This window comes from Populus alba, chromosome 2 (assembly GCF_005239225.2).
Source record: "Populus alba chromosome 2, ASM523922v2, whole genome shotgun sequence".
NCBI classification, from domain to species: domain Eukaryota; kingdom Viridiplantae; phylum Streptophyta; class Magnoliopsida; order Malpighiales; family Salicaceae; genus Populus; species Populus alba.
The window spans coordinates 7725573-7795722 of NC_133285.1; the positions used below are offsets into that span (position 1 = coordinate 7725573).

At 32.5% G+C, this 70150-nt stretch overlaps 10 protein-coding genes across 15 annotated transcripts; 8 read left to right on the forward strand and 2 right to left on the reverse strand.

Annotated features, from left to right (window-relative positions):
- The first annotated feature begins 4875 nt into the window (after positions 1-4875).
- On the forward strand, positions 4876-11209 carry LOC118042285 (calcium-dependent lipid-binding protein). Of its 2 annotated transcripts, XM_035049914.2 has the most exons (12): positions 4876-5102; positions 5253-5385; positions 5482-5583; positions 5842-5892; positions 6242-6362; positions 6675-6796; positions 6914-7012; positions 7782-7862; positions 7961-8046; positions 9383-9608; positions 10216-10380; positions 10651-11209. In XM_035049914.2, exons 2-12 carry the CDS (start codon positions 5281-5283, stop codon positions 10993-10995), a joined length of 1503 nt encoding a protein of 500 aa, XP_034905805.1. In that variant the 5' UTR covers positions 4876-5102; positions 5253-5280; the 3' UTR covers positions 10996-11209. The 2 variants fall into 2 exon arrangements, with proteins under 2 accessions (XP_034905805.1, XP_034905806.1); XM_035049915.2 differs by lacking the exon at positions 4876-5102 and having other exon boundaries at positions 5112-5385.
- Positions 11210-18035: 6826 nt separating this feature from the next.
- Positions 18036-21633, forward strand: LOC118042286 (receptor-like serine/threonine-protein kinase At2g45590). 4 transcript variants are annotated; one of them, XM_073407744.1, is made up of 2 exons: positions 18036-20164; positions 20956-21249. In XM_073407744.1, the coding sequence occupies exons 1-2, from the start codon at positions 18177-18179 to the stop codon at positions 21002-21004; spliced, it is 2037 nt and encodes a 678-aa protein (XP_073263845.1). In that variant the 5' UTR covers positions 18036-18176; the 3' UTR covers positions 21005-21249. The 4 variants fall into 4 exon arrangements, with proteins under 4 accessions (XP_073263845.1, XP_073263847.1, XP_073263846.1 ...); XM_073407746.1 differs by lacking the exon at positions 20956-21249 and adding an exon at positions 21316-21633 and having other exon boundaries at positions 18037-20164; XM_073407745.1 differs by lacking the exon at positions 20956-21249 and adding an exon at positions 21281-21320 and having other exon boundaries at positions 18037-20164.
- Positions 21634-24296: 2663 nt separating this feature from the next.
- LOC118042257 (probable carboxylesterase 9) lies at positions 24297-25340 on the forward strand. Its single transcript, XM_035049871.1, is given in 1 exon segment — positions 24297-25340. A coding segment is annotated over 1 exon segment (1044 nt).
- A 4106-nt stretch (positions 25341-29446) lies between these two features.
- On the forward strand, positions 29447-35928 carry LOC118042288 (UTP:RNA uridylyltransferase 1). The gene is made up of 6 exons (XM_035049917.2): positions 29447-30932; positions 31252-31620; positions 34028-34251; positions 34368-34431; positions 35095-35291; positions 35523-35928. The coding sequence occupies exons 1-6, from the start codon at positions 29772-29774 to the stop codon at positions 35731-35733; spliced, it is 2226 nt and encodes a 741-aa protein (XP_034905808.1). The 5' UTR covers positions 29447-29771; the 3' UTR covers positions 35734-35928.
- Positions 35929-37109: 1181 nt separating this feature from the next.
- LOC118042289 (glyoxylate/hydroxypyruvate reductase HPR3) lies at positions 37110-38923 on the forward strand. Its single transcript, XM_035049918.2, has 2 exons — positions 37110-37764; positions 38196-38923. The coding sequence occupies exons 1-2, from the start codon at positions 37276-37278 to the stop codon at positions 38721-38723; spliced, it is 1017 nt and encodes a 338-aa protein (XP_034905809.1). The 5' UTR covers positions 37110-37275; the 3' UTR covers positions 38724-38923.
- Positions 38924-40601: 1678 nt separating this feature from the next.
- Positions 40602-42468, forward strand: LOC118042290 (glyoxylate/hydroxypyruvate reductase HPR3-like). Its single transcript, XM_035049919.2, has 2 exons — positions 40602-41143; positions 41809-42468. The coding sequence occupies exons 1-2, from the start codon at positions 40664-40666 to the stop codon at positions 42334-42336; spliced, it is 1008 nt and encodes a 335-aa protein (XP_034905810.1). The 5' UTR covers positions 40602-40663; the 3' UTR covers positions 42337-42468.
- Positions 42469-48663: 6195 nt separating this feature from the next.
- On the reverse strand, positions 48664-51450 carry LOC140955245 (uncharacterized). The gene is made up of 4 exons (XM_073407326.1): positions 51345-51450; positions 49575-50236; positions 49230-49461; positions 48664-49126 (listed from the first exon to the last, which is right to left on the reverse strand). Exons 2-4 carry the CDS (start codon positions 50232-50234, stop codon positions 48672-48674), a joined length of 1347 nt encoding a protein of 448 aa, XP_073263427.1. The 5' UTR covers positions 50235-50236; positions 51345-51450; the 3' UTR covers positions 48664-48671.
- A 286-nt stretch (positions 51451-51736) lies between these two features.
- Positions 51737-55654, reverse strand: LOC118042291 (L10-interacting MYB domain-containing protein-like). Its single transcript, XM_035049921.2, has 5 exons — positions 55343-55654; positions 55107-55200; positions 52833-53155; positions 52077-52730; positions 51737-51969 (listed from the first exon to the last, which is right to left on the reverse strand). The coding sequence occupies exons 3-4, from the start codon at positions 53151-53153 to the stop codon at positions 52086-52088; spliced, it is 966 nt and encodes a 321-aa protein (XP_034905812.1). The 5' UTR covers positions 53154-53155; positions 55107-55200; positions 55343-55654; the 3' UTR covers positions 51737-51969; positions 52077-52085.
- An 811-nt stretch (positions 55655-56465) lies between these two features.
- On the forward strand, positions 56466-58337 carry LOC118042292 (glyoxylate/hydroxypyruvate reductase HPR3-like). 2 transcript variants are annotated; one of them, XM_035049923.2, is made up of 3 exons: positions 56466-56972; positions 57404-57951; positions 58195-58337. In XM_035049923.2, exons 1-2 carry the CDS (start codon positions 56481-56483, stop codon positions 57929-57931), a joined length of 1020 nt encoding a protein of 339 aa, XP_034905814.1. In that variant the 5' UTR covers positions 56466-56480; the 3' UTR covers positions 57932-57951; positions 58195-58337. The 2 variants fall into 2 exon arrangements, with proteins under 2 accessions (XP_034905814.1, XP_034905813.1); XM_035049922.2 differs by lacking the exon at positions 58195-58337 and having other exon boundaries at positions 57404-58112.
- A 4313-nt stretch (positions 58338-62650) lies between these two features.
- Positions 62651-64061, forward strand: LOC118042293 (gibberellin 20 oxidase 1). The gene is made up of 3 exons (XM_035049924.2): positions 62651-63174; positions 63290-63611; positions 63787-64061. The coding sequence occupies exons 1-3, from the start codon at positions 62660-62662 to the stop codon at positions 64048-64050; spliced, it is 1101 nt and encodes a 366-aa protein (XP_034905815.1). The 5' UTR covers positions 62651-62659; the 3' UTR covers positions 64051-64061.
- The last annotated feature ends 6089 nt before the right edge of the window (positions 64062-70150 follow it).

The window sequence follows — 70150 nt, forward strand, 5'->3', positions numbered from 1 at the left end:
TTTATTTATTTATTTGTGTCTGTCTTTCTATAGAGTATTCATGATCTCATAACTAGAATTTGATTTGAGTTTATTTTTTATCCATTTATTATAAATTGATTTTTTTTTCTTTTGTCAAATTCATCATTTGATATTTTGGTTATCGGGTCCTGAATTTTGTTATTTGCTCCATTTTTATTTTTGTTAGGTTATCCTAATCGCATATTCCAAGTAATAGATTAGTCAAATTAACTTGAATTGACCTAAGTTTTTTTCCTTGAATTTTTTTCTTATAATTAATTTTTTTGGCAATTTCATCATTTGACATTACATTATTGGTTCTTGTGCTTTGTGATTTTTTTTTATTTTCTTCTCTTAAGGGTTATTCCGAGTATAGATTAGTCAAGTTAACCCTAATTATCTTGGTCTTTTTTCAGCATTTTTTTTTACGTAGCTTCGGTATTTTTTGGTAGGTTCTTCTTTTTAAATTCTAATTATTTTTATCTTAATTTCATATCATGGGTGATTTTTTTTTGTTTTTTTTTTATGAGGTTATCTCGAGTGCGAGGTTTGTCACGTTAACCAAAGTTAGCTCAAGGTTTTTTTCAACGTTCTTTTATGGAACTTCGGTCTTTTTTTGCTAGGTACTTCTTTTGAGAGTTTTTTTTTTTTTTATTCCGATCTCATATTGCATGTGGTTGGTTGGTCAAATTAAACCATATTGGCTCAAGTTTTTTTTATTAACACTATTTTTTAGAAAATTAATTTTTTTTCATTATTTAACATTAAGCTATTGGACCTTGAACTTTATGATTTTTTTTTATGCGGATTTATCTCAATCTCATATCTCATATCTCATGTCAGGTGTTAATTAAGTTAACTCAAATTGGCTCAAGTTATCATCACCTTGATATTTTTTATGTTAGAAAAATTTTGACCCGACTTATCTAGTTTTTATATACACTATTGTAGGGTTTTTCATTTAAAGAAACCAAAATTAAGTAAAACTTTAAAAGATGCAGAGGATTCACGATGAATGGTTGCATTGTTATGCATTCATGTTCATTATTTTTTTTTATTTTTTTTTTAGCGCTTATAGATCAATTTATGCTAATTTATCATGAGAGGGTAAGATTGAAAGATAGGGACCGAAGTGGAAAATTAGAGGAAATTGGTAGTTTTTTCTTAACTATGGAGAGAAATACTTATTTTGCCATTAAAAAACAAAACCAAAAGACACGAAATTGGAGGGTAATTAGAGTATCTTCACAACCATCCATTTGTCATTGACAAATTTAAAGGAGGTAATCATGTTTTTTTTTGCTTTTATAATACACAGTAAAATAATCATTCTACACCTAGATTCAAGTTTCTTTAAAGCATACATGGACTTTTTCATCATTTTCATTTTTATATGCTACTATATTATGGATTTTATATCCAAAAACATGGTGGAAAAACATGTATATATTTTTATTTATTAAAAACATTATTTGACACATGGCGAAACGCATATCAAATAATTAGTGTGAATTTCAAACATGTGTTTCATCCTACACAATAACTTGAGTGTTGTTTTGGTGGTTCGACTTGTTTTTCAAAAACATTTGTTGTCTAAATAAATATAAAATTAATGTTTTAAAAGTATTTTTTGAAGATTTTATAAAAATAAAAAATTATGTGAAAAAAATATTATTTTAATATATTAATTAAAAAGAATTTTTTTAAAATAATGTATCATCAAAAACACACTTACTCCTTTAAAGCAATATTGCTTTATTTTTTGAACCTTTTTAAGCAATGATCAAGCTTTTGATAAGTTTTTCATATTTGTTATCACGATTAACTGAACTAAAGTTTTATTTTTTGTGTCTCAAATTATATCATGGCAGTTAGAAAAAGTTTCTATATCTTGGAAATAGTTGTATCTAACAATTATTAATTAAACTATATCACGAGCCACTCAAACATATCATATGAGATTTAAGAAAAGAGTAAAATGCAACTATATAAAGAAAAAATTATTAAATAAAATATGTCATAAGCCACTCAAGTATAATATATGAGATCCACCATAAATAGATAGTGACTAAGTTTCGGTAACCATACTACGTTGCAGATTGGAACAGCTATATTCAAGCGTAAAAAAAACAATTGTTAGCATAGTTCATTACATCTCATGCTATTTATCATCTTTATTTAATTATGTATTAAAATTTTATTTGAAAAAAGAAAAGGAAAAATTAAATCAAAACAAAATAAATTGTTAACATAGTTCATTTGGTTTTTATTTATCTAGTTTTGCTCCATGTCATGATCTATGGCTTGGGTTTCAACTACAGTCGTGTTGAAGTTGGTTCGGCATTACTTGATTGACCAAGTAAACATATATATAGCTTTGTCATTCCATTTAGAACCCAATATGGCTCTACAAAAATTTTCAATTCATTGTCGTTTTGATATTTGTCTCACCTAATTAAGCTCAAATGCAAAACAATAAACTATCAAATGATAGGAAAAATAAATTATAAATTGAAATAAAAAGACGATATCATACTAGATAAATCATGGTTCACCTAAGTTATCTGTTAAATTTGTGGTTTAGATCGTGACACAACCACTATATACTAACTTGATTTAGTCATTTATCTTTTTCATTCCCCCTTATTTATCTTCTTGATAGGGCTTAACTTGACCGGGTGGAATGAAATATAAAATTAAAAAAAAAATTAAAGAGTTCATGGTCTTTTTAATGGCAATTGAATCATCTCGGCCAATTCTCCTTCCCAGCATGGCACATGCCGACGATGAGTATACGGTGATGGCCAATTTCTCCTCTCCGTCTTGTCTTTTCTTCTCTTTCTTTCCTTAATCTTTGTGTTAAGAGGGTGTTTGAGAGTGTAGTAACTGTTGCTTTTTAAATAGCTTTTCGTGTTGAAAAGCATACCAATAATATTTTTTTATTTTTTAAAAATTATTTTTGATATCAGCACATCAAAACGATCCAAAAAGTACAAGTTGCATCACACTCAATTTTAGCAAAAAATAAATCAAAATTTATCAAAAAAACAGGTTGAAACTCAGCCCCAAACTGGCTCTAAGACTTGAAAAAGGGAAAAAAAATTGGGAAAAAGCATTGTCGCCGTCAACAGTAATTTGTTAGATAGATTACATTGTTGTAACCCTAAGTTATTAGTTTTTCTTTTTATATAATTATATCGAGGAGCACAAGTTATAATTTTTTATTTTTAAAGATTACTTGGGTGCTTTATCAATTTTGGCTAAAAAGTAATTTCTCTGTACGGAAACTTGCCTGACCGCGTAGACAGAAAGAGAAAGAAGGGCGGACAGTTTAGAGTCTCTAGACAGTTGGACAGATACAATGGCGGTAATTAATATATGGAAAGAATGAGAAATCCTTAAGTACAAGAAGAAGGGAAAGTAGCGAGACACTACTGCAGTCAGGTAGGTAGCTTTTCAGATTTATATTGTTCCCACTCCTATCAGGAGTAATTCACATAATTTTCTCTGCAGAATTGGGCTTTGGCGCCATTGATGAATTCATAACCAAGGGGCGGAACGGCTCGACTGCGAGGAAGTGGCAGTTTGATTTTGAAATTGTTTTTGTCAAAATTTAAAGTTATATATATATATATATATATATATATATATATATATATATTTTTTCAGTATTTTTTATCTTTTTTGATATTCTAATATTAAAAATAAAATTTTAAAAATAAAAATAATATTATTTTAATGAGTTTCTAAACAAAAAATACACAACTTTAACTACATTTTAAACATACTCTTTCTTTGAATTCGTTTGATATTATGGTAACGAATGATTTATTTAATTAAAAAATGTTCTTAAAACATAAAAAAGTAACTTCTTCTAAGATTTCTAAATTTTTTCATTTATGTTGCATCTAGGCTTCAACTAAACTCGAAAAGTTTGTGTGCGTTTGAAAATTATCTAATTTAAACAAGGCTTTCACTCATGTCACAAACAACCCTTAAAACACTCAAGCTCAAAAATTTATTAGTTTTAAGCTTGTTTCGTTTGGAATATTTAATGAACTTGTAAACAAGTAATCATAAATTAAACTTTAATGTACTCATGAAAGTTTCACACAACTGTAATATCATAAAAAGTCTTATAAATATAATATTTTTCATAGATTTTCAAGCAAAGTAAATTTATATTTTCTTAATTCCTTCGTATAATACACTCATATAGCTTTTCTTAATAAGTTTTTTTAATTACATATTAAATTAATTTATTTTATAAAAATCTTAGACAAGTTCTTATCTTCTCACATTTTTACAAGCTCGTAAATGAGATTATTTGTAAACTCTTAAATGAGTTTAGCTGTAAATCTAATTCACAATAATAAATGTGGTTTTTATTTTTTAAAGTATTTTTTATGTTAAAATATATCAAAATAATATAATTTTATTTTTTAAAATTATTTTTAAAATTAATATAGTAAAACGATTCAAAATATATATAAAAAATTAATTTTTTTAAAAAAAAATAATATTTTTTAGAAACATGTAAGCGTGTTTCCAAATGCTAACTAATTGAATATATTAATTAACTATATTTTTTAAAAAAAATTAAATTAAATTTTTATTTTATTTTAAATTATTTTAATATATTTATATTAAAAATAAAATAAAAAAATATTTTAAACCGGAGTGGCGAGGAATATTGCTAGCATAACAATAATCGAGTAATCGAATTAGCAGAAACAAAAACTAAATGAAAATAAAAGAACACAACGGCGTGACTACAAAAAATCCCCATCTTGAATAGATATTTCCAAAAAGTCCCAAATGAACGGACAGATGGGGGAGGGAGAACGAGTGCCAGTTCAAACAAGAAACTGAATATAGTAGTTATCAATAAAAATAATCAATGCCATTCCCTCCTCCCTCTGCCCTACCGACCCTCTCCCCTCCCTCCTTGCCGTTCCCGTTACTTTATATTATTTTTTTCATTTTTTTTCTTGTGGATTAAATGCTCACAACGCCACACGCAAAAGAGATAGAAAGGAACCGTTACTTTCAGGAGAGACAAGTTCTCGGATATCACAACGTCATTGCCATCTTAGCGTAAAGTAATGATAACTGATTCCACTTCCTTTTTCCATTGTCCCTGATCCCTAAAATCCTTACTTCAATTCCTTGACTCTCTCGATAAAATAACAATTCATGGCTGTTTGATTTGTCTTTCTGATTTTATTTTTTATTTTTTTTTCGTGGACTAGGTTTAGTCGTGTTTTGGAATCGGGGAAAATGGGGCTGATTTCAGGGTTATTTTTGGGGATCGTCTTCGGGATCGGGTTGATGGCTGGATGGAAACACATGATGCAGTACCGAAGCACCAAACGAGTTGCTAAGGTTCGTTCACTTTGATGAGTGAGATACAAGTCGTTTCCTTTTACTGTGAATTGCATTTGGAAAGTGAGATGTGCGAACTCGAATTTCTGTCTGCAGGCAGTGGATATAAAACTCCTTGGGTCACTCAATAGAGATGATTTGAAGAAAATATGTGGTGATAATTTTCCTGATTGGATTTCTTTTCCTGCTTTTGAACAGGTTGGTAATTTTCTCTAATTACCTCCTCTAGTATTCTTTTTTTTAAGAAAAACAATTGTGTTTTAAGCGAGCTCTAATTTCTTGTTGCCTTATTGTTATTATTTTGGAACTGGTAATATATTCTTGTGATGCCAGAAGACATAATATCGTGTAACGTCTCCTTGTTGTATGGTGTATTGCGACGCGGTTGCCCTATAAGTTTTCTCCGTCTTGTTTCTGATTGATTTTATAATGTTGTACTTTGGTTACATCCTGCAGGTGAAATGGCTAAATAAGCAATTGGGCAAATTATGGCCTTTTGTTGCAGAAGTAAGATTTTTTTTTCCCGTTCTATAATTAGATGTAACTGAGCAAAATCTTCGAAGTACCCTTTGGTTTCTTGCGAGTATGCTTTTATCATGTATATTGGCAAATGCTGTTCATGTTAGGCAAAAAACTGGGCTATCTTTTGATGTGTTTGTGTAGTTCTTTTTCCTCCTCCTCCTCCTCCTCCTCCTTTTTTTAAAAATGGAAAAGGATAATAATTGCAGGATGGGCTAGAATCAGTTGTAAGGGGGGTAATGCAGATCGAGGTTTTGTAAAACTTTAATGGGCCCTAAAAAACAAGCTTTTTACTTGTCATAATAAACTTGAGATTCTCAGCCGAATGTGTTTGCAGGCAGCTACAGCGGTGGTTAAAGAATCTGTTGAACCACTATTGGAAGACTACCGACCCCCAGGGATTACTTCTCTAAAGTTTAACAAATTTTCTCTTGGTACTGTGCCGCCTAAGATTGAAGGTATGAATCAATAAATGCTCATTTCTGCTATGTAGTTGTATGTGTTGCCACTACTTGTGTCTGATGCAGTATTCTTATGTCATTGAGGTTGATAGCATTCAATTATAATTTAATGCCAGGACCTGTACTTTTGAATAGGTCTTCTGAGTTCTGAAAGTCTTTCTGGCATTTTAGAAATAAACACATGGCCTGTGCACATTTACCAGGGATATTTTACTTATTAAGTACATTTATTGTCACTGTGAAATGCACTTCTTTACTCCTTTCATAAGTACATTTGCGGCTTCCTTCCTTATCACTTTACCAATGCAGGAATTCGTGTCCAGAGTCTCAAGCAAGGTCAAGTTACCATGGATATTGATTTACGGTGGTGTGGTGATCCAAGCATCATTCTAGGTGTTGAAGCTGCACTTGTTGCTTCCATACCCATTCAAGTTGGTGGATTAATGACTTTGGCTGATAACCAAATTCTTACTTTTTTTAACCCATTTGGATTTTTTTTGTGCGAGGGAGTACTTACCTTAATATTTTTGTGGTGCAAAATGTTACAGTTGAAAGATCTTGAAGTTTACACTGTTATCCGTGTTATCTTTCAACTTGCTGAAGAGATTCCATGTATTTCTGCTGTTGTGATTGCTCTACTTTCTGAGGTACGACTATAAAAGTGTTTAAAAAATCTGGTCATAATCATCATGATACCTCATTCTGTAATGATGTGTGGGTGTTAATGTCAGTACTCAAATAAGGGACTTTGATGGGTTTTTGACAATATGACTGATTTTTATGGATAGGAAATATGCTTATATAATTCAGGTTGTACTTAAGTGGTTAGGCTCTATTTAAGTTGTTTTATCATACAGCTCTTGCAAGATTTCAGAGAAACAGAAATAGAAATCATGTTGCATGGACATGCCTCTCTGTTCCTTCTGGTGATCTTGTGATTTCAACTTCTTCTTTTCGCCCCCCCCCCCCCTTAATTTCTAATGTAACTATGTAACTATGTAACTATCATTTCTAGTGGACCTTTAATATGTTCCAGCTTGAAGGCTGAACAGAACAGTACTAAGTTGTGATGAAATCCTATTTAATGAATGATTAAGCTCATCCAGATTTAAAGTTCTTTGAGTGGTTATTGTATTTAACAGTGTAATGATATGCTATTCTGATATTATTTTCAAGAATTCATTTGGCATTGCAGTTGGATGGGGGTCGTAGTTGAACTCGAGAGAAAAGGCTGTTCCATTATTTTATTTAACTTCAATAACATGCTCTATTTGGCTTTAGTGATCATCATCAGTTATTACTTTGAGTTAGGTGGAGATGGCAAATTAATTGCATGATTACATGCACTGAGTAATTGTTGATAATATTCCAGTTATAATTGTTTTGGAAATGACTAGTTCTTGTATCATCAATCAGCCAAAGCCAAAGATTGATTACATTCTCAAGGCTGTTGGTGGAAGCTTAACAGCACTTCCTGGAGTCTCAGATATGATTGATGCAAGTTCCTTTTTTCCTCTTATCAAAACTTATTTTCTTATGTTTCATTGTTGGTTTGGTATCCTTACTCACGACTCTGCTCTTATTACATTTGGTAGGATACTGTGAATTCGATTGTTACGGATATGCTTCAGTGGCCCCACAGGATTGTTGTTCCCATTGGCGGTATCCCTGTTGACATAAGGTAAATAGCAAATTATATTGCCTTTTTTTGTTTTCAGTTCCCTGAGAGCTGTTACGGTATTCTTAATGGATTTTGGCTGTTTTGAGTATTTAAAGGTATATGAAATGAATGTCTGTTTGTTGCTTAAAATTACAGTCACAGTATTCTTAATGCATTTTGGCTACTCATAATGTATTCATGTCATGAATTGCGATTGTGTTCATGATTACAACTGTGTTGATAATCAGGGAGTTTCTGGCTAGATTAACTGTAATGGTCATTGTGGTCATGAATTGCTACCAATGCTTGAAATGTTTTTTAATGAACACAGTTTTTAAGAAATTTAACAAGTTATCTTCAAGATTACATAACTCATGCATCATACAAGCATTAGTGGTAAGATGCTCTATTTAACATATTTGAAAATATAACCCCTAAAACATCACTAAGAATTAGTTCTGAATTTTTTATTTTTTAGAAAAATGACAAATCAACTTTATATGTATACTATTGAACAGTTTGATATCATAGAACTGTAATTGATGAAAGACAATTAATCTTATGATTATAATTTCCACAAACAATCTACAAAAGTAAATGTCAAAAAGTTGATATATGTGAATCCATGCCTGGTTTTTCAGGAATTTAATTATCTTCAAGATTACATAACTCGTGCATCATACAAGCATTAGTGGTAAGATGATCTGTGTAACATATTTCAAAATATCAACCCTAGAATGTCACTAGAATTATTTCTAAAGGTTTTTTGAAAAAAAATGACAAACTCAACTTTACATCTATACCTTTCAAACAGTTTGAGACCATAGGACTGTACTTTATGAAATACACAATATAATCTTGTGATTATAAGTTTCCATGAAAGCAAATTTTAAATAGTTGATATATTTGCCTTCAATCTTTATTTTAACACCTGGGTCTAAACATTAGAAGCATAATGTGGACGAATGAGACCTATCTTCCTGAATGGGATAGTGAAGAAGCAAAAGAAGTAGCTTTCAGTTTGAAGGATAAAAACAAGGCATTGCAACCTGCCTGGAGTAGCGAGTTATAAATTAATTGCCATATACCAGCCATAAAGTTCTTTATACAATGGCTGCAATCTAAATGGCCGTTTCAGCCTTATTCTTATATGATGCTGATAACAACAGGCTGTAACTGAGTTTGGAGATGTGGCTTCTTCTTGCTCTAAGGTTCCTTTTGCTTTAACATTTGGAATGTTAAATCCACTTAAAATCTAACCACCATTATTAGTTTAGATATTTCTTTTTGTACTTTAATTTCAGTTTATTGAAAAAGTTTTTTTTTTTTTTTTTTTTTTATGGTGGAACTTATGCAGTGAATTAGAGCTTAGACCTCAAGGAAAGCTTACAGTGACCGTATTGAAGGCAAATGACTTGAAGAACATGGAAATGATTGGAAAATCTGATCCTTATGCAGTTGTATATGTTCGGCCAATGTTCAAGGTTAAAACACAAGTCATTGATAATAACCTGAATCCTGTTTGGAATCAAACATTTGATTTGATTGCTGAAGACAAGGAGACGCAATCACTTATTCTTGAGGTTTAAATCTCTCATACTCCTCATCCTTTGGCTCTTATTATTCTATTTTGCCTTTTTCATAATACAACACTTGTGTAGTTTCTTATGAAGCTCCGGCTCTATATTCTGTTTTGTTGACGTAATGAGATGAATACATCCTTGTTATGCTAGAAATATGCACTGTATAAGTTTTCTAGATTTTGAAAACCTATACTGTGATGTCTGCTTTCTTTTCTGTTTAGAAGGGAGGGAGATTAAGCCACATAATTGTCTGAGGTGTGAGAACATTTACCATTGTACTGTAATTGCATGTACAAGTGACTACGTAGTTTTCTCAATTGCATTTTGTCAGATGCATGGTGTCTCCATTTTTTGTTCTCTATCAATGCAAGCTTGCATTTCTCATCTGCTGGTATTGTATGATTTCTGTGATGCTATTCCACCAAGTGCTCACCGTTATCTTTGTTCAACAAGCAGTTGAAGTTGTCAGTGCTTATAGAGATCTCCTCCCTCCCCATGTGATTCTATGAGAACTTATCCATGTGGTTTTGATGTAGTTGATCCCTTCTGATAGAATATTGTATATTATCCTTTTTGAAAATAATTTTATGAAACTCTCTTTTAACAGGTATTTGATAAGGACATTGGGCAAGACAAGAGATTAGGAAGAGCAAAATTAGCTTTAAATGAGCTGGAAGCCGAAACTTGGAAGGAGCTGGAGTTCGGACTGCTGTCATCGTTTGATACATTGAAGGTTAAGGATAAGAAGGATAGAGGAACTATTACAATTAAGGTAACAAAATGCTGCATAGTTGTTTATTTTCTCATCTTTGACTTTTGCTTCAGCTTGTATAACATTTGGTGATAATTGAATCCTATTTATATCCATTCTACTGCCGAAAACTTGGAAGGAGCTGGAGTTCAGACTGATGTTTTTTCTAGTTTTGAGGACCAGTATTTTGTCCATTGTTTCACTCTGTTTTCTTCTTTTAGGGTTTTGTACCTCATTTATTTCATGTGCTGTAGTAACTGGATATGTTAATATTTTGGGTTGGATTTGCAGGTTTTTTACCATGAATTTAACAAGGAAGAGTCGTTGGCTGCTCTAGAAGAAGAGAAGAAGATCATAGAGCAACGAAAGAAACTAAAAGAAGCTGGAGTTATTGGGAGCACAATGGATGCGCTAGATGGGGCAGCATCACTGGTGGGATCAGGAGTTGGGCTTGTGGGAGGTGGTGTTGGTGCTGGAGTTGGGCTTGTGGGAAGTGGCTTAGGAGTTGTTGGTAGTGGCCTGAGCAAAGCAGGAAGGTTCATGGGCAGGACAATCACCGGACAATCCAGCAAGAGGAATGGCAACACAACTCCGGTCAATAGCGTGCAAGAAAACGGTGGAGCAAAGCCCCTGTAGTGCCCCACTGCTGAAGCATGTGAATTTGGCCCCAAATGTACTTTATGAAATTTGTTTTGCATCGTGGTCCTTCTGCTGAAGAATGTGAATTTGGCATAGATATTTGTTATTATTAGTTCCCACTGTATCATCCTAGTTAAAAATTTATTTGACGTGAATACATAGCAGTCTTCTTTAACACCCTACAAAAATAAAGTGATTGTTCAGTCTTGAATTCGCCTTTTTCTGCTAAAGGTGACTCGTGTAATGGAGTTTTTGAGCGATTTCCAAATTATTTTGGTCATTTGGAGTTTCGGACCTTAGTTACGGGTTTATTTCAGCCAAGTCACGGAGCGAATCCTGCTGCCTTTGAAAGTCAGCTGGGGCAAATTTTTTATTTTTTTTATGTTTTTAGATTATTTTTTTTATATGTTGATGTGAAAAATAATTTTTAAAAAAATAAAATAATATTATTTTAATTTATTTTAAAATAAAAAATAATCGCTTTCAAATATTCTATAACAAAAGAATAGGATGAGAAAAACGTAGTTTATTGTTAGAGAATTCATTGTATATGAGGGAGTAATATTAGTTTTTTTATAATATCAATTAATAATTATTAGATTAATTTGAAATAATTAAATTTTGTTTATATTTTTATTTTTTTTTAGTTATTATCAAGTAAGTTGATTTAGAAACAATTTTATATTTTAATATATAAAAATTATAATTAAAAAACTAAAGTTTGCTAGCCCATGTATATATGAAAAAAGTGGGTTGCCTTTTTTAATGTCTAAACAACAACTTTCACGCATAGTTATTAAACCCGGACCGGTCTAACAGGTTGACTTGGTGGTTGGACCGATCCAGTTATGTCAAAAAACAGGCCGGTGCAATGACCCGACCAAACTCGGTCAACCTGGAGGGTCAACCCATAACCTGGGCGACTCAGGCAAACCCGTGCGAGACCCGGTGTTTTTTTTTCTTTTTAAATATGGTTTTTCTCCTATACCCCTCTTTTTTTTATATTTTTTTAGTTGGTTATTAACACTTTTTAAAGCTCAATATATAAATATTAGAAATGTGTTTTTTTTTAATGTGAGATTTGAAACCCTTTAGTATATATACTTCTATGTTTTCAAGAAAAAAAGTCATGTTTTTTTAATGTAGGATTTAAATTCTTCAGTATATATATTCTATATTTCAAAGAAAAAAATTATTTTTTTTATGTGGGATTTGAAACCCTTTCGTATATATACTTTATATTCTGAAGAAAAAAGTTATGATTTTTTAATGTGAGATAAAAAAAAAAATATTTTTGTTTTAAATACTTTAACTTAAAATAATAACATAAATACCTTAACTTAAAATAATAACATAATATTCTTTCCACATGGGGTGATAGTGTGTTGCCAATAAATTCTTTTTTTTTTTTTTTAATTTTCTCTCTCCTCCTCTCAAGATTCGCTCTAGTCATTCAAAATACTAGAGATATCCTTTTATTTATTGATATTTCAACTTTGGTCATTGCTTTTTTTTTAATTTTTTTTTTTTCTTTACTTTTTTTAATTAAATTTTGATTTATTTTTAATTGCATCATTGAATTCATAATTATGATTTGTTATTTTTTAAAATATGATTCTGATCATTTTTTTTATTTAAAATTTTTGTTTTGGATCTTTTTCCGAATTATTTTGGTATTTGGAGTCAGCTTGGCATCGCTGCTTGCATATTTTTTAGTGTCGAGTTCTTCCAAGTTTATTTAAGCCGTGGACAGGATTAGTTGTGTCAACGTTATGTATGGATAGCCTTCTTGAATAATTATGATTTTTTTTAATTGAGAGCTTCCAATATTTTTGCTTTGTTTTTGTGTTTTGAAAAAATACATTTTATATCTTATAATTTATAAGTTATACATTACTTTACTACCAAAAAAAAAATTAACATGATTTATAAAATATTTATTTTATTTTAATTAATAACTAAAAAACTCTTGCTATGTTAAAATAATAAAATTGTCACTTTCTCTTTGCTAAACATAAAATCTTAGCCACTAGCCTCCTCTATTCTTGCCGAAATCTAGTCGCCTAAACCTAACAAAAATTTGGATCATCAACATGGATTTACATAAACCAATTTACAGAAGTTCATCCAATTAATTTCTTCTGGCTCATTCTTGTCTTGAAGAGGGGTGTCGAGAGCAAATGAATTGTATAATGGGATTCGCTCCTAACAACCCATATTATTGGCCATTTACGGCATTTTAGATGCTGGACAACCAAACATGCCTCCATCCATGTCTATCTTACCATGCATAAATTATTCGATAATAAACTGTTTTTATTATCATTAATTGAATTTAAAGGATAGGCAAAAGTTGAGACATGCATCCATTTGATCGAATACTTATATATAATATTATAATATTTAAACCATTTTAAATAAAAAAAAACAATTATTATCTTAAAACTATCATTATATACAGTATTGAAACAGAATAATATTGATATTCTCAAATCAGACACATCTAAATTATTTCAATATTAATATCATTATAATTCCACATAAATCCATAACAAATAATTTCTTTTGTTTTTGCATATGACATGTTTAAATTATAATTTAACAACAAATTGATGTCATCCATTGTATGTGATACTAGTGTTCACATCATGAACAATAGTGCCACTATAATGACATAATATAAAAATGTTATAAGACATTCTGTTAAAAAAAAAAAAAAAATTGAATTCTAGTTAATTGGACATAATTATAACTAAATTGCATTATCCCAACACTAAATGAAAAAATTCATATCAAATTCTCAAAATTTAACGTTAAAACAGATTCACAAAAAATTAAACATAATTCACTATACAAAATCTAATTGATATTTTAATGTACAATTGCATTAAACCAAACCAAAATTCATAGAAAATTAATATAATTCAAAGAAAATATCAAACTCGTCAACTTATCAACAATTTAATGGAACATGCAATTCATCATAATTCTACCGTATTCATACTCTCTTACATGAACTCATCGAGCATAGTTAATTATATTATTAGTTGATTCCAAAAATATACACAAAATTCATAATTCAATAACTTAACGCCAATTAAACGCAATACATAATTAATTCATAATTAACTCAACTTATTTTCATATTCAACTATATTAAATCAACCTTAATTGAAGGTATTATTTAACTAATTTAATATTAATTTAAAAAACTCTAAATCCAACCTAAACAATAATTTCATTTCAATCAAACCAAACCCAAATTCATGTAGTATGTTTTTGCTTGTAGGACTAGAAAAGGAGTTGAAGAGGTGGCGGCAGCAAAGGAAACAATCAATTTTGAACCCAAAACATGTCCAAGGATACTTAGAGACGAGGATGGGTTTGATTTTTAATTGTTTTAAAGGCAAAATAAAAGTATTTGATGGGTTTTCTTAGAGAGATTGTGAGGGCATCATTCAGTTTTTAGAGAAATAAAGCATCTGGTCTATGTGTTCTTCAATCTAGAGAAAAATTTAAATTTTAATCGAAGTGGCGCTTCAAAAGTGCGACTTCTTAAGTGGTTGCATTTATAAAGTGTAATATTTAAGCATGCCATGCTTGTTAATAGTGGTATTTACTAAATGTCATGTTTCAGAAGGGTAATAAGATCAAACTGTTTTATTTTATTAAGTTTTTTTGAAATGGTGTTATTTTGTCAAAATTTTATGTTTAATGTACTAATTTAAATAATAAAAAAAAACAGTCAAAACAACCTAAAAATCAAGAACCCTTTTGGTGTTTTAGTCTTTGAACAACAAAAAAATAAAACCAATGAAAAGATCTTCTTTTCTAAGCTTATACCCTTAAAAGGTTAAAAAAAAAAAAAAAAAATCTTTGAAAACCGAGAGACTGCACTCTTGGTTTTGCTAGGAGAAATATATGGATAGTTAAAAAAAAAATAACCGTTAAAAATGATAAATTATTTATTAATTTTGGATCTTTAATGTGATAGTATATGAGATGCTAAATATATTTTTTTTTTAAAAAAATAAAATGTCATTCCTATAATTGTTTTTTTAAGGAAAGCTATAAATGAAGGGAAAGTTTTAAATGTTTTTTTTTTCTTTTTTTAACCTTTTCTTTTTCTTTTTCATTTTCATTCTATATAATATACAAATGGTTTCTTAAACTGTCATTAACTTATATTATTTAAAATATTATATTAACAATTTAACTCCATAAAGTAGTTTTTTATTATAGGAGATATCCTAATATATATGATCATGTCTTGTATCACACGATTTAATTTGGATTAACTTGAAAAAATTAAAAAATATATGTGAGATTTTATTATCCCACGAGGAAATATTTTAAAATAATACATGTATATATAGATTATAAAAAAAAAATATGAGACATGAAATGTATATATTTATTCTATATTAAAAACCTTAAAAAAATTCATATAAATATAAAATATATATAAAAAAAAATTGTGAAGTGAAGTGTAGTTATTATACTTCAAAAAATTTATGTATATGTAGGTTATAAAAAAAAAATATGAGAATAAATATTCATAAATTAATTTTATATTTTTTTGAGGTTATTAAAAAAATAAAAAAATAAATTAAATCTCACCAAATCACTAAGTTTTTGAAATGACCACACCCAACTTAATTACAAACCTAGCTTTTGTTTATTTGAAATCCGGTCAAAGCCTGGTCACATAGTTCTCAGTTCAACCCGTCCGGCCTGGCTGGTTTCTTATCTATGAAGCAAACAAGAAGAAGAAAAACACAAGAAAGCCTTGAGAACCTGGAAACAGACAAATAAAACTTACCGAAACTTAGGAACTGCCTCAACTCCTAAGTCCTGATCCGATTTACACTTGTGGACCCCAACAACGACCACCGTTAATTAGCTAGCCAGCCAGCTTAACTAGCTCATTCGTCCACGTGCTCTCTGATATTTCTCACGCGTATTAATTTCCGCGTGGTTCACACTCCCCCAACTTCAGATATCTTTTATTTTTCAAATTCGATTATTAAATTCTTCGAAATTTAGACAGATAGTCTATTCTCGAACCCCCTTTATATTAGATAGTATATTAGATTTCAAAAAAAAATATAATATAACATGATAAACCCACCTGGCATGCAGCGGCTTTTTAATTGCGAATAATTCTGTTTGTATTTTTTTATTATTTTAAAAGAATTTTTAAAAAAATTTAATTTTTTTTTTATTTTTTTCTTCAAATTAATGTTTTTTTTATATTTTTAGATTATTTTGATGCATTAATATTAAAAATAATATTTTTTTAAAAAAATATTATCTTAATATATTTTTGAATAAAAAAAACTTTGAAAAATAATTACAGTTATATTTTTAAACACTAATTTTAATTATAGAAAACATTAAAAAGACGTGGATTTGTTTAGTTTTGATGAATATTTTTTACACACTCACGTAACAGTGTAGACATACTTCTTAGGCAATGGTGGAAATGCATTAAAAAGGAATGAAATGAAAAAAAAGTAACAAACATGGTGGCGTGCTAGATACATTGCGTACTTTAATTTTTAAAAATAATGCAATTTATATAATTTAAATCTCTTTAAATTTTTAAAAAAATATTTTTAATATAAAAATTTATTTATATTATTTTTTATTTTTTAATTAAAAGACAAGAGAAAAGGAGCGGTTGTTGAATTCCAACAATAATAAAGTAAATCACCATTTACACAATTTCCAACCTCTTAAATAATTTTTCTAGATGCTCACGAGTTTCATGATATGAAAGGAGTTTCATGATAGCTATTTGAAATCTCAATATCATTTTAAAAAAACAGATTCAAGCTGAGAATTCATGACCTGAATAACATGTTTGACAAAATAATCTACAATATCTAAGCTTTTTTTTTCCAGTATCATTGTTTAATTGATACACACACAGATATATATATATATATATATATATATATATATTTATGTTTTAATTAATATTCATCATATGTGATTTTTTTTTTGTTTATTTAACCTTTTTTTGGATAAAGATTGTTTTTTAATGGTGTTGTGTGTATTTAATTTTTAAAAATATTATTTTGATTCATTTATATATTTTTTTTCTTTTGTATAAGTGAATTTTATTTTTGAAAATAAAAAAATATTTATTTTTAAATAATATTTCTAATATGATTAATATTACATAATATTTTTTATATTTTTATTTTATTTAATCAATGTTTATCTATTTCTATTATCGTATGATTGAATAAGAAAATTGCTTTTAATAAACAAACTCAATAAACATAACCGAATAAATATCTTGTCTTATAGAATCAAATATTTTGATCAATATATATATTTTTTCAGTTTTATTTTTAGTTATCTTTCATGATTTTTTTTTACTAACATACATGATTCTTGATCTATTTTATTACATATATGCAAGAGGTTTTTGATTTATACTTGGAATTTTTTTAATACACAAAAATTTATTAAAAAAACTTGTATGTATAATTATTTTTACAAGAAAAAAATAATTAGCTCACAGCGAAACTCGGGTCAAATAGCTAAATAGAACGATTTACTGTAACTATTATTGATACATATTATGGAAATAAATTTTTTTAATATAAAAAATCTTATAATTTTTTTTTGGAATCAAATGTATCTTTTTTATCTTTATATCTATTTTTTTTTATTATAAATACTCATTAATTACAGCTCGAATATTTTAATATGTTTTAGTGTTATAACAACTTAAGAATTTTTTTGATACGAGAGAAAAAAAAAAAAAACCCAAAAGCTCTTCTTCATCTGAGCAAGACAAGGAGTCAAGCAATATGGTATTCAGCTCCTCGCTCTCTTTTCTACTGAAGGCTCACGTCACAGTATCCGATTCACTAAATTAACTCACATGCTAGATAGATTAAACCATGACAACCCATCCATAAACGGACACGAGTACTAAAAAGTCAAACCCAGTTGGCTCTTTATCACTCCTTCATGTCACATCCCTGTCACTCTATACTTCTCCTTATCCTCCACACAAAATAGAAAACCAAACAGAACACAGCTCTTCTCTCAACGATAAAGAAGAAAGAAGGAAAGAAAATACTACACCACACTCTGTTTCTCACCTCATGAATTTCTTAACCTAAAACAACCCCTTCGTTTCCTCTCTATTTACCACTATGCCATCTCGCCACCTCCGATCTCTATCAGAACCACAACCACCACCCCACCACCACATCCGCCTCCTCCCTCCACTCCTTGCTGGAACACTAACGCTCATTCTCATTTTCCTTATTGTACTTGTAGTCTTGTTCTATCGCAAAATCACGCGCAACCGTACAGCTCCAATTACAAGATCTCCAAATCACCACCACCACCACCAATGCCGCTGCTACTCCTACTCACTCCTCCGCCGCGCAACTTCCTCATTCTCACCATCCAACCGCCTCGGACACGGCGGATTTGGATCAGTCTACAAAGCTACACTTCCTAACACTAATCAACATTTAGCTGTTAAATTGATGGACCAAAACGGTTCTCTTCAAGGCGAGAGAGAGTTCCATAACGAACTCTCAATTGCTTCTTGTTTAGATTCTCCTAACATTGTGTCCCTCCTCGGCTACTCATGTTCGCGAAAGAAGAAATTAGTTTTAGTCTACGAGTTGATGGAGAATAGAAGCTTACAAGAAGCTTTGTTTGATAGGAAATGTGAAGAGTTGATGAATTGGAAGGTTAGATTTGAGTTAGTGATTGGTGTAGCTAAAGGACTTGAGTATTTGCATCATTTTTGTAGTCCTCCGGTGATTCATGGGGATATTAAACCTGGTAATATCTTGCTTGATTCGTGTTTTAACGCGAAAATTGGAGATTTTGGTCTAGCGAGATTGAAGATTGAGGAGAGTAATGGTTTCCTGGAGAAGAAAGAGGGTTTTGGAGAGGATAATGGGTCGATTTTGGAGGAGACGGAGAGTGTGGCAAGTGGCTGCGGAGAGAGTGGGATTATAGACGTTGGTGGTGTTGTGAGATCGCCAGAGAGTTTTGGTGTTAGGGTTTTGGATTCGGATGCGTCACCGGAGATGTTTTCAGTGGTTTCGCCGGAGGTTGGGTTGGATAAGGGGAGTGTATCGGAGGCGGGTTTTGATAAGATGAGTGTTGATAGTGGAAGAGATTTGATTGGTGGAGGGAAGAAAGGCGGGTCGAGGAGGGATTGGTGGTGGAAACAGGATAACGGAGGTGGATCGGAGTCGGGGAGAGTGAAGGATTATGTGATGGAGTGGATTGGAAGTGAGATTAATAAGGAGAGACCTAAGCAAGAATGGAATGCAGCGTCTCCAGTTTCCAGTGATAATAAGTTGTTGAGCAAAAAAAGTTTGAAGAGTGAGCCAAAGAAGCATAAGAAGAAATTGGAATGGTGGGCTTCTTTAGATGAGGAAAGAATGAAGAAGAAGGAGAAGAATAGAAAGCCTAGAGAGTGGTGGAAGGAGGAGTTTTGTGAGGAGCTGACGAAGAAAAAGAAGAAGAGAGGACTTAGTTCGAGTAATAGTGGAGATTTATGGTGGCAAAAGGATGATGATGGGGTACAAGAAAGGAAGAAGAAGAGGAAGAGCAAGGGTAGTAGAGGTAGCATGGATCGGTGGGTGGATGGTTTTAGTGGTGAATTTAGAAATGGGAGAAGAAATAGCCAGGATTGGGCTAGCGGAGAGATCCCCAAGAGTGGTGGCATTAGTAGCACGCCTAGCATGAGAGGAACGGTGTGTTATATTGCTCCTGAATATGGTGGAGGTAGCCTGTTATCTGAGAAGTGTGATGTTTATAGTTTTGGTGTTCTGCTCCTTGTGGTGGTTTCTGGGAGAAGACCGCTGCAAGTAACCGCCTCGCCAATGTCAGAATTTGAGAGGGCTAATCTAATCTCTTGGGCCAGGCAACTTGCATACAATGGGAAGCTATTGGATATTGTTGATTCTTCAGTGCATTCGTTGGATAAGGATCAGGCATTGCTTTGCATTACAATTGGTCTCCTGTGTTTGCAGAAATCGCCTAGCAAACGGCCCACGATGAAAGAAATTGTGGGGATGCTTTCTGGGGAGGCAGAGCCACCCCACTTGCCATTTGAATTTTCGCCATCACCGCCGTCCAATTTTCCATTCAAATCCCGAAGAAAGGCTCGGTGAGTTTATCAGATTTATGACATCATTTTAATTAACTGTAGAGCGTGTACTGTTGTAGCTGTTGTAGGCCATTTCTAATTTATCATGTTTTGTAGAAATTGTTTGCTGAAATTGAAATGAATATACATTTTTATCATGAATTCAGGCTTGTTCACTTGTTTCAACCTTTTTACTTTCTGTAGAGATGATTCTTAGAGTGGGTTTGTTTCTTTTATTTTAAAAGCGTTTTTCAATTTTTTTTTAAATTAATTATTTTTTATTGTTTTAATAGGCTAATGAAGAATAAATTTTAAAAATAAAAAATATTATTTAATATATTTTTAAATAAAAAATATTTTTAAAAACACCAATTACTAAAATGCTAAAGACTCTAATGCAAAACTACACTGACTTTCTTGTTTCTAGTTTCTACAAGTTGTCGAGTTTTAGGCAACCCAGGGTTATCGGTACTGTTGGCGGAGACATCTTTTACTTTCCAAGTGATGATCCCACCTTAAAATTCATAATCAACATATTTGTTCGCAGTTATTTGCTTTTTTATGACCTTTGGACCTAAATGGGCCCATAAGATATATCCTTTTTTGTTGTCTGCTACCTTTCCGAAGTTTTCTCATTAGCAACATGAAATTCATTAAAGGTGGCAAATGCTGGCCCAGTCTATTTCCTTTGCAAAATGATTTTGCCGTCACCTTATAATCATCGTCGTCCTGGTGTCTGCACTGTGCATATTGAGTATTCTTTTCGCTTTGCTTGAACAATAAGCATATATGGGCAGAAAACACTCTTGCAGACTATGCAGCATGTTTTCCAAAGGCTTCATCTTCAAATACGAAGCATGATGTTATTCAGAACATTCTTGTGAGGGAACTGAAACGATTTATAGCATCTTAAAACAGTAAGTATGAACATGGAGGAGCTTGATAAGCTCTGTCGTCCCTCTTAGACCTCCCAAGGCCTTGACTTAAGAGTGTCAGTTTCCATGGTTTTCCCAGTCAATCTGCTAAATGTTTCCTTGGCTCTGTCGAAAGCCCTGTCCAAGATGACGCCGGACATTACCTTCTTTCCTCTTCGACTTATCCTTTATCATGTTGAGTACATAATCATCTAACTTGCAGTTGTGTTTCGCTTTGCATTGAATAAATTCATGGAGGGTTCTTCCCGAGAGTTGAGCAGGTTGTTAGTGGATTAGAGTCGCTAGTCCTACCAGTGAATTGTGGAGCCAGCAGTGTTAGAATCTTGACAGAATCTTCTTTCTATTGAAAGTCCGAGTGCAGCAAACATGCTGTGGAACAGTAGAAGGTGAATGCTTTCCAGGCCTTGTATTGCCTTCTGACTATTACAGCGGAGAACATTGAAATGGAAAGGGATAAAAACAAAAGCATGTATTTCACTTTCGTTGGGAATTGCAGATGTGTGATGGAAGACGAATGAGTTGTTAATTCTCAAATTATCTCAAGTATCTTGCAATTTCAACCTGTTTTTTGACAAATTTTGAATTTTTTTTTTGTTAAAATTAAGTGCGGTTTGTATTTTTTGGATCGTTTTGATGTGCTGATATTAAAAATAATTTTTTAAAAATGAAAAAACATTATTAACATGCTTTTCGACACGAAAAGTTATTTAAAAAGCAACAGCTACCACACTCCTAAACACCCTAAATTCCCAGTTCCAGTGCCTCAGGGTGTGTTTGAACACGGTGCGCGGTCCCCCAAACTTTTATTATTATATTTATATTAAAAATAATTTATTTTATTTTAATATATTTTTAAAATAAAAAAAAAAAATTATTTTAAATATTTATAATAATCAAATCGCTATTATAATCCCAAACTTTATTTAGTGTAATCTTGACGCTTCTCTTTCATTTAAATGTGATTCCACAGCCTAATTCCTTGGGATTTAATGTTGCGTCTACGGTAGCCTGCCTTTTTGAGTCGATTTCACGTTGCTATCATTCTTTTCTTCAAAATCTCTGCAGTATTAGCTAGTTGACAACAAGTATACGCTTATAATATTGAAATAAAATAAAATAAAACGTATAATGATTAATAGTTTAATTAACCATGAAAGTTTTTAGCAAATTTGTTATTGTGATAATTATTTTCAAAATATTTGTTTTATAGCGAGGTGCACGGTGGAGTACTAGTAAAATCGTGATTTTTGAACACTTGAAGTCTTGGCTCAGTGGTTGAAGGGACTTGTTTCCTTCCTTTGCATCCTGGATTCAAATCTCACCGTGCATGCCTGTTACCCCCACGTGCCTTACATGCTCACTGGGGCAGGATGTTTAGTGAACCGTGGAATTAGTTTGTGCGCGCAAACTGACCCGGACACCTACATAAATCAAAAAAAAAAAAATCATGATTTTTGAGCAATTGACTTCGTTGGCTAGTGGGGGAAGGGAATAATTCCCTTCATATGCAGCCGGGTTAGATTTTATTTTGTGCGTACATGTTATTTTTATAGTGTTTTACTTATTTATTAGGCTTGGAAGATATTTAATGAATTCAAGAATTAATTGTGTGTAAATTGATGCAAACATTCTAGATTATCAAAAACAAAAAAAAAAATCGTGCTTTATGATTCGGTGCTGTCTACTGCAGCCTCTATCTAGCTACAATCCTTTCAGACACAACCAACCAGAGTACTCCTAGTGGTATTTACTTGGCTGGAAGCTCAGAGGCTTCAGTTACATGGTCACCAATCAGATGACACAACGTGGCCCTAAATGGTTGAGACTTGAGAATCCAGCGGCAATGATGCCACCTCAACTATTGCACCGTGTCTGGGGTATTGTGATGAATTAAAACTAAAATAATTTTTATTTTTATTTTTGATATTACCTTATCAGAATTATTAAAAAATATTTTTTAAAAAAATTCAATTTAAATATATTTTAAAAATATACTCAAATAATACAAGTAAAAAAACAATGTTAAACAATCTCTAACTCTTCGGTTGGATGCCGTAAATATTTCTCAAATAAAATTCCATTTGTTTGTTTGGACAAACACGTTCTGACTATCCTTTGACATGTTAGACAACTAGACAAAGAAGCATTTTGCACGGGTTACTCCATTTTCGATGGGAGATGTTACTTGAAAGAGTTTTTAAATTGGTAATATAAATTTTTAAATACTATAATTATTTTTATTTATATGTATTTGAATGGTAAAAAATATATTTAGAAGAGCATATTATATTTTAATATATTTAATATGTAATTATTTTAATAATTTAATATGATTCGGTTGACTTAACAAATCTAAAAACAATTCGGATAATTCTTAATTAATCTAATATTAAAGAATATAATTAAAAAAAATCAATTAAAAAATAAATAAAAAAATGATTCGAGTTAATTTGAGTAAACTCGCTAAACCCATGGTACATAAAAGTTATAATATCATGTCAATCTATATTTATGGAAATCTAGTAATTTTAGTTTAATATAGAAGTTATAATATCAATATTGTAAGGATATTTTAACCATTAAATGAAATATAATAACAATTCTAAAGACAATTTAATATTTTTTGTTGATTTATTTTTCACGTATGAACTTTAAAATATAAGTTGTTATGAACTCATAAACTCTAAAATATAAAATATAAAATGTAATTTAAAAATAAATAAATAAAATGAAAAAAACGAGTGGGCTATAGAAAGTTTTGTAATTATAAAAAAAATATCATTCAATATATTACCATCTTATTATTTAAAAAGAATATAATCAAATATAGTATAAATTTTAAATTTATATTTAAATCCTTTTCTGCTATAAAATACATTAACAGTATCTTTAATTGTTTTTTATATTTAAAAAAAATAATTTGAGTGGATGCAGTGCATTTCTAAAATAGAGAAGATCACATCTACTAAAACGCTTCAATTGTTAGTGGTAACAAATATATATCAGTGGCATGCAAGGTGTTTTTTTTTTTTTTGGGTGGTGAAACATGATTTTCTCCACAGAAATTTAATCCACCTAATGATATGTTGTTTAAAATAGCAACATGATCCATGATTCATGGCAATATTAAGGGCAACAAAATTTCTCCGCAAAGGTTCAAAGTAATTGTGAACGAACTCCCTTCCTCCCTAATTCACAGTAGTTCTAGATACCATATCATGCCCGAAATCGATCCCTATGAGTACCTTAACATCAGGATCGATCCTGATGGCACTGTCACTCGCCTCCTCAATTTGCCACCTGCAAACGCAAACCCTGACCTGAACTCTGGTGAAGCCGTATTCTCTAAAGATGCCATTCTCAGCGAGGAAAAGAATACTGCAGTTCGTATTTACCTACCCTCCAATATCATCACTAAACACGCCGCCGCCGCCGCCGCCGCCGGGGTGAACGAGAAAATGCGTTTGCCTATAGTATTTCACTTCCACGGTTGTTCTTGGGTCCAATTTCGTGCTAACTGCACTATTCTACATGCAAGCCGGAGTTTGTTTGCATTCACAATACCAGCCATAGTCATCCTTGTTGACTACCGTCTCTCGCCTGAGAATCGACTGCCAGCACCATATGAAGATGCGACTGATGCACTTCTTTGGCTTCAAAAACAGGCTTTGGATCCACAAGGTGAGAAATGGCTTAAAGACTACGGAGATTTTTCCAGGTGTTACCTGCACGGGTCTGGTTGCGGAGGCAACATTGCGTTTAACGCTGCCTTGCGCTCTTTAGACATGGATTTGAGCCCTTTAAAGATCGATGGTATTATTTTGAATCAACCATTGTTCGGTGGGCGAAGAAGAACAAAATCTGAGATGAAATTTATAGCTGATCAGGTGGCATCATTACCGGCAATGGACCTCATGTGGGAGTTGGCATTGCCGGAAGGGGCGGACCGTGATCACCCATTTTGTAACCCAATGGCGGATGGACCTCATAAGAGCAAGCTTAGGTCATTACAACGATGCTTACTCTTTGGTTTTGGAAGGGACCCATTGGTAGATCGGCAACAAGAATTCGTTCAAATGCTGATACTTCATGGGGTGAAAGTTGAAGCTTGTTTTGATGATTCTGGGTTTCATAGGGTAGACATCGTGGACCCTCAACGAGCTGCCATGCTCGATGAAATTGCTAAAGGTTTTATTGATTCTTGAATTTCTTTATGCAAATACTTCCTGTATCTTGCAAATAATCGAGCGATACGAAGTTGAGTGATTAGCAAAAACATGAATGAAAAATGTTCTTTTTTTCATTATTTAATATATCAACAAACATTTTGATATTGTTTTTGAGTTTTGGATTGTAATACAGCAATTCAGACCGCTGCATAATGTGTATTAATGTTCTGTTTATGATTTTTTAAAGTTTTTTTTATTTGAAAATATATTAAAATAATATTTTTTATTTTTTAAAAAATACTTTTTATATTATTACATTAAAATGATTTGAAAATATCAAAAATATATTTTTAAATATAAAAAACTTTTAAAACATAAAAATAAATAGGATATTGTGACTTCTAATCATGCTAGCTGATGGGTAAATATATTTCGTAATGAAATTCATTTGCTTAAAAAGGTGTCCATGGATAAAAGAGCACAAAGAAAAAATGATCCATCATAAAAGGTGGAAATTATATATATTTTTTTTTTATAGAAAACAAGTATTTATTATTTTACTTTGTTTCTTATACTTGATATTTTTATCATTTTACACTTTTTTTATTTATCTCCATGTCTTTTATAATATGTTTTTAGTTTTTTCTTTTTTTTTTCTTTACACTTTGTTTTGGGAAAAAAAAATATTATTTTTTTTTACTTTAGAGTTATTGTAGCGGTAGTTATTGGTTTTTTTAGTTAACAAGTATTTTGAGTTTGTTTGACAGTATAATTGTGGTTGCATTTTAAAATAACTTTTCATGTAAAAATACATGTCAATGATATATTTTTTTTATTTTTTAAAAATTATTTTTGACATCAGCACATCAAAATGATTTGAAAATACTCAAAAACATATTAATTTGAAATTAATAAAAAATTTTAATTTTTTTCAAAAAATATTTTTAAAACACAAAAACAAACAGTCCTTAACTTATATTTTCTTTTGTTAATAGCAACCAACTTGATTCAAAAGCCTTCAGTCTTTGCAATATCTGTAGGGAATGAAAGCCTTCATATCTCTAGTAAATTCATACATTCTAATTTAAAACCTCAAAACAAAACTCACAATTATCCCTCATTTGTCTTAGATATTTTCTATTGTCAATTTTATCATACCACTACTCAAAACTACGATATATTCATATTTGAAGAATATTTAATTTTAAGGGTAGCTTAATTAGTTAGATTTTGATCTTATTTCTAATAATTACGAGTTCGAGTCCCTCATTATCACTGGAGGTTTATATAATTGTTAAATTCAAGACTCGTGAGATTAGTCGAAAGGGCACGCAAGTTGATTAGACACCTACATTAATAAAAAAAATTAAAAAATATTTTTTTGATAAATTAAAGAATAATTATAAAAATGAGAATCAGTATACAAATATTATACAACAAAAAACACTCGAGTTATGAGGCCTAAAGAAAGTAAAGGGACCTATATATGGCATAACAATAAAAGAAAATGGCATATATGATTTTTAAATGAGGCCTAAAGAAAGTAAAGGGACCTATATATGGCATAACAATAAAAGAAAATGGCATATATGATTTTTAAATCATTTCATAAGCCTCACGGAATATATGTAAATTCCATATTAAATAATGTAATTTTTAATCCGAAAAATAATGAATTAAGAGAAATGTTTTATGACTAAAAAGTAAAAATGAAAATCATCAATCAATTAGTTTAAAATCTTGGATAAAATAAAAATAAATAAAAATAAAAATACTTATTATTGGGGATTTGATGAAAATAACATGTGGGGCTTTGATGAAAGACAATGTCGTAAATTAAAGAAAAAAAATATCTTCCCTTCTCCTTAAAGTTCCAGCCGACAACAATGAAGGAAAGAAGGCCTTGGAAATTTCTCTACTTCTCCTCCACTTTCTTCATTTTCTCTCAAATTACAGAGCAAGTCAGTTTATATATATATATATATATATATATATATATAATGCCATTCCATTTTATACATATATGCATATTTCAATAATAAATAAGAAAAAGTAACAGTTAAACCATTCTTTTTTTTTTTTTTCTCTCTATTTCATTTTTTATTTTAGCTCATTAATTCACCAAATCATAAACTATATGAATTCATTTCCTTAAAATCCATAAATCAAATGTTAAATGCTCAGACTTTATTATCTTTTGTTTCTATTTCCTAGCTCACTTGCATTTTTTCGAGGCCAAGCAACGCACACATAAATTAAAACACAGAAAGTGCCATTTAAATAATTCTTGATAGCATTTAAGAGGCATCATTATTATAAGAATTTATGTAAACTACGATGGTGATAGAATTTGTATATTTCAACTTAATCATTTTTATGTATTTAAATTAAAAAAACTTATGTAATTTTTGAATTTTTTTTTTGAGAAAAAAATACAATGCAAGTTATTTTATTGTTTATACAAAGACATGTACTGGTAGAGAAAAATTATCATTCTAAGATTGAATATTTCTCGATTAATTTAAAATCAGATCCTTTTTTTTCCTATAAAATAAAGAAGAATGGATAGTTGTGCAGAATTTTTTTTTTTGTTATGCTGGTGTATATTTGGTCAAGCTGGTCTGATTTTATCGATTAAATTGGTTTTAACTTTCTAAAACCAAAACTTAAACCAAACCGAGTGAATGATATGGTTTTTAAATTGGTTTGATTGATTTTTTCTTCTTTTGTTTTAGTGTTTTTACAGTAATAGATTGATCGATTTTTTTTTTAATACTTTCAATATCATCAATTTGATTGAAGAATGAAAATAAAAACCACAAGCTTTTACAAAAGAACCAAGAAAAAATATATTAAAAATAAAAAAAAAATAAAAATTAAATTAAAAACAAATAAAACTTTTACAAAATGACCAAAAAATAAAAATTAAGAACTAATATTAAAATACTAAGAATAAAAAGGTTCAAACTATAGTTTTCAAGTGAGAATAAAGAAAAGAACATGGAAATAAGAAAGAGAGGCTCACAAGCAACAAACCATTCCATCAACATTGACATACACGCTTTTGTCTGTCTTTTTTGTTTTTTTTTTTATTTGGTTTTTATATATATATATATATATATTAAATTGTTGGTAATAATAAAAAAAATTATTATGAAAAGAAAAAAAATCCCTTGAAACGAATTTAAAGTTTTTTTTTTAATAATATTTTAGTCATTTCATTATACTTTTTAATTATTTATTAATTTTATATTTAATTAAATATCAAATTATCTCTAGCTCTATATTATAATAACAAGTAAGCTACTACTATGCAAATATAAAATAGCCTTTCAAGTTCATTTTATTTTTTTCTTTTAATGATATTCTCTCTATTATTTTATTGTATAATTTTAAAGTAGAAAAGGATTTATTTATTTTTTTAATTAAATAAATAATAATAATTAATAAGCCCCGTAAAGAGGCTACCATGCTCTTAAGAACTAGTATTAAATTTAGGTAGCGTTTGAAAACACGGTTTCTTAAAAAATTTAAAAGTTTTTTATTTTGCTAAATTTAATGAGGTTTGTATCTTTTAAATCGTTTTGATATGCTGATGTCAAAAATAATTTTTAAAAAATAAAAAAAAATCATTGGCATGCATTTTGGCACGAAAAATTATTTAAAAAACAACCGCTATCACACTACCAAACACACTTTTACTGGACAGAGAAATAACGGTGAATAATATTAGATTTATTATTCATCAAAGTGTATTTTTAAAAGTATAGGTGTAGTTCTTTTTTATAGTACTTTTTATTTAAAAATTTATTAAAATAATATTTTTATAATTTTTAAAAATTATTTTTGTTATTAACATATCTAAATGGTATGAAAACATAAAAAAATATTAATTTAAAATAATAAAAATAAAAAATTTTTATTTTTATAAAAATATTTTTAAAATGTAAAAATAAAATATAATTCTTGTGTTTGAGAGTGTGGTTGATATTTTTTTTCAAAATGTTTTTTACTTAGAAAAATATAATAATATTTTTTTTATTTTTAAAAATTATTTTTAAGATTAATATATTAAAATAATTTGAAAGGATTAATAACATATTAATTTAAAATAATTGTTTTTTTAAAATAGTTTTTAAAATACAATGCCGCTTTGATGTTTTTACGTTGAAACACCTTTTCGTTTTTCCAACAACTTCCCTAATAAGCTAGATCCACGTCAGACTAGATGATGCTCAGTCACCCTCCCCTCACTCTCCTTCCTCGCAATCACCAAACTACTACACAACTCCAATCAACGCCGTTCAATTAACACCAGTAAATCGTGATCCCATCAAATCAATCCGATTCAATAGATTTGCTTTTATACATACAAGCATATAAACCCAATCCTCACCAACCATCACAACACAACTCAATCGATTCTAGCGAGGGAGGAAAAAAATAAAAAATAAAAAATAAAAATCACTTTCTGTCTTCCACTGTTTTCAGTGTAGAAACCTTCTAGTCTACGTCTACAATACAATGTCCGGTGGCGGCGGCGATGCTCCACCTATCCCGCCCGCGAATAATGGCGGCGAATTTCTACTCTCCTTACTCCGAAGACCTAACCACCACCCAACACCATCGCAGCAACAGCAGCAGCAATCTCAGTCTCCTTCTTTGACCCCGCAATTGCAAAATCACAATCAAAATCAACACAATCCTCAGCCTCGGCCTCGGCCTCTCGGTTTTGATCCTGCAGTTGCAGATGTTGGCCCCAGTCTACCTGTACCGTCTCGTCAAGTGTTGCATCCCAACGGCCGTGATCTTCTCTCTAATTCGCCTGCTCTTTGGCCCCATAATCTCGGCTTTCCGCAGAAAAACAATGCTTTTCCTCACCCCCGTGGAAATCAATATTTAGCAGATGATTTGCAAAGATTAGGGTTTTCAAATGTGGAGACTAGAGCTAATAATAATAATAATAATAATAATAATAATAATAATAATGACAATTCGATCCAGCATCTACTTCAACAGAAGCAACAGTTTGAGCAAAAGCTACAGTTCGGCTCGTTTTCGAGTGAGATTCAAAGCCCTGCTGAGGTTTTAGTGAATGCGAATTTGGTGCGAGAAGTAGGACCAGGGGGTAGAAGCTTCAATGGATTGGAAAGGAATAGGCATCTGGAGAAGCAAGCAAACTCGAATTCGAGGAGGAATTCTGAAGTGCGACAGCCAGGAGGGAGCAGTGGAGGATGGGGAAACCAGCACCGAAACCAACACCTGCACCAGGAACAGCACCGGAATTATAGGTCTCCGCCTTCCGGGTTCTCCAATAAGCCTAGAGGTGGAGGAGGTGGAGGGAATTGGGATTGCGGAAGTAGGAGGAGAGAATTAGAGCTTAATATTACCAGGGAAAACGGAGATTATAGTGAAATGAATAATGAGAAAGTGAGGAGAAGTGAAGGGTCAGTTGAGCTGGGGCTTCCGAGACAGCTTGATCGTCCAGGTCCACCTGCCGGTAGTAATCTGCATTCCGTTTTGGGTTCGGAGATTGGGGAATCCTTGATCAATTTGGATGGTGAAAATGGTGAAGATGGAAAGGATGATGGAGGGGAATTGGATGATCTTGGTGAAGAGCTGGTGGATTCTTTGTTGCTTGATGGTCAATCTGAAGGCAAGAAAGACAAGAAGCAAAGTAGCAAGGTCTGTTGTTTTCTTTTCTATCCGGGCATTGAGTTTTAAAGTCAGTTGCTTTATGTGAATCTTTTAATTGTATTTGATGTTCTAGGAGTTGAAATTTCAAGTAACTAGGAGTTCATTATAAATATGATGGCGCTACTGTAACTATATGAATCTTCCATTAGTTAACTAAATTATATACCTTGATGGACACTCTCAGTAGACGCTCTTAATTAAAACGGAATTGAGGTTAGTGTAAGAAAATATAATTTGCTTAGTAGCTGTTTCTAATTCCTTCTCTAATCGTGAATCTGTTGGATTTTCTTGCGGTTTTGATAATCAGGAGTCTAGATCAGATAACAGGGGGAAAAAGATACTTAGTCAGAGGATGAGAATGCTTAAAAAGCAAACGCAATGCTGTTTAGATATCGACAGACTAAATGCTGCTTTTCTTGCAATTTATGAGTCATTGATACCGCCAGAGGAAGAAAAAATGAAGCAGGAGCTATTTTTGATGTCATTGGAGAAACTAGTCAACAAGGAATGGCCTGAAGCTCGATTATACCTATATGGTTCATGTGCAAATTCATTTGGAGTTTCAAAGAGTGATATAGATGTTTGCCTCGTAATTGAGGATGCTGAGATTAATAAGTCTGAGGTCTTGCTAAAGTTGGCTGATATATTGCAGTCAGATAACCTCCAGAATGTGCAGGTAAATGAGATTGCTGTCCTTATAAAGGATCAATGAATTCAGAGATAATGCAATAAATGCCATTTAACTGTTTTGGTTTTCTTCAAACTCCTAGAATGTTTACTGGGTAAAAGAAAATGACTTCAGCTAGAGCTCCCCAATTGAGTAGCCTGGCGTGTTTTTTAGAATATTATATGCAGACGTTTAAAATTAGCTTCCAGGCATTCTGATGAAGTTCTATCATTCTCAAGTGTAGACACTGTTTTTTTCTTTTATAATTTAATTCTATACACGTTAATTCTTTTAGCTGAATGTTAGGATTTAGTTTCTTGGCATGTTTACCTTCTATTAACTAGTCTTCTAAATGCTGTGCCCTAATTAATGAATTACCATTGATAGTTTCCAAGGTAGAATCACTCTGGAAGATAAGAATATGATTTTTCCTACCTGATAATGAGTTCAAATATCATTTTCCCCAAATCCTGTGGACTATATAAAAACACATGCATGCACACACAACCTAGTCTTCTAAACTATATCGCCATATTGAAGTTGTAAATTGCAGAGCATGCAGATTAAATTAGCTAAATGCTGCAGATGCTTGGGGTTACACCTGTTGTGTTTGTGGATTATGTTTGATATGATAAACAGATTTCCAACGTTTACCCTTAGGATTGAATGTTAAGGAGTAATTTTAGTTAAAGAAAACTTTATTGATGAAGGAAATGGATTGTACTAATAGAGAAAAAGACATCTTTCAAATGAAAAACCCACACACTAGGACAATTGGAATCTGAGATCCCTGAGCCATCTCATCACTTTGAAATTTGAGTGTCCAGCAAAGAAACCCCCGGAGAGGCCCCCATAGTGGAACAGCGTAGGGGTGGCAGTTCTCACAAGAATTGTTTTTGAAATGCTCCATTCTCAAAAAAATTATAGTTCTACTCCATCAACAACTACCAAAAAGGAAAAAAGCTGCAAAGAAAGTTTACTACCATAATGTCTTGATGTCTTTTCATTTTTCCAAACCCATCAAATAGATCAATAACAACTCCTCACTTGTAACATCCCCCATCATATTAGGGATATGTAATACGGATAATTAAAAGATATTTAACATAGATGATTATTTTTAAACTATCTTGAATTGTGTAGTTTGGTCACTGGCCACCATTTTTGGGTTTGACGAGCTGTTTGCGTTGTATTTATGCCTTTAAAACGAAAGAGTTGTGTGGTATTGCATTTTGTTGTATGTGATGTGATAACATAAATAGATTACCATGGCAACTCCACGATGAAAGGCCAACTAATTCTGCTAAAGATCATGTTGCTGCTTACAATATTCTGCAACAAGCCAATTTAGGTGATCTATGAACTATAAGCTGATATAATGCCTACCTTAAAGTGCTTGAGAAGTAAACCTTAGTAATAAATATAACATGTTACCAATTATTTTGATATTTTTCATTTCATTGTTTGGTTGCCTATTCTATTAGACATCTTCAGAGGATTTTTCTCTTGTTGCAGTTAGGTAATGAAATGAAAATCATTTGATAAGATGGTAACAGCTGTGATCTACAAATTGCTGCTTTGGTAATTTTGTTTTAGAACCATGTTATTACTACAGTTGTGTGTGCACAGACACATTCACACACGTGGGCCAATTAACATCCTTATTCCTGTTACTCACACATTCAGGATGTGTCTTCATTTTGTGTGTATTTGGCATGTCAATTCGGTGAACGGATTAACCTGGGCAATTTATTTTCTCAGTGTTCTGTGTTCTCCATGCTTTTTTTTTTCCTAGTCCCATTTGGGCCCTTATTTTTCAGTATTCTGTTGGGAGTGAATATGTGTTTTTCCTCTCATTTTAGTAACACTATTGTCAAGTTATTGATGAGTAATTATTTTTTAAGCCTAGTAATATGAGGTCATGGAAGTATTATGTGCCATTACATCTTCATGTAGTTCATGTTTCTGCAATTTTTATATTAAATTTTGTTTGCAAGCGTTTGGATGACTCTAAGATGATCAATGCAATTTCTATTGACTTGTGCAGTTCATTTGCTTAGCCATTTTTTTTCAGCCATGTATAATCTAGAGGTTCCTCAAAGAAATAATTATCTTGTTTGGACAATCAATGAGGTTAAAAGTAAGAATGTGCTCTGAAAAAATAAGGTAGAATCCTTTGTGAGATATAAACTGAGAGCATGCTCTCAGAAAATAACATGTAAGACAACATTGGATCCTTGTATACCTTGTCAATCCAGCTATAACTTAATCACTATCCATTTCTTTCTTAATATGATGTCGTATTTTCCACACTAATTGATCCTGGTTTATTCCCCTTAAAAATTGCTGTACTGTTAGGATGTCTTGTGACTCTTGTTTGATTTATTTTCGAGTCCATAATCCCATTACTTTGCAGGCATTGACTCGGGCCAGGGTTCCCATAGTAAAGCTTATGGATCCGGCGACTGGCATCTCCTGTGACATATGCATAAACAATGTTTTGGCTGTTGTGAATACAAAGCTTCTTCGGGATTATGCACAAATAGATGTCAGATTACGGCAATTAGCTTTTATAGTGAAACATTGGGCCAAGTCAAGAGGAGTCAATGCAACTTACCAAGGGACCCTATCTAGTTATGCGTGAGTCATCATTAAGAATTATAATATTTTGCTGAACTTGTCATGGGCCTATATGATCTAAAGACATCTATGTTCGCTTATTGAGTTTTTGTTGCCTGATATTTCTTTCTTTTCAGGTATGTTTTAATGTGCATTCATTTTTTACAGCAGCGTAGACCGGCTATCCTTCCATGCTTACAGGTCTGCATTTCTATTCTGCTTGTTTATTTAGGAATTCTAGATTGGGTCTTTTTTAGCATTTCAGTTATTTTGACATATCAGTATGTGCTCATATCATTCTTTAATGTGATTATTCCCAAAGGTTAAGGGAATTGGATGTTCTTTTGATTTCTTTCACCCTTATTATATTTTACTTCAGTTGAATAGATGAATGACCCAAAATTAATAGCGTGGGAAATCTGAACCTTTTGCTGGTTATGTGCTCAGGATTTCAATTTTAGTTAGTGATTACTTAATAGGATGGTGTTCTCTGTTGTGGTGCCAAAATGTTGTCTTTTCAGCCTTATATGGTACTTGGCATTATTTTGGAGGGAGCATCCAAGAGGATATCTAGTATCATCCTCTGCTTTGGTTTATGAAGTGAACTCTTGCCATATTCTTTTATCTGATTACGCTTCGAAAAGTAATGTATTCTTCCTGAAATAAGTACACTGAATCAGTTTGCTGATGAACATTAAGTGGTTATAATTTGCTGGTAAACTCATTTTGGGGCAAATATTTTGGACAATAGCATTATTCAGCTTCAAAATCTTCTACCTGAACAAAGCATTTCCAAGTGAAATTTGTTGCTTGTTTTCTTCGTGTTTGCTGTAAATGTCTTTATTGTGAGGTGCTCTCTTTCAGGAGATGAGAACGACATACTCCGTCACTGTAGATGACATTCAATGTGCTTACTTTGATCAAGTTGAAAAACTCCGTGGCTTTGGATCTCGAAACAGGGAAACAATTGCCCGATTAGTATGGGCATTTTTCAATTATTGGGCATATGGTCATGATTATGCAAATGCTGTTATATCTGTTCGTACAGGAAGCATACTCAGGTGATGTGAGCTTTCCAGTGTCTTTTCATAAGATTTTTATCTGCCTAATTACGAGACTTGATTGACAAATATATGCCTTACGATTATTTTTCAGACATTATCACAAACTTTATTTTTATTTAAATTTTTTTCGAGAGTTCAAAAGGTTTTCTTTCTGCTTATGCATTATAGTCAGCTTGAGATGTGATGCGGCGTTTGACTGACTGTAATACTGTGATTATCTTTGTACAGCAAACACGAAAAGGAATGGACAAGGAGGATTGGGAATGATCGCCATTTGATATGCATAGAGGACCCCTTTGAGATATCTCATGACCTTGGTAGAGTCGTGGATAAATTCAGCATAAAAGTTCTGAGAGAAGAATTTGAACGTGCTGCAGAGATCTTGCAATATGATCCAAATCCCTGTGCAACGCTCTTTGAACCCTATATTCCCAGTTGACTGGTCTGTGCTTGGTAAAGCATGATAGATGTATTTATGGACAAGTTATACCCGTCGTGTAGAGTCGCTTTTCTAACGTCATCCTCATTTCCAACCATGCCTTGTGTTTTCGTATTATGTTTTTTTTTTTTTATTCTTGTCTCTGGCACAGAACTTTTAATTTTCAGAATTCTAAAAATCCCAAGTTCAGGTTTTGACAGCCGACCGGAAAGTTGGAATTGGAGTAAGTAACATAACTTTAGAGAGAGTATCTTCCATTGTTTCGGAGGCTTCTTCCTCCCAGGTTGGTTTATGTGAAGCTTTTTCAGTTTTCACTGTTGGGGGCTTTTACAGAGTATTCCAGGAATGCACGGATCTTTAGAATTAACGATGATTTTTTCTGTTAAAAATAAATTTTTTTTAATGATAATTCTTTATCCTTTTATCATACGTTCATGTGATTGAATCATGAAAACTAATGAAGAGTTTTGACACTCAAATTATTGGATATTAAATAATCAGACAGTGACTATGAGGGTCTTTGATTATGTGGATGTTTCTGTTTTTGAAGTAAATTATAGTAAAAAACTGTTAGGTAAATTATAAAATGTAATTTATTATTTGTGGGATCTAATTTAATTTGCGTTTAAAACGTAACTTAACTAAAAGTAGCTTCAATGCTTCCTCTCCATTGTTCTATTTACAATTAATTTACTTCTCTTTCTTTACTTTACAAAAGTGAATAGTTGAATAGTGGGAACATTTTCACTGTAATTATCGAACCGGATCTAATTTAAATTTAAATGTATTAAATTGGATCTAATTTAATAAAAAAAAGTTTAATTTTTTTTTATTTTTAATTTTTTTTATTTAAAAAAATAATTAATATTTAACATTATTTGAACGACGCTATATAAATTAGAAGAAGATTGCATAATGACATAATATTTATAGAATTTAATCGTAATTTTAATTTTATTCTTAATGATATTTAACTTGATTTTGTTGCAAACTCAAAAAACCAAGAAAAACTATAATTTTATCGGATGAATTTCGTACGTGATAGAATTATAGATAGTTTAATAGAATAATAAAAAATATTTTATATATGATATTATTTATTTTTTGATGTAATAACAATAGTTAAATTACAAAATTTAAATTAAAAATTATTAATATTAATATATATATATATATATATATTTAATTATTTTATAACCTCAATTTTAAAAAATATTCTTAACAAAATATATTAAATAACTTTTTATTTACTTTTAATTTCAACTATAGTTTTAACAAAAACAAATATAAATATTAAACTAATTTTAATCCAAAATAATTTTTATAAAATAATTTTTTTAAATTATAATTATAAAAACCATCATAAGTATCAAAAACACAAATAGGACAGGAGGAGAGAACCAGACAGTACTTCCAAGTCTTACCCGGTAAGCCGGTGAGGAAGTACCACAAAGCAGAGCAGCCATAAAGTATAGTATAGTGCCTCATCTGAAACAGACCCCTCCTTCCTAGCTTCTGTTGTCGTTCCCAAACTAACAAAAAATGGGAGTCAATGTTACAGACTCTGACAAAACCCAAGAAGAAGAGCAACAAGATCTCCCAAAAGTAGTGCTCTTCAGACCACCACCAGCCTTTTCACTCATTGGCGAAGAATCCTTTGCATCCAACAAATTTCACTTTTTGAAAACCTACGACTCCCAACTCCCTCTAGACCAGTTCTTGTCCACTCATTCTCATTCCATAAAAGCTATCCTTTCCTCCGGTGGTGCACCCGTCAACGCTGACATCCTCCAGCTGCTTCCGGAGGTTGGTGTGGTTGTCACCACTAGTGCTGGTCTTAACCAGATTGACATCCCTGAGTGTCGCCGCCGTGGTATCAAAATTGCTAATTCAGGCAACGTGTATTCTGCTGACGTGGCTGATTTGGCTGTTGGTTTGTTGATTGATGTTCTGAGAAAGGTTTCGGCTGGTGATCGTTATGTGAGGCAAGGGCTTTGGGCTGCTAAAGGGAACTATCCTCTTGGTTCTAAGGTTTTGATCCGTGAATCTTCTCTTTATACGGGTCACTGTTAGTTCTTAATGACTTAAAAGAATGATAATTGGAAGCAACACTAGATTTTAAGTTAGTACTTTTGGTTTATTTAATTAATTATGTCTAATTCTTGAAATGAAAATGCTCTGAAAACATGTATTGATTTGGTTTACTGCATAGCCATTCCATTTCTTGCCAATGAAACAAAACACCACCACCACCAGCAGATCCTCAATAGCAAACCAGCTGTGGTCGGCTATCTTGATCCTTTTGCACCTTTACGCACAACGAAACAAAATTGTGATAAAAATAGACCCCTAAAAAGGAAACAAAATGGAGACAGAAAAGGTTCAACATCAGCAAGTTATCGTTTGATTGAACTAACTAATTGTGTCTGATTATATGTATTCTTTGTGTTCGGTATTTTCAGCTCAGTGGTAAGCGAGCTGGGATTGTTGGATTGGGAAATATTGGATATGAAGTAGCTAAAAGGCTCGAGGCCTTTGGTTGTTTTGTTTCGTACAACTCCAGGAAGAAAAAACCGTATGTTTCGTATCCATTCTACCATGATGTCTGTGAGCTTGCAGCTAATTGTGATGCTCTCATCATTTGCTGTGGATTAAGTGACGAAACCCGCCACATGATCAACAAACAAGTGTTGTCAGCACTGGGGAAGGAAGGAGTCATTGTAAACATTGGACGTGGGGCTATCATCGATGAGAAGGAAATGGTGAGGTGCCTGATGCAAGGGGAGATTGCAGGTGCTGGCTTGGATGTGTTTGAGAATGAGCCTAATGTTCCTCAAGAGTTTTTCGCAATGGATAATGTTGTGTTGTCACCGCATAGGGCTGTTTTTACACCTGAATCTTTGAAGGATTTAAGCCAACTTGTGGTGGGGAATTTGGAAGCTTTCTTGTCAAATAAGCCTTTACTCACCGAATATGTGGACAGCGAATAATTCAACTCGTCGGTTTGCAGGTCAGTTTGTTAATCATCTCTTGTATGATATCTGCTAATCAGTAAACAAATTTCTGAACAGAGCTTTACAAGCAATCTCCTTTTCCATCATAAAGAAGACGATCTCTTGCATGGTTTTTATTTTGATGTTGGATAATCAAACCTATCTCCGATTTGGTAAATCCTGTTCGATTCCTTCCAGTGATTGTTTCACATTCTTCTGCATGCATGACGATCATAACAGTATGATATGACTGCAAAGCGAGTGAGAAGATAAAAGATGAAGAAGTCTTCTCATCGTAGTTTCAAGTAGTTTTAAGAGGGGAGTGTCAAAAACTATCTCAACCTAAGAAGTTAAGTTCTTATCAGAATTATCTGGATGCTGGTTGCATCCTAAAATCCTAGCCATGGCTTCTCAATTGTTCTTAATGGCTGCAAACTTGATGAAGGAGCAATTAACCTAGTGCAGATGAGGGAGCCAAAAAAGAAGAAGAAGAAGATGATATATACCTAATCAAAGACTTCTTGTGTAGAAACTGGATTTTTTTATATAACAAAACTCGGTTGAAAAGAAGAAGAACAGAGTCTTGCTATTTGGGGCGTTTGCCGGTTTTTTCCACTGCTAGTATCGTTGTTTCCATATTGAAGCAAATATATTTTTCAAATTTTCAAGTTAATCTTTGGATATTGGGATTTGAATTTGTTTGTCTTGAAGTATTTTTTTTTCACTATTTTTTTCTTAAATATATTCGGAGTCCCTTAGGCTAAAAGGGAACGCCAAGATATTCAGACATTGAAATTTTTTTCCTCGAACAGTCTCAAAACATGAACGATTGCGAGAGCCGCGGTGCTAACAACGTTCGACTAAACAAAAACATAAATTTCAAGTATGCTAATTTCATACAATCAACATTCATCTGGTCAACGTGGCATGAATCTGATGCTCCGAACGACCATGAGAGCCACTCCTGACCTTTGATACCCCAAAACAAAAACATAAATTTCAAGTATCTGGAGTTGAGGACTCCGTGCCTAAAACAGCCAAAGAGAAGGAAATGGTGCGGTGTTTGGGGAAAGGAGAGATCATTTTATTCATGTAGATTCCTTTTACAAAATTAAAAGAAATGTAATATAAAATTAGAAAACATATAAAAAGAAAAAATAAAATAAAATAAAATACAATGAGAAGCCAAAATAATTCACCAAAATATTGAAATGATGTCCATTTAAATTTAAAAAATACATGAGTAATAAAATTTCAATTTCAATTCACTAAAAGAAATCAAAAATGAATTTTAAAAATAAAAAAAATTTATTTTAACATATTTTTAAATTAAAAATAATTTTCATAACAACTATTATTACAATATTAAAAGAGCTCTTAAGTACGAGCGACTGCCACTTATTCAAAATTAGCTTTTGAATTTTTATTTTTATTTTATATAAGGTTAGTTCAATCCTGTATTTATAATCATGAAATTTATGATTTAATTTAATTTAACTAGGATTTTTTGTTATTATTTTAAAAAATTATATTTTTTAATTTTTTATTGGGTATTTTGATACTCTGTATGAGTTCATGTTGAGTTTTTTTTTTCTTTTAAAAAATAATAATTTAAAATATATTTATGAGTTTAAATAATATTTTTTTATCATGAAGATTACAAGTTAATCCAAATTATTTTTATTTAAAAATATATTTAAATAATGTCATTTTTTAAAAATTAATTTTTATATATGCATATCAAAATAATAAAAAAAATATAAAAGTTTATTTTTTTTAAATTATTGTTTTTTAGAAACACAAGGTAAGCACGTTCCCAAACGCTACTAATAATCTCTTTCATTAAATAAACCCTGTCGCTGTTTTATGTGTGGAGTATTAATTAATATTTATAGCAAGAAATCCTTTTCTTTGGTAATCTCCTCCAGACATTGAAGATGGATTGTAATGGTTATCATCAAGAAAATCATGATCAAAATCTTTTCCCAAAGCCAAAAGTCTTAGTTCTTGAACCACCACCAGTCTTCAAATATCACGAAGACAAACTCTCCCAAAAATTCCATTTCTTGAAAGCATGGGACTCACCACTTCCTTTAGACCAGTTTTTGACTACTCAAGCACAATCAGTCCAAGCTATTCTCTCCCATGGAACCTGTCCAGTCACCACCAGCACTATAAGGCTGTTGCCATCTCTGGGGCTCATTGTCACCACAAGTTCTGGACTCAACCAAATCGACTTGCAAGAGTGTCGTCGGAGAGGGGTATCTGTGGCTTATGCTGGAAGCCTTTTTTCTGCAGATGTTGCTGATATAGCAGTAGGGCTGTTGATTGATGCGCTGAGAAAGATATCGGCTGGCAATCGTTACGTCACCCAAGGATTGTGGGCTAACAACGGAGATTTTTCTCTTGGCTCTAAGGTGAGGGTCTTGCAGAAAATCTTGTTAGGCACCTGAAAAAAAATATTGTTGATTCTCAACGAGACAAGTCAATTAGGTTTTGAAATTAATGGGAAAAAGGCATATTGTTAGGAAACTCCTGGAATTTGGAATATCTTTTTTGAATCATTTTTAATTTGATTGAAAGCTTGAGAATGTTTCGAGTCTTGTTTGGTGATAAACCATAGAAATAATGCCTCTCAATATGTCATCTAATATGGCAAAAACTCACTGTTTTGTACTGCGATTTGGGCTCTTTTCAAAACGCGTTTGAGTTGAAACGGCATCAAGTTGATGCTTGTAAGAGTGTTTTTCCGATGTGAGCATGCCAAAACTATGGGAAACACCTTAAAATGATCAATTCGGTGCTTTTTTTTTTTAGACAAAAAGTACTTTGAACTACATACCAAACACCCACGAATTCAAGCTTTGAGATCCTAGAAGTTGGAGTGCTTACTTCGGTTCCTCCCGCCCCAAATGTCTACTCTGTTGAATCTTTATTTTTCTTTTTCCTTTTCTTTTCCTTTAAAAACAAAAAAAGGAATTGCCATCTTATATGCTGATAATTGAATTATAAATATCCTATTTATGTGTAGTTGATGGCTGTATTATGTTTCTCCATAAGATGTTAATGTTTTTTATTGCAGTTGGGAGGCAGGAAAGTTGGGATTGTTGGTCTTGGAAGCATTGGCCTAGAAGTTGGAAAAAGGCTAGAGCCCTTCGGCTGCAATATCTTGTACAGCTCAAGGAACAAGAAGTCATCTGTATCATACCCTTATTTTTCCAATGTCTGTGAACTAGCAGCTAACTGTCAGGTCCTCATAATTTGTTGTGAATTAAATGATCAAACTCGCCACATGATTAACAAGGAAGTCTTGCTAGCATTGGGGAAGAAAGGATTGATCATTAATGTCGGACGCGGGGCTATTATAGACGAGCAAGAAATGGTGAGGTGCTTGATGCAAGGAGAGATTGCAGGTGCCGGATTGGACGTGTTTGAGAACGAGCCTCGTGTTCCCAGTGAGCTCATTGCATTAGACAATGTTGTCCTGTCACCGCATAGAGCTGTCCACACTGAGGAAACTTTGATGGTTTTGGTTGAACTTGTGATTGGGAACTTGGAAGCTTTCTTTTCAAATAAACCTTTGCTTTCTCCTGTAATATTGGATGAATGAACAATACAATCTTTCTGTTTGCAGCTGCTGGTTAATCTGTCATGAATTAATTCAAGTATTTAGACATGGATATTATTGTCATTAAATGTTTAATTTCATTATTGAAGCCCTTGAATGCTTCATTTCTATTTAGATTGAAACTTTTAATCTAATTAGAATTTTACTATTTAAGATGTTTGAATAGCATTCCAGAGTTTTTTTTTAAAAGAAGAGATTGATGAAATAAAAACTTTTTAGTATGAGAACTTTAGTTTCTTTCTCTACAATTTAAAATAGTAATTTTTAAGGTTTACTGTAACGTTTTATACAATTTTTAGTTTTCTTATTTATATATATATATATATATATATATATATATATATATATATATCATAATTGAATTAACTCCTCGCTGGATTAGGAGAGCAGGTGGGATGGGAATTGTGGTTGGCTTTTAGGTTTGAAGCACAAGTCCAGCTACTGATAACTACTGAGCACTGGACTATTCCATTTTTCTTTAGGCTTAAAGCTTTGTTGAGAATCATGGGCCAGCATAAGTCATTATGAATCTTATGATTCATAAATCAAGTCCCTCACCCCTGTCTAGACCCAAACCGTGAAACAATGATGGGATTTTTTTTTTTTCATGGAAGCAGCCCAGGAGAAAACCATGTCTAATAGACTCGAAGAAACCGAAAGAACAACAAAAAATAAAAAAAACTGAAAATAAAAAACAAAGGCAATGACAAATACAACATGCCGAAGATTAAAAAGAAAGATTAAATTGAAAAAAAAAAATGCAAGATATCTCATGACCTTGGTAGAGTTGTGGATAAATTCAGCATAAAATTTCTGACGTCTGCATATATCTTGCAATATGATCCAAATCCCTGTGCGACGCTCCTTGAACCTGTATTCCTAGTTGACTGGTCTGTGCTTGGAAAAGCATGATAGATGTAGAAATCAATGATGTATACCAACTGAATTTTTCATTAGTATTCTTCTCTTTATAGAAGAAAATATATAGGCAGAGCTCTGAATAGGCAGTGCCCTGAATATGTAACAATCCTATTATAAGAAAGTGTAGTAATTTTGTATAAGATTTGATATGACTTCTATAATTGATCAGATTCACATAATTACTGCCTATACGAGATTTGATCTGAATAGACAATAATTAGATTACAAAATAATATTTGATCTAGTTCCTATAATTAATCAGATTACAGAATCACAACTAATCATGTCAACACCCCCCTCAAGTTGGAGCATAGATATCAGTCATGCTCAACTTAGTAATTACTCTCTGAAATGCCGGCCTTGAAACGACCTTGGTAAGAATATCAGCTAACTGATATGCTGACTGGACGAAGGGAAATTGTATGAGTTTCTGATCTAATTTTTCTTTGATGAAGTGACGATCAATTTCAACATGTTTTGTATGGTCATATTGAACAGGATTATGCGCAATGGAAATGGCCGCCTTATTATCACAGTATAGAGTCATCAGGTCCGTATAATGAATCCTTAATTCTGTCAAGACCCTCTAAATCCATAATAATTCAAATACCCCGTGAGTCATACCTCAAAATTCTGCCTCCGCACTCGACCGGGCCACCACTTATTGCTTCTTACTACGCCATGTAACTGGACTTCCGTTAACAAAAGTAAAGTAGCCTGATGTAGATTTTCTGGTTGTTTGATCCCCTGCCCAATCAACATCGGTATATCCCTCAATGCTGGAGACTCCATGTTTTGAGAATAATAAACCTTTTCCTAGGGTACCCTTTAAGTATCATAAAATTCTATTCACAGCATGCAAATGTTCTTCGATGGGTGCATGCATAAATTGACTTACGAAACTGACGGCATAGGCGATGTCCGGTCTTGTATGGGATAAATAAATCAGTTGACCAACCAACCATTGATAGCGGCCCATATCTGTTGGAACCTGATTAGGAAATACACCAAGCTTGTGATTGATGTCCATAAAGGTTAATGCTGGTTTGCAAGCAAGCATGCTAGTCTTTGTTAGCAGATTAAACACATATTTGCGTTGTGACATAGAAATCCTGTAAGCTGGCTAAGAAGTATTTGAGTTGCCCAAGGCTTTTCATTTCGAATACAACAGCTAAATGTTCTTGTAATAGCTTCATCTCCTCTGGATCATCACCTGTTAACACCATGTCATCCACGTAAACAATGAGGGCTGTTACCTTCCCGTTTTGGTTCTTTATAAACAGAGTATGGTCTGCATTATTCTGTTTATAATTGAATGCTGTGTAGATGAGAACCGCCCAAACCAAGCTCTAGGGGATTGTTTCGGCCCATATAGAGATTTCTTCAAACGACAAACTTTGCTCCTAGTTTCAGAATTGCACTGCACACCCGGTGGCAAGTCCATATACACTTCTTCTTCTAAGTCCCCATTGAGAATGCATTTTTAACATCAAATTGTTTCAAAGGCTACTCCCGATTGGCTGCTATAGATATAAGAATACAAATTGTGTCAAGCTTGGCAACCGGTGTAAAAGTCTCTTGATAATCCACGCTGTATTTTTGCATATACCCCTTTGCAACCAACCAGGCTTTATACCTGTCAATGTTGCCATCGGTTTTAAGTTTCATAGTGAACACCCATCGACACCCAATTGTTTTCTTTCCTTTAGGTAGGGAGACAAGTTCCTAAGTAGAGTTCTTTTGCAAAGCTTGCATTTCATCATTTATTGTCTTGGCCTAAGCTGGATTTGTCAAAGCTTCCTGCACATTACTAGGGATGGATATATTGGATACTTGATTAATAATGAGTGCATATGATTCAGACAGCCTATGGTTAGAGACATAATTGTTGATTGGATATTGGATATTGACTCTATGATCGGGTTCATACTGTTTCTTTAGGACACCCTTGTTTGATCTTTGGGAACATCATGGGGCTGCAGTAGTAGGGTGAACATCCTAGGCGTAAGAGATATCAATAATTACATTTGACTCATCAGATATAGGTTGTAGGAATACTTGGGATTCAGCATTCTGAGAAGATTCGTTGGTTGATGGTGTTAACAAAGGCAACTTTATATTTAGTGGTGACTCCTCATCAGTGCTCCTGCCCCGTGACTCCTCATCGGTGCCATTGTTCCCAAGCTGTTCAATTATATTTTCCACCTCAACAATTTCGTTCCTGTCACTCTCTTGTAGCAAACGTTTAGTGCTGGATTTCTCCCCCTGAGAGGAAATGATGGAACCTTCTTTTGAATAAAAAGGTTCAGTCTCATGGAAGAAGACATCTAATGTGACGTGTAACTTTTGAGTGTGAGGATTATAACATCTGTACCCTTTCTGTAAGTCTGAATATCCAACAAAAACACATTGAGTGGCACATGGATCAAGTTTAGTTCGTAACACCTTTGGAATGTGAACATAAGCAGTACACCTAAACACTTTAGGCTCAAGGTTTGGAAGGTGCGGGGTGGATAATAAGGATTGCATCCGCTGTTGAGGTGTCTGAAAATCTATCACTCGAGAAGGTGTTTGATTGATCAGATACACAACAGACTTTGCAGCTTCTCCCCAATAGTACCGAGGCATGTGCATGCCAAAGAGAGAGGCACGAACCACCTCTAAAATTTGCTATTCGGCCAACCCGTTCTATTGTGGAGTATAAGTACATGAAGTTTGATGCCGAATTCTATAGTGATGTAGATACTTCTGAACAGAGGTATCCAGGAATTCCATAGCATTATTAGTTTGCCAACTACGAATCTGTTTCTGATACTGAGTACCCATCATACGATGAAATTCCTAAAATGCTGTAAAGACATCACTTTTTTTGTGCAGCAAAGATATCCAAGTCATTCTAGTACATTCATCGATAAATGTGACAAGATAACAGGCTTTTGATACGATAGAAATTTTTGAAGGACCCCATACATCAGAATGTATAACGGTAAAAGGTTTTGAACTTTTATTCAAACTCGGTAAATAAGTAATACAATGGCTTTTAGCCATTTCACAAATATTGTAATGCAACTTAGAATCATAAACTATGTTAAAAAGATGCGGTTGTAATTTTCTAAGATATCCAAAGGAAAGATGTCCCAATCGTCGGTGCCATAACTATATTGTGGCTCGATCTATATCTGAACTTCTAGTTTGATATGATTGGCTGAATCTCTGTCCTCTATTTTTTGTAAGTTTTAAATAATAAAGTTTGCCACGTTTAACACCATAACCAAGAATCTTCTGGGTCAGAATGTCCTGAAACACACAGAATATCGGCCAAAAGGTTACTGTACAATTAAGAGCAGAAGTAATTTGGCCAACTGACAACAAATTATGTTCAAGGGATGAGACAACTAGAACTGAGTTCAACGTGATTTTTTGAGTCAAGATGATAGTGCCTTCCACAACAGTAGGGGAGGTACTCTTGTTAGCTGTAGAAATAAAAGAATTTGTGGAAGAGTGGAGGGATTGTAACTGACCAGTGTCTCTAACCATGTCATCTGATGCACCTGTATCAATTATCCAATTATTATCTTTAGTAATTGCAGAGAATGTATTTGCCTTACCAGTGCTGCTAGAGTGAGCAAAAAATGCAATAGGCGGCAGGTTATCAGCAGCAGGTAGTTTATCAACAGCGGTAGTTTAAACTTCAGCCATGGTCATCATGGCTTTTCTTGCAAATTTCTTCCTTGGTTTCTTTGAGAAATCCCACCATTCAGGATAACCAATGATCTCATAACACCTATGTTTTGAGTGTCCCGATTCACCACAATACCCACAAACGAAGCCTGTGTATTTTCTAGCAGATGAATTATTTCGGTTCTTCATTGTTCCATAAGCTGGTCCTTGACGGAGTTGGTTTGTAAACATGGCAAAGTGCACGAAGTGCTCACTGGTTGTTCAATAATTCCCCATGGTTTGTCTTTGTTGAAACTCCCTTCTTATGCATGTGTATGTACTCTCCAAGTCCAGTTTTGGATCTTTGAGTAATATTTCTCCACGAACTTGCTCAAAAACTCAGAGTTAAGACCACTCAGAAATATAGAAACACAAAGTCGATGCATTGTTGAATGCAGCTGGACCACTCCTTCAACTGTCTCTCCTTGAGAGGCAGTTCTGTGATCAATTTCTTGAAAAAGAGCCACCAATTCATTGTAGTAAGTGGACACAGGTCTTCCCTCTTGTTTGATAGAGAAAGATTTCTGATTTAATTCAAACAAACGAGTTTCATTTGAGCCATCATAAAAGGTCTTCGACACGGCCTCCCATATTTCCTTGGCTGTGGATAGGCGAATAAATCGTTGCATCAGTAATGGACTCATTGAATTAATGAGCCAACTTTTCACCTTTTGACTTTCGGTGATCCATGTTGCAAACATAAGATCTTCGGGTTCGGGTTTTTTTATTGCGCCAATGAAAAATCCGGTTTTGTTACAAGCACCAATGCGCATCTCTATTAGTTGAGACTATAATGGATAATTGTTTTCATCTAATATGATGCTAGTAGGGGATGCAGAATTGTCTTGGTGAATAATAATGGGTGATGTTTGGCTATTTTGTGGAACGGGGACAATAGGGTTGGGGTTTGTCATGTAGTAAGGGATTTGTGTGGGATTCGTGTTTGATTAACTAGAGCTCTGATACCATGTAGAAAACAATGATGTATACTAACTGAATTTTTCATTAATATTCTTCTCCTTGTAGGAGGAAATATATAGGCAGAGCTCTGAATAAGCAACAATCCTACTATAAAAAAGGGTAGTAATTTTGTACAAGATTTGATATGACTTCTATAATTGATCAGATTCATATAATTACTACCTATATAAAATTTGATCTGAATAAATAATAATAAAATTACAAAATAATATTTCATCTAATTCCTATAATTAATCATATTATAAAATCGCAACTAATCATGTCAATAATGAGTCTGTTTGGTATTGTGGTGGCTGTTGTGGTTGTGGTATGAAAAAAGTACTATAATAAAAAAGTACTTTTAGTTGAGGTTTGTTTGTAAAAATATATGTTTGGTTAAAACTGTGGTTAAAATTGAGGTTGAAGAAAAAGTTGTTTAATGTGTTTGGTTAAAAATTGTGGTTCAATTTTTTTTATTGTATAATTACCTAAAAGGACTTAAGGTTTGTTTGTATATATGTTTGGTTAAAACTGTGGTTAAAATTGAGGTTGAAGAAAAAGTTGTTTAATGTGTTTGGTTAAAAATTGTGGTTCAATTTTTTTAATTGTATAATTACCTAAAAGGATTTAATCATAATACTAATGAACAATCTCATAAAATTAACATTACAAGCAATAATTTTTTGCAAATAGACCTAATATATTAGAACAATAATTTATAATTGTGTCATTAAACTTGCAGCAATCCCATCACGTACGTAATCCATTCTCGAAGGCCTTTGATGTCCTTGGCTTTGTGATTGTGAAGCCACATCAATTAGAAAATCATCGGGCACAAAATCAGGATGGCGATCGAACTCCATAAATGCCACATCTTGCATTGAAGTTCTTCTAATGTAATTATGAATTGCCATGGATGCGACAACAATTTGAACTTGTGTCTTGTAATTAAAGGATGGCATATTCTGTAGAATTCGCCATCTTTTTTTCCAAACTCCAAATGTTCGTTCTATCACACAACGTAATGAAGAGTGCATACGGTTGAAAATTTCTTCACGAGTTTGTGGTTGTCCTCGCCTCCTAAATTCTTCCAAATGATATCTTTGACCTCTATATGGACCTAAAAATCCATATTCATTAGGATATCCTGAATCAACCAAGTAGTATTTCCCTGAAAAAACATATAATTGTTTTAAATTGAAAATTGAAAAAACAAAATAACAAAATATCATTACTTATCATATATACAGACACACATAAACACGTATTACTACCTTCTGGTGGCTTAGGAAATTTTACACGTGGATTGTCAATTGCCTCGAGGAAAATTCGTGTATCATGTGCACTACCTTCCCAACCCGCCCAAACAAATGTGAATTGCATGTCAAAGCTACATGCAGCCATAACATTCTGGGTCGGCACACCTTTTCGGCCGATAAATGGAATTTGATTTTCAAAAGAAACACATGCACGTACATGTGTACCGTCGATAGCTCCTACACAATTCTAATATATGATAAACAAGTAAAATAACATCAATTTCAGCTGACAAAAAAAATTATTTTTCACAAATTCATGAAATACAAATCACCATTAACAAATACGATTAACAACATTACCTTGAAATGTGGCATGTACCTAGGATTGTTCACAATTTCCGTCGGTGTATTTACGAACCCGGGATCTGTAGGTTGAATTAAATCTGCAGCAAGCGAACAAACTGATCGAAGAACTTCATTGAAGTACCTACTAATTGTTTCTCCAGAATGTTGGAATCTCTCTTGAACTTCCCTGTTGGAAGCACCTAAAGCTATTGTATAAAGAAATATTCCAACTTTTTCAAAAACACACATTCTTCTAGATGACGTTAACCCATATTGGTTTTCAAGTTGAAAGCACAGACTTTGAAATGTCGACGCATCCATCCTAAACATGTTTACACAGCGCGTCCAATGTCCACGTAGAATTTCTATCAACCATTGCATTCCAGTGTTGTATGAATCCATACAAGGCTCCTTATATATATATGTATTATAATATAAAGCTATGGCACCTGCCGTGCATAAAATCAATTTCTGATCATCAAACTCCCTTTCCCAAAACAGCTCACCTTCTTCATCTGAATCGTCATCGTTGTCGTTGTCAGTATCAGAACTGTTACTACCACTGCAATCTCCATCGTTTATAGAAGAATTTCCATAATTAACGTAATCGGCAACGTTATTCATTACATCATCATAATCCCCATCAAACAGTATTGAAAACCAGTGCGAATCCATAACTATCATGCCATAAAAAAAAAAATTATGAATAATTGAAAATTGTATTACTTTTTTACAAAAAAACACAAATGGATAATGCAAACCAAAATAAGTGTTATTGTTTAATTTGTTCATGTTTTATGAAATTTTGCTCGGCATGTAAATTAAGTTTACTTTTGGATGTTAAATTAAGTTAAATTTTGAAGTCATGTAAATAACCTACTATTTGATGTTCATAAAATTGAGTTAACTTTTGGACATATTAATTAAGTTAAAAAGAAATTAATTAATTTACATAAAAAATGTATTTTGGAAACAACTACTGGCGTACAAAGCCAATATTTTCAATGGTGATTGTGTTCAAAGTGTGCTATTTCCCATATACTTTTTCAACTTGTATTATTTTCCCAAAGCTTCTACCAAAATGTCAATTTTTTTTAAAAAAAACAACTTTGAAGGAAACCGTTCCTGATTTGTTCAAAGCCTTAACATCCCAAAAAAATTCACTCAATTTCTAATTCAGAGAATATTCAATTGGAAAGCAACTAAGGAAATTCAACGTGTAAGATGCAACTTATTGGGCATCCACAAACAAATGATGAATTATAGCAAAGCTATGCACTCTGAATTAAAGCAGTTCTGATCAGCAATAAATTCAAAACCCGAAGCACAGAAGCAGTGACATGACTCTGCTTAAAGGATTTATCAGCAATTCACACACACATTTCCCATAGAGCATTCAAAATTGCATTTCCAGAACTGATTTCTGTGTGTGGATCTAGATGGAAACTGACTTTGGAAAAACCAGACAGCAAGAGATCAAAAATAAAAGTTTAAAAGATCAAAAAAGTCTAATTCCCTAAACAGCCATGAACAACTCACACACATATTTTTTGAACCATACAGCATTGAAAATTCCATTCCTATAACTGATTTCTGCGTGTGGAGCTAAATGAAAACTAACCTGACTTTGGAAAACCAATAAACATCAAGAGATTAAAAATTTAATTCCCAAAACTGACAATTTTCTACCCTTCACTATCCCAATGAACTCCATAAACAAACATTTAAAAACCTTAGAAACTAACATGTTACAGATGGAACTAAATGGAATTAGATGGAACTTACCTATTACTGATGTATAAATAGCAGCAATCAGCAACACCAACAATTACAAACAACCATTCTTGATTCAAATGTACTAACACATTCGGTTTCTACCAAGCAATTGTCAATATAGAAGTGAATAACTTCCAATGCTACTGCTATTTATATACAAATACATAAGAATTGATGTAATATTCCAAAAAATGTTACCTAACTTTCAAAAGCTACCATTCAAAAGCAAGTTACTAAACATTCAAATGTGGCATACACCAACTGAAATTTTTGAAATTACCAACCTAAACCTTCCATTCCAGAGCAACTAACCAAACATTCAAAGTATGATACCAACAAGCAATAGTCTCAACAGTTTCATACAATATTATCACCAACCATTCAACTTCAAGTAACCAAACTGAAAAGGAGTACTTTAACAAGCTAAACATAACATTCAAAGTTAAACATCCACATATTTAAAGTCTACAATTCAGAAATTAACATCCATGAAATTGCAACCCAACAGCACTATTCAGACATACATATATAGCAAAACATACATGGTTGTGGTGTTTCAAAAACTTAGCTACATAAATCCACCAAAACATGGGCAACTCCTTCTAATTCCAGCAACAATTGCAGCACAGGAAGTCTGCAAAACCAGTTGAAAATATTTTAGACAAATTAATATATTACTTGTCTACAGAATTTAACATAAATGCAAAGACAGGAATAGGGTTAAAAAAGATTAAAACTTACCTTGTCCATCTAAGTTTGTCTGTGTTGGTCAAACATAATTTTCAGCCATGACATTTTTCTGTCAATACAACCCATTGCAGCCCACATCTCCCTCTTGCTCCTCGCACAAAAGAACTTAGTTGCAAAGGTATGCAATGCACTACCAAATGCAACTTCATTAATAGAGTGCAGTTCTTGCATTACCTCTTCAATACTACAACCTTTTTTATCTCTACAAGGAGCTGTGATCCCTCTAGGCATGGAGACAGTCTCAACAAGTTTATCCATACGTGCAACTAGTACTGCTCCCATTCCAGTTCCCCTTTTCTTTTTTCGCAATTGAGGTGTAGGTTGATGTGCACCCTTTCTCTTTGAACTGCTGGGGTTACTGCTACTGTTTGCGACATTGCTTCCACCAACCATATTGCTAACATCACGTGTGAAATCAGGGATTGCATCCTCTTCAGAGTCGCCACTTCCTTCTGCCATATTAGTATCCTCATTGGTTGTATTCCTCATTCCAGAAGCCACATTATCTTCATCTGATAAGAGTCCTTGTGAGGGAGTCCAAGCATATTCTCCCGTGGCCACTATGTTAGTAAACATGATATCGTACTTGGCACACAACGAGGGCTCTATGCCCACATGCCTAAACTTCTTTGCTCCTCGCATTTCCTATGCAATGACAACTAGAAGTACTTAGGAATGATACTAGGTGAATAAGTAATACAACATGAAAAAAAAATTTACGAGGCTATTGCAAATCAGCAAACTAACCTGAATTTTTGATTGCCACCATTCATCAGTTGCTGAGATGGTCCCAAGTTCAGTAGACCAACCAACTCCAGTTTCAGCTATTAATTTCTTCCATACCCTCCAGTCCTTTTTAATCCCATCCCATTTGTTTTTAAGCTGAGATTTTGATAATGAAAGGCCTGTCTGATCTTTGAATGACTGTATGACAAATTTCCAGCCAGCTTTGTCAAAATGTGTGTTTGGTCTCATGCCTCTCTCAATAGCTGTCATGCAAATGTCGCAAAACGTGTGCAGCATTGCCTTGCTCCAAGAAGCTTTGTCATGTGTGTCAGACCCATCCATTGCTTATGGTTGACAATGCAATGAAAAAATAAACAAACAAATAACCAAATGAACAAGAGATTGAATGCTAATTATCTCTAATACAATAGTAATAGAACAAGAAGTTACATGTGCAGCAAAAGATCAACCAAAGAATAAAAAAAGGTTGAATGTTGACAAGGAATGAAAACATAAATAAATAAATTATATATAGCAGAATGGTTGACAATGCAAGATAGAATTCAAAACACAATTCAATATAGATTAATAAAGCTTTAATGCTAATAAGGGATGAAAAAAAGAAACTAAGGAACTAGTTCAAAAAAAATTACATGTTGTGTAGTGTAAACTAAGGAACTTAACATAAGGTTTGTCATGAACCTAAATACCTAGCCATTGTGCCATAATCCTATAACAGTTTGTCATCAATTAGCAGGGGATGTTCTATATATATAACTATGATTTTAATGTACATTTATTAACTTATATATATATATATATAAATGTTTATTATATAACTTATATATATTATTTTAAATGTTATATATAACTTATATAATAAACAGTTAAAATAATTATATATATATATATACTAAACATTTAACTTATATATATAACTTATAACATTTAAAATAATATATATAACTTATGTAATAAACATTTAAAATAATTATATATATATATATATAGTAAACATTTAACTTATATGTATAACTTATAACATTTAAAATAATATATATAACTTATGTAATAAACATTTAAAATAATTATATATATATAGTAAACATTTAACTTATACGTATAACTTATAACATTTAAAATAATATATATAACTTATGTAATAAACATTTAAAATAATTATATATATATATAGTAAACATTTAACTTATACGTATAACTTATAACATTTAAAATAATATATATAACTTATGTAATAAACATTTAAAATAATTATATATATATAGTAAACATTTAACTTATATGTATAACTTATAACATTAAAAATAATATATATAACTTATGTAATAAACATTTAAAATAATTATATATATATATAACACTATTGTTAGCAATATGCAGAATTACACAAAACGATTTTAGCAAAGAAATATATATATATATATATATATATATATTATATATAATATATATATATATATATATATATATATAAATGTTTATTATATAACTTATATATATTATTTTAAATGTTATATATAACTTATATAATAAACAGTTAAAAATAATTATATATATATATACTAAACATTTAACTTATATATATAACTTATAATATTTAAAATAATATATATAACTTATGTAATAAACATTTAAAATAATTATATATATATAGTAAACATTTAACTTATATGTATAACTTATAACATTTAAAATAATATATATAACTTATGTAATAAACATTTACAATAATTATATATATATATAGTAAACATTTAACTTATATGTATAACTTATAACATTAAAAATAATATATATAACTTATGTAATAAACATTTAAAATAATTATATATATATATAGTAAACATTTAACTTATACGTATAACTTATAACATTAAAAAATAATATATATAACTTATGTAATAAACATTTAAAATAATTATATATATATATATATATATAATATATATATATATATATATAACACTATTGTTAGCAATATGCAGAATTACACAAAACGATTTTAGCAAAGAAAGTAAGGAATGTGTCTACTGTAGCAACTGAAATTAATTGTGCCCTAATTACAATTATTTGGTAACAATCAGCAGAACACACCAAACAAACATATAACTGCAGATAAATTGAAGGAATAAAGACAATGAAAAATTAGCAGTAATGGCTGTCGAAAGTAAAATACTAGTGAATTAAAATGAGCATAAACAGGTCAATTTCACTACAATAAACAAAAAAAAAAATCTAAAAAATCTTAAAGGACTAGTGATGTAAGCAGAATACCCGTTGGAAATTGCAGATGAGGTGTTAATATCTGTGGTGGGGTTGTTTGAAGGCAGGAAGACAAGTTGATCGACGTCTTCTTTTTGTGTTGATGCTTCAGAAACAAAGGAAAAATTAATATATAAAACTATCGAGAGTGAACTAAAAGTAATTAAAACAAAAGGGGATAAACAGATCTCACTGAAATAAGCAATAATTAACTTAAAATTTCACTAAGAACAGAGCAGTGAACTAACCCGATGTAAATTTGACCTCTGGAGCTTGAATCAAACGCGATCTATATATATGTTTCGGGGTTGGTACAAAGGGTTGTTGTTCTTCTTCATTTCCTTTTGTTAAAGAGAAATGGATTATAATTGAATGTGCAGAGAGAGACGGAGCCATTAGTTTATTGGGTTAGCAGCAGTAATGGTTTTTACTGTGGAGTTGGTGTGTAATTAGGGCTGATGGGAAGGGAAATGAATGCAGATGGAAGAAAAAATGAGAAGGAGAAGAGCAAATGGGAAGGGAAATGAATTGAACGAGAACAGATCTGTGTGTGTTTTGGTAATTAGCCACAAGACGTCTAGAGAGTTCCAACCACAGGTTGAAACTTGTGCAAAAAGTAGGATTTTTTTGCTTCGCCAAAATCGTGGTCCTGCCGCATATAAATGGTGGGACCCACGATTTTTGATTTTTAAAGAACCTGCAACCAAACACTTAATAAATGCGTTTTTAAAGAAACGCAGGCAACAACGCGTTGCCAAACGGAGTCATTGACAAGTTATACCTGTCGTGTAAAGTCGTTTTTCTAACGTCATCCTCATTTCCATCTACGCCTTGTGTTTTCGTATTATGGTTTTTTTTTTCTTTTTTTTTATTCTTGTCTCTGGCACAGAACTTTTAGTTTTCAGAATTCTAAAAATCCCAAGTTCAGGTTTTGACAGCCGACCGGAAAGTTGGAATTGGAGTAAGTAACATAACTTTAGAGAGAGTATCTTCCATTGTTTCGGAGGCTTCTTCCTCCCAGGTTGGTTTATGTGAAGCTTTTTCACTGTTGGGGGCTTTTACCGAGTATTCCAGGAATGCACGGATCTTTAGAATTATGGTAATTCTTTATCTTTTTATCATACGTTCATGTGATTGAATCATGAAAACTAATGAAGAGTTTTGGCACACAAATTATTGGATATTAAAGTACCAGACAGTTTCTGCAAAAAGATTAAAGAGGACCAGAGGGGAGAACCAGACAGTACTTTCAAGTCTTACCCGGTAGGCCGGTAAGGAAGTGCCACAATGCACAGCAGTCATAAAAGCAAGCATAGGATAGTGCATTATCTGAAACAGACCCCTCCTTCCTAGCTTCTGTTGTCGGTCCAAAACTAACACTAAAAAATGGTAGTCAATAATACAGACACTGACAAAACCCAAGAAGAAGAGCAACAAGATCTACCGAAAGTAGTGCTCTTCAGACCACCTCCAGCCTTTTCACTCATTGGCGAAGAATCCTTTGCATCCAACAAATTTCACTTTTTGAAAGCCTACGACTCCCAACTCCCTCTAGACCAGTTCTTGTCCTCTCATTCTCATTCCATAAAAGCTATCCTTTCCTCCGGTGATCCAGCACCCGTCAACGCTGACATTCTCCAGCTGCTTCCGGAGGTTGGTGTGGTTGTCACCACTAGTGCTGGTCTTAACCAGATTGACATCCCTGAGTGTCGCCGCCGTGGTATCAAAATTGCTAATGCAGGCTACGTGTATTCTGCTGACGTGGCTGATTTGGCTGTTGGTTTGTTGATTGATGTTCTGAGAAAGGTTTCGGCTAGTGATCGTTATGTGAGGCAAGGGCTTTGGGCTGCTAAAGGGAACTATCCTCTTGGTTCTAAGGTTTTGATCCGTGAATCTTCTCTTTATACGGGTCACTGTTAGTTCTTAATGACTTAAAAGAATGATAATTGGAAGCAACACTAGATTTTAAGTTAGTACTTTTGGTTCATTTAATTAATTATGTCTAATTCTTGAAATGAAAATGCTCTGAAAACTTGTATTGATTTGGTTTACTGCATAGCCATTCCATTTCTTGTCAATGAAACAAAACACCACCACCACCAGCAGATCCTCAATATCAAACTAGCTGTGGTCGGCTATCTTGATCCTTTTGCGCCTTTCCGCACAACGAAACAAAATGGTGATAAAAATGGACCCCCAAAAAGAAAACAAAATGGAGATAGAAAAGGTTCAACATCAGCAAGTTATCGTTTGATTGAACTAACTAATTGTGTCTGATTATATGTATTCTTCGTGTTCGGTATTTTCAGCTCAGTGGTAAGCGAGCTGGGATTGTTGGATTGGGAAATATTGGATATGAAGTTGCTAAAAGGCTCGAGGCCTTTGGTTGTTTTGTTTCGTACATCTCCAGGAAGAAAAAACCGTATGTTTCGTATCCATTCTACCACGATGTCTGTGAACTTGCAGCTAATTGCGATGCTCTCATCATTTGCTGTGGATTAAGTGACGAAACCCGCCACATGATCAACAAACAAGTGTTGTCAGCACTGGGGAAGGAAGGAGTCATTGTAAACATTGGACGTGGGGCTATCATCGATGAGAAGGAAATGGTGAGGTGCCTGATGCAAGGGGAGATTGCAGGTGCTGGCTTGGATGTGTTTGAGAATGAGCCTAATGTTCCTCAAGAGTTTTTCGCAATGGATAATGTTGTGTTGTCACCGCATAGGGCTGTTCGTACACCGGAATCTTTGAAGGATTTAAGCGAACTTGTGGTGGGGAATTTGGAAGCTTTCTTTTCAAATAAGCCTTTACTCTCCGAATATGTGGACAGCGAATAATTCAACTCGTCGGTTTGCAGGTCAGTTTGTTAATCATCTCTTGTATGATATCTGTTAATCAGTAAACAGATTTCTGAACAGAGCTTCTTTACAAGCAATCTCTTTTTCCATCATAAAGAAGACGATCTCTTGCATGGTTTTTATTCTGATGTTGGATAATCAAACCTATCTCCGATTACAAAACTGTTAAAAAAAAAGGTACTTGCAACTTTTTTATTATATTCAAGAAATGGTGAGGTGCTTGATGCAAGGAGAGATTGCAGGTGCTGGATTGGACGTGTTTGAGAACGAGCCTCGTGTTCCCAGTGAGCTCATTGCATTAGACAATGTTGTCCTGTCACCGCACTGAGGAAACTTTGATGGCTTTGGTTGAACTTGTGATTGGGAACTTGGAAGCTTTCTTTTCAAATAAACCTTTGCTTTCTCCTGTAATATTGGATGAATCATGAATGAACAATACAATCTTTCTGTTTGCAGCTGCTGGTTAATCTGTCATGAATTAATTCAAGTATTTAGACATGGGTATTATTGTCATTAAATGTTTAATTTCATTATTGAAGCCCTTGAATGCTTCATTGTCATGGATACACCTTGCTTCTATTTAGATTGAAACTTTTAATCTAATTAGAATTTTACTATTTAAGATGTTTGAATAGCATTCCAGAGTTTTTTTTATTAAAGAAGAGATTGATGAAATAAAAACTTTTTAGTATGAGAACTATAGTTTCTTTCTCTACAATTTAAAATAGTAATTTTTAAGGTTTACTGTAACGTTTTTATTACAATTTTTAGTTTTCTTATTATATATATATATATCATAATTGAATTAATTCCTCGCTGGACTAGGAGAGCAGGTGGGATGGGAATTGTGGTTGGTTTTTAGGTTTGCAGCACAAGTCCATCTACTGATAACTACTGAGCACTGGACTATTCCATTTTTCTTTAGGCTTAAAGCTTTGTTGAGAATCATGGGCTAGCATAAGTCATTATGAATCTTATGATTCATAAATCAAGTCCCTCACCCCTGTCTAGACCCAAACCGTGATGCAATGATGGGATTTTTTTTTTCTTGGAAGCAGCCCAGGAGAAAACCTTGTCTAATAGACTCGAAGAAAACCGAAACAACAATAACAAAAAGAAGAAGAAGAAGAAGAAGAAGGTACTGACAAATACAAGATGCCAAAAGATTAAAAAACAAGGATTAAATTGAAGGAAAAAAAAAATCCAAGTTAGTTTTAGTTTACTTGTTAAACCTAGGTACTGAGACAAGATAAATCCAAAAAAAAAAAAAAATAATAAATTATAAAGTACAATTTCAAATCAATATAATATTGAAGGATGATATAAAAAAAATCAATTAACAAAAGGACAGGAAAAATCCAAGTCAACTAAACTAACTTGCGACTCGGGTTATAAGACTGTGATAATCATATAAAAAGAGTTATGCACACCATCAAAATAATAACCTTGAAAAATAAACCAAACAAAATATTCTAAAATAAACATTTTATATTTATATTTAATCAATTAATTTATTTTTATTTAAAAAAAAAAATCTCAAGCCCATATATGGGCGTACACCTCGTTGGTGCTGGGCATGCACCCCTACATCCTTATGAGTTTGAGTTGCCATGTTCGAGCTCAACATACTTGGATCCAAATAGTGTGTTTGAACCTATTTTTAACACTCTCTTGAAAAATTTTCCAAGACCTCACCCGAGTCCCACAAGATTTATATTGATCTAATATATATAATTTTAAGTAGAACAACTCAAGATATTACAAGGATAAAATTACACTTTAGTTCCTCATCTCTACAAGAGAGAGAGAGAGAGAAGAAGAGGAGAGAGAGACTTGTGAGCTACAAGTACACCATGAATCTTTTCAAACTCAAGGTTCACAACTTCTTTATTCTCTATATTATTTAAAATATACATATTTTCAGAGTCTATCTCTCTAAATTATCATTGCACATTTTTTTCTACACAAATACTTATTTAAATATTTAAGAGTCCCCACATCTATTAAAAGGAATTTTTTATAGGTATCAACTACTAACCACCTTAGTTTACCAAAACATCAAACACCAGCTACCAACTCTCTTAGTTATGAGAGAATGGAAAAAATTGCTAGAACTGAGAGATTAATTGATTATCTAAACATATAATCCCTTTTTTTCTAAGCTATTTGGATAATTTTAGAACCTTCATTATTGACATCGTCTATAGAAAATCAAATAAAAAAACCATCAATTTTTTTTTCTTCTAAAACTTGGCATCGTCTACTTGGACATTTCCAAGCCATTCCATGACACATAACCAATACACACTTGGGCTAATACATAAAGATAAATCTTACCCATTACACGAGCACCTCTACCAAACCAGAGCTTTAACAAATCACTCGTCAAGTGTAACTCCTCACTCAGGTCATGTTGGCAATCTAAGAAAAAAAATCAAACATTATCATCCCAACAAGTCTTGACACCTTTAGTAACAACTCAACGCCTTGTGCCACGACCATGCCACCTGCACCAAGTGCTTGTAGATGATCTACCTAAAGGAGACTAGGCAGAATGACATTTATGGGAGTCCTTCAAGAGGCATACCATTGCAATATCCATGTACAAAGCTGGTACTCTAAATATACTTTCTCTAACTACCATAAGATGGACACTAGTTACCATAAATGTCATTCCATACCAAACTTTCCAAGCTCCTAAGAAACACAACAACAAAGATTAAGAGATGGTTTGCATATGAGCATACACATGAGAATATCTACAGCCCCTGTCAGCGAAGGGGTTCTTCCTTATACAATTGAGTGTTGAACACTCAATTCCCTAAAAACTACATTTCCACAAAAATAATTTTTGACAACTGTGATGGCTTAGCTGACTTGAGGGAATATGTACAAAATGTGCATGATAGCTTAGAGTTTCTCATCCATGATAATGACTTAATTGTACAAAATACTCCCTACAATCTTTGAAAATCTATGCAAACATGATACAATAATTTGGAGCCAAGCTTCATTGAAGGGTTTAGCGACCTCTAAGCCAAGCTAGTGATACAAGTTAACACCAACATGCCAGCCAAGAAAATCTATAAATTAAGCTATTTGATATTACCTAACAAGGGGGAGAGTCTACATAGACATATATGAAAAGGTTCAATAAGAAAATGCTCAATGTGAAAAAATTACTTAAGCCAATAGCCTTAGAGGTCTTGATAAGAGGGGTAAGGGATTATGCCATCCAAAAAAATCATTTATACCTTACCAAATAGAAGTTTGCTTAAGGTGTGAAGCAAGTCATGAAAAACTCATATACAGTCGAAAAATGTTAAATTGTTACGAAATAGGCCTTTTTTATATAAGGATAACCAATATGAAGAGAAACTTATTTCCTTGCTATTTTAATTAACTTATGCTCTAATACCATTTGTTAGAAGCAAAATACACAACAAGTATTTATAATCTTCGAAGCATTTAATAACTGATTCACCACTCTTAAAATTATGAATATGTTGGCCTGAGATTGTACCACTAACAATTATAATCTAATAAGAAATCTAATTAAATAAATAAAAATTCTAATAAACTAGTTTAACACAAATCATTTTCATCAAGGATTTTTACATACACTAGGAAAAAGAAGGGAAACAAGACAGCTCGTGCAGCTGGGGTAAAAGAAGAATTAATTAAACAAACCAGGTATTTAGCTCAATTATTTACCCTACCCTTCGTGATTTTTCCTATGAAACACATATATTTTCAAATCTCTTCTCGATCTATCTCTTCACTGCTTTTCAGGCGACCGAGGCCAGTGGGACTCGGCAAATCGGTCTAATTAGAATCTTCCTTTAGGCTAATTACCACGCTACACACACAGAACAGCTATATATATCTGTTCATGGAATAACTATACACACAAAGACATCACATGCATGTACCCAAAAATAAACATATAGCCAAATGAAGTGTAAGTACGTAGGGCCATTACACAAAGTAACATAAAATTCTTAACTAGATTCTAGTTTAGTGGGAGTATCCGAGGCAGAGAACCTTTTTTATCATAGGTCCTCACTCATTTTTTTTCTTTTTTTAATCGATCCTACTCATCTATATATAAACTATTGTGTATAAGGTCTCAACTCTCAAGTATATTATATACCTTTCTATCTTTTTCAGTTAAATTTTCAGGTTTTTTTATGAAAAAATTCCGGTCAGCTTTTATTCAAACATGGGTTGTTCTAGAGTGCTTTCCGGGAGATAAAAAGAAGTTATAAGGGCATCGGTTTTTACATGCATCAGGGGTCGAGTGTAGGTGTGTGCGTGTCTGTTAATGAGGGTAAAATATGAAGACTAAGTAGGGTCGAGTAGACACGCTGTCTAAAGAGGAATGACGCAACAGTGAAAACAATAAGATGCCAATGTTGCTCACTGACCTTCACAAACGACTGGCCTTAGCTTTTCCCTCCTCTGCCTTCTAACTTCCTATTAAACTCTACTTACCTCCTCTATCCTCTCTCTCAATGAATCTACACGATCTCCTCTCAATTTCTCTCATCAACTAAACAAGAGATAAGTCCTTCTAGTTCCTATAATATATATTTTTCTGAAGTACGTGGAAATTGAAATACACACACACAACACACATATATATTGTGTGTGTGTGTTGTGTGTCGTGTTTTATCATTAAATGCCGTTGATTGTTTCGCTACAAACATGATAATGCCTCCTACTCTTCCTCCTCCTCGACAGCCATTAGTATTTGATGCTTCAATTCTTCAACAACAAGGCAGTATACCCTCTCAGTTCATTTGGCCTGACCACGAAAAACCATGCCTTGAATCCCCAAAACTCGCAATCCCCCCTATTGATTTTGGAAGCTTCCTCACTGGAGATCCTTTGGCAGTCTCAAAAGCTACTCAGCTAGTAAATGAGGCATGCAAGAAGCATGGATTCTTTCTAGTTGTTAACCATGGAGTTGATTCAAAGCTTATAGCTAAAGCTCATGAGTATATGAACATGTTTTTTGGCATACAACTCTCAGAGAAGCAAAGAGCTCAAAGAAAGATAGGAGAGCAATATGGGTATGCTAGTAGCTTCACTGGAAGATTCTCCTCCAAACTTCCATGGAAAGAAACACTTTCTTTCCGATATTGTGCTGACAACCAGTCTTCTGACGTCGTCCAAGAATACTTCTTGAATGTAATGGGAGAAAATTTCAAACAATTCGGGTAAGAAACCATAATATCTTTCATTCCAATTAATGAAAATATTACACAATGTTGTCTATTATAATATTAGCCAGTGAAGACACAATACAATAATTTGTGATTTTGTTATGAATAGGAAGGTTTACCAACAATATTGTGAAGCCATGAACACTCTGTCCCTTGGAATTATGGAGCTATTAGGAATAAGTCTAGGAGTTGGAAGAGAATATTTTAGAGATTTCTTCCAAGGAAACGATTCAATAATGAGACTGAATTACTACCCTCCTTGCCAAAAGCCGGATTTAACTCTTGGCACTGGGCCTCATTGTGACCCCACATCCTTAACAATCCTCCATCAAGATCATGTCGGTGGCCTTCAAGTGTTCGTCGATGAAAAATGGCACTCCATCAGTCCTGATCCGGAAGCTTTCGTCGTCAACATCGGTGACACATTCACGGTAAGATCATCAAAAAACAACAAGGGTAGTCAAAATCCTTTCTAATTGTTTCTTCCTACGTCACATAAAGAGAGTCAATCTTACTATTTCGAGGCTATCCCAAAACAGTACGTGTCTAATCAAAGAATTACTGTACGATTAATTTGACAAACTAATAAACTTTGTGTTGTTTCAGGCTCTATCAAATGGCATTTTCAAGAGTTGCTTGCATAGAGCGGTGGTAAATAATGCAACAGTACGGAAATCCCTTGCTTTCTTTCTCTGTCCAAAACTGGATAAGGTGGTGAAGCCACCAAATACCTTGATCGACTCTAAGAATCCGAGGATATATCCGGACTTCACATGGCCAACTTTGTCAGAATTCACACAGAAACATTATAGGGCCGACATGAAAACCCTAGATGTCTTCACAACCTGGCTTCAACAAAAAAACAATTAGAGGGTACCAAATTTTTTTTTTTTCCTGTTAATTAGGCCGAGGAAAGTGAGATTATAGGAGTGGACAATGCTAGGTGCAGTGAAGGAGGGACTTGGTTCTTCATGGTGTGTATTTAGAAGAAAAAGGCAACAGAAGAACCAAAAAAAGAGGCCAGCACTGTAATTTGCCGCTGGTGTGCTAGTGTTGGCGAGAATCATATCAATGCATGTAAGAAGCAGATTGTAGGAATAAAGATCTGAAATGGGCTCCATGCATTTCTTCGTATTGTTCTGCTATTTTCATTTTGTTAACACGACATAGATTCTGTGTACTTGTGTGCTTGGCCACCACCAAATTCTGGTAGCCTCGATTATCTTTCTATATGGAGGATAACAATCTTCAGTAATTAGATTCCCAGACGAAAATCTGTCGCTGATAGTACAAAGTCCGAAGTGCTGTATTTTTTTTTTTTTTTTGATAATTAAGCAGTGATCTGAAGTACTGTATTAATTGATGACAAGGTATATAGTGCACAGCAATATTCAAATTTGATGCTTTAAACCATAATCTTAGTGGTAATGGGGCTTCCATTCAATAAAAACCAATGCTTTGAAGGCCTATATATTTTCATAACATTCTATATGTTTCTTTGAAAAAATGTAATGCGTTGAGGTTCCATTTGCTAAATTTATTTTAATTTAGGGAAATAATTGGCTGCCAATGCACTCTTAATTATACAGTAACATACTAACATCCCAATTCGGTTTTCCATCTCACAGCTGCTTCAAAATTTGGAAAAGATGGAAGTAGATCATGAGATAAAGGCAATGGTAGAGGGTTACTCTCAATAACATAAGCAATTCATGGTTCAAATCTTCAATAACATGGTTTTAAATCGTGGAATTTTTTCCATCAAAAGGCCGACCATTATTTGAAACTATGGCTTGGATATATCTGAGCTATCCCTCTAATCAAAAATGATATTTAGGACTCAATTTGATAGTCATTCGGCTGATAATTATCCTTGACGTATATAAAAAATATTTCCTCATTTTAGATATTGAAGTAAAACTATTGTGGCCATATATACATTTCATTATTCATCTCTACAGTATTGTTTTTTTTTTTCCCTTTAAAGAAAAAAAATAAAAGCTATGATATTAGAGGTATTTCGGTCTTTTCCTATAATTAATTAGTCACTATAAACTTAATAAAGGTGAATATGTCTTTTTCATTGTTTTAGCATTAAAGCAAAATATTTTAAAACTTGCATCAAAAGGGCTTTTTCATTGATTTATATCTCCAAGCATAGTAAAATGGTTGATTTACCTTTAGCAGACAAAAAAAAGGTAAGGTCTAGAGGCTTTTTGTCTTTCCACCTTGTTTTTTTTTTTATTATTATTATTATTATTATAAAGTTAGTCAATGGCTATTTGGTTTTTTTAATAAATATAAAATACTATTTAAGTAGAAAAGTTATTGGCACATGCTTCTCACGGGCCAACATATGAAAGGCGCTCGCGGTCTTTTGATGGTGCATATGTAACATCCTCGATTGCCAAAATCATCATTCCACCATGTCATTTGAATCTTCACGGCGCTATCTTCTTCTTGTTGGGGCGGCATGTGGTGGAGGTTATATAGGATAAATTGCAACTGGTGAGACTTTTTTTTTTTTTTTCTCCCCTTGAAAATCGCACTTGACATTTAAAATTTCAGAGTTATCCTCTTAGTTATTGATATTTTAACTCCGGTCTTTATTCTTTTGATTATGAATTTTTGTTCTTAGTCCTTTATAAAAGTTTTTATTCATTTTCAATTTTATCATTCAATCCCAAATTGTGATATTTTTTTCAATTTCACCCTTTAGTAAAAAAAATTGATTGTCCTCTAATTTATTTTTTATTTTAATTTTGATAATCAGTTTTTTAATTGTTATTTTTTTGTTTTGGATCCTTCTGTGTAATTTGATTTTTTTTCCCTTCAACATTTGATTAATTAAGGATTGGGCTTTGTGATTTTTCCATGTATGGTGCTTCCAGTCTAATGACTTAGACACAGGTTTGAAAATTTAACACGGGTTGATTTTTTTAAAAAAAATTTTCTTCTTTATTCATCATTTCAACATTGTTTTTTAAACAAAAAAAGGCTTTGTGATTTTCTTTGATTATTTCTATCGGGTTATCCTAATCTCATGACATGGGTCATAATTGTTGAGGGTTAACCTGGGTTGGCTCGCCCTTTATTACACGGGTTACATGTCTATCATGCTAACTCGAGTTGACTCAGGCTGGTTGTTTTTTTTTATCTATTTGTGATTGAATTTCATCATTCTATATTTAATTAGTTGAAAATTGAACTACATTATTTTTCTCCTTATGGAAAAAAGTATTTTTCTTGAATTATCGTGATCGCTTTTTATTTTTGGACTGTTTACTATAACTTTCTATTTTCTTATAATCTAATTAAAATAAAACCAACTTATCTAACCCACTTGGGTTTATAATTCGAGTTGTTGATTCTTTTTTTTTAAAAAAAAAAAAAAAAAAAATCATGTATGCGACACCTAAGTATTATTTTTTAAAAAAAATTTGTCTCATGGCATTGCACATGTCGATAGCTAGTGTGTGTGTTTGGATTAAATGTGAAAAAAGTTTGTATGTACCTTCATGATATCTGAAAGATTACTGTAATTTAACTTTCAATCGTAGAGGAACCTTAATGAGAATTGATATAGACATTGGTTTGAATCTAAAATTGAAATTTCGGTTGAATAAGGTGAGGAGTGAAAGCTAATCTCATTATAAAGCTCAATTATTGACATATTAATTAATACCGGAAAACTAATAGTTTTTTTACTACTATCGTTGTGTGATCTAAATTAGCTGACGAGTCTTCGTGTAACTGAAAGAACATGTACTTTTCTCTTTTTGGCAAGATATGTCTTTGCTCTTCTTCTTTTTTTAATGCGTACGACAAAATAACCTAACAAATCGGACGAAAATTATCATTACTCAAGTTTACTTTCATCCAAGGTGTCATTTAAAAGAAGAAAGTTGGGTATAGCCAGTTAATTATCACATGCAAGATTGAGGGCTTCAAATTTGGAAGCAAAAAAAAAGGTTTTTAACTTATCAAAGTTGTCCTTTTGCCCTATCTATCATTATAGCTTTATTCGTTTTTTGTCATTATTTAGTCATAGATGACTTAATAAGGAGGTCAGCTAAATTAACAGGGTTTTGGTGAAGCAAGCAACTGGTGTGGAACCTGGCCAGCTATTCTTCACTCCATATATATATATATATATATATATATATAGTTGCCAAATAATTGAGAGTTTCAAAGGCCAGTTCTGGGCTGCAATTCGCTCTTCATTTTCAACCTTAAGGATGCCAACTGTGAATTGAACTTTAAAAAATGAATCAAAACAAAACTAGTACCAGCACTACACTCAATAAGCTCGCAATCAATGTTTTCTAGTGCACAATATTGTAGGAGCACTAGAGCTGTACACCTAACATGTGTGTGTTAGTGTGTTTATATAGAAAGTTGGTTGGATTGCTCTCCTATATATATATATATATATATATATATATATAGCTTGTTTGAAAGCGACTTTAGTTTTATCCTCACTCAGTTCTGTCATCTAGGGCTCTTAATTAGTATCCACTTGATCACCCCACCTTAGTATAAGCAAGTGGGAGCCTATCTTGCTTGTCATTAGTATAAGCGAATGTTATGCTGGTGTCCAGACCAGATGTGTTGCTGTTTTTTCCTTTTCTTTTTCGTCGTGTTGGGCAGCTCTCCATGTTTTAAAATCTATCTCACTCTTTTTGAAGGTTGGAATTTGAAATTAATCATAAAGTTGTCATCTTCCTATTGGAAAAGACATGACTGCTTGTCTCTGGTTTAAGTCATATGATGTGTGGAATCCAAAAATTAACCTTGTTCAAATAAAACATCTAGCAATTGCGTACACATGTGCTTCAGGGCCTACAACTTGTGGAGAAGAAAACGATGCTGTCCTCCAGTAGTAGAGTATTGGTAGAGAAATCAATAATCTATCAAATGAATCTACATAAGATCTTCCATTCAAACTTGAGGATCTTTCATGGCGCCTGTCTTTGTTTTAGCTGTTCTCCACGTGTTTTTTTATTTTTTTATTTTAAAATTATTTTTTTATATATTTTTGTATACCTATGAAAAATAGATTTTTAAAAGTAAAAAAATATATATTTTAATACATTTCTAAACAAAAAATATTTTTAAAAACAACTATTAAAACACTATATATATATCTATATATATATAACAATACCTCTCCAAAAAGCAAATAAAGAAGAACAAACAGATAATGGCTAACAAAAAGATGGAGCACATGATTCTGCAAAACAAGGCCATGATATATCAACAGGGCCCTCTGAACATGGACTTTCTACGATACACGTTCAGACAAGAAGATTCTCAAGACAAACTTAATTGCTATATATTCACATATATTTTATCCAAAAACATGAAACCCTTTTCACCCCACATTCCCGCGCATGGGTTGCTTCTTAATTTGCTAATGGGAGAGATAATAATGGGGAGCAGAGAAAAGATGCCAACTTCGATATTGGATATTTGGAAGATGCAGGAGAAAAGGAATTAGGTTTGATGGAATTGGATGAAAAGGGCTGTTTGTGCAAGATATGGGAATCAGAATATGACAGTTAATTAGTTTTTTAACTACTTGTTTTCACTGTAATTAAAACATTAATAATTTTTGGGCTTCGGTCACAAGTTCATCTGTGATTCTTGATGCCTCTCGGTGCAGCACCCGTACGTACTCAGCTTTTGAAACGATTCATGAAGGCCATGATTTCTCTCCCATGACTTGTATTAAGTTGCCATCATTTAATTTGGTAAAAAAAAAAAAAAATTAACTAAAACCTTTGCAACTATATCATATACACTTTACATATCAAGTTAAAGCCAATTTAAAAAAAAAATTGCTCCTATATACCAAGTGAAAAAACAATAGTGTTGTTCACTGTGCATCAGGTGCATTGTTGACTGCATTATTCGTGTGAATAGTTCATATAAAATTCATGTTTTGATAATTAAACTTCTAATTCTTTGTAATCTCATCCTTTTAAGCTACAATAGCATGTTTTTATGCATTTAGATTTCTTTCAAATTGCATGCTTTTGCATGTGCAAAGTGTCGATGAATATTCTAAAATAAATTAAAAATCAATTTGTAAAATATGACTTTAGGTTATCACTAAAAATAAATAAAATGAGGACCAACTTTAACAAAACAGACCCTGTTTAGATTTTGACGTGGAAAACTTAACTTTGCTCCTTTAAGTTTTAGGTTACCTATTTATTTGGTCCCTGTTGTTTTAACAATTCATAGTTTGATTCTAAACTTCTTTTTTTTTTTTTCATTTTAGTCCTTACATGTTGAAAGAATAAAGAGAGAGTCATCGAAAAATATTAAGAATAGAGAAAGTGCTCGAATTGTCACATTCTGACTTTTAACCATAAAAAAAGATGATCATGGTATCAATATAATCATCTTTGTTTTTATGAGTTTAATAGAGATAGTGTTGCTCTCTAACCATATTGAAAAAAAATAGATTAATGTTTGTAAAGAAATTTTTATTCATTCATTTTGTTTTTGTTTTTGTTTTTGTTTTTGTTTTTTAGAGTGATTGAAGGACTTTTTAGGGTTGAAAATGAGTTTATTGAGGTTCCAATGGTGTTTTTCAAGTGTTCCCAAGTTAAAATAAATGAAAAATATGTTTTTGGTGTTCCAAAATCGGATCTCAATTTTTTTCAATCACCTCTAATAATTAGATTGATGTTTGTAAAGAAATTTTTATTCATTTTTTTTTTTTTGTTTTGCTTTTTAGAGTGATTGAAGGGCTTTTTAGGGTTGAAAATGGGTTTATTGAGGTTCCAATAGTGTTTTATAGGTGTTTCCAAGTTAAAATAAATGAAAAATGTGTTTTTGGTGTTCTAAAATTGAATCTCAATTTTTTCAATCACCTCTAATAATCAAAAAATTATTTGGTAGGAAACACGTCATATACCATAGCTTAAGACCTGTCACCCATTTAGAAGGAAAAAATTCC

Excerpts from the sequence above, each read along its gene's own strand:
- LOC140955245 (XM_073407326.1), bottom strand. The coding sequence starts at position 50,234 with ATGGATTCGCACTGGTTTTCAATACTGTTTGATGGGGATTATGATGAT. Across the intron at positions 49,462-49,574 it reads GGTACATGCCACATTTCAAG|AATTGTGTAGGAGCTATCGA; the intron begins GTAATGTTGTTA and ends ATCATATATTAG. Across the intron at positions 49,127-49,229 it reads ATTTCCTAAGCCACCAGAAG|GGAAATACTACTTGGTTGAT; the intron begins GTAGTAATACGT and ends ATGTTTTTTCAG.
- LOC118042288 (XM_035049917.2), top strand. The coding sequence starts at position 29,772 with ATGTCCGGTGGCGGCGGCGATGCTCCACCTATCCCGCCCGCGAATAAT. Across the intron at positions 31,621-34,027 it reads ATAACCTCCAGAATGTGCAG|GCATTGACTCGGGCCAGGGT; the intron begins GTAAATGAGATT and ends ATTACTTTGCAG. Across the intron at positions 35,292-35,522 it reads CGTACAGGAAGCATACTCAG|CAAACACGAAAAGGAATGGA; the intron begins GTGATGTGAGCT and ends ATCTTTGTACAG.
- LOC118042291 (XM_035049921.2), bottom strand. The coding sequence starts at position 53,153 with ATGGATGGGTCTGACACACATGACAAAGCTTCTTGGAGCAAGGCAATG. Across the intron at positions 52,731-52,832 it reads GGTGGCAATCAAAAATTCAG|GAAATGCGAGGAGCAAAGAA; the intron begins GTTAGTTTGCTG and ends GTCATTGCATAG.
- LOC118042293 (XM_035049924.2), top strand. The coding sequence starts at position 62,660 with ATGATAATGCCTCCTACTCTTCCTCCTCCTCGACAGCCATTAGTATTT. Across the intron at positions 63,175-63,289 it reads GAAAATTTCAAACAATTCGG|GAAGGTTTACCAACAATATT; the intron begins GTAAGAAACCAT and ends TGTTATGAATAG. Across the intron at positions 63,612-63,786 it reads ACATCGGTGACACATTCACG|GCTCTATCAAATGGCATTTT; the intron begins GTAAGATCATCA and ends GTGTTGTTTCAG.
- LOC118042292 (XM_035049923.2), top strand. The coding sequence starts at position 56,481 with ATGGTAGTCAATAATACAGACACTGACAAAACCCAAGAAGAAGAGCAA. Across the intron at positions 56,973-57,403 it reads ACTATCCTCTTGGTTCTAAG|CTCAGTGGTAAGCGAGCTGG; the intron begins GTTTTGATCCGT and ends CGGTATTTTCAG.
- LOC118042290 (XM_035049919.2), top strand. The coding sequence starts at position 40,664 with ATGGATTGTAATGGTTATCATCAAGAAAATCATGATCAAAATCTTTTC. Across the intron at positions 41,144-41,808 it reads ATTTTTCTCTTGGCTCTAAG|TTGGGAGGCAGGAAAGTTGG; the intron begins GTGAGGGTCTTG and ends TTTTTATTGCAG.
- LOC118042289 (XM_035049918.2), top strand. The coding sequence starts at position 37,276 with ATGGGAGTCAATGTTACAGACTCTGACAAAACCCAAGAAGAAGAGCAA. Across the intron at positions 37,765-38,195 it reads ACTATCCTCTTGGTTCTAAG|CTCAGTGGTAAGCGAGCTGG; the intron begins GTTTTGATCCGT and ends CGGTATTTTCAG.
- LOC118042285 (XM_035049914.2), top strand. The coding sequence starts at position 5,281 with ATGGGGCTGATTTCAGGGTTATTTTTGGGGATCGTCTTCGGGATCGGG. Across the intron at positions 5,386-5,481 it reads GCACCAAACGAGTTGCTAAG|GCAGTGGATATAAAACTCCT; the intron begins GTTCGTTCACTT and ends TTCTGTCTGCAG. Across the intron at positions 7,013-7,781 it reads TGATTGCTCTACTTTCTGAG|CCAAAGCCAAAGATTGATTA; the intron begins GTACGACTATAA and ends ATCATCAATCAG.
- LOC118042286 (XM_073407744.1), top strand. The coding sequence starts at position 18,177 with ATGCCATCTCGCCACCTCCGATCTCTATCAGAACCACAACCACCACCC. Across the intron at positions 20,165-20,955 it reads AAATCCCGAAGAAAGGCTCG|ACTATGCAGCATGTTTTCCA; the intron begins GTGAGTTTATCA and ends ACACTCTTGCAG.